The 72089-nt window shown below is 37.4% G+C and overlaps 1 long non-coding RNA gene across 1 annotated transcript; it reads left to right on the forward strand.

Annotated features, from left to right (window-relative positions):
* The first annotated feature begins 21597 nt into the window (after window positions 1–21597).
* On the forward strand, window positions 21598–32397 carry LOC142050152 (uncharacterized). Its single transcript, XR_012657933.1, has 3 exons — window positions 21598–24431; window positions 25242–25292; window positions 31870–32397. It is a non-coding gene; the product is annotated as an uncharacterized LOC142050152 (long non-coding RNA).
* The last annotated feature ends 39692 nt before the right edge of the window (window positions 32398–72089 follow it).

Consider the following 72089-nt stretch of genomic DNA (forward strand, 5'->3'; position numbering starts at 1 on the left):
GTTGGGATGTCCATAGATGCCCATCCATGAAAAAGCTTCTTTCATGTACTAGAAACTACTGACATTGGAACAGGAGCAATTACAGTCTTGACTTTCTACTTGCCCATTCCTTTTTGGGGCAACACATGATCCTTCCAGCTGCATTGCACTTACTGTATGCACTGTTTAACAATGCCTCTTTTTTAGGCCATGGGTTGTGGAGCATAGGCAGAACTGCAAACCAAGTTTCTTCCATTAAAATGAAATATTAAGGCTTCATTCCAGCCCTCCCCCTCCAAAAGTCCAAAATATTCCTGATCCAAGTGCATGATATAACCCTAAAAAATTAAAAATTAATGAAAACCAAACTTCACTGATGGATGCAGGGAGAAAGTTTTTATTTTACCACTTTGTGATATATTTTCCCCCCCACTCCTGACTTTCTGTTGACATTGGTGTTGCTTATCTTTTCCAGCCTCCCACACATATTGATTACCTTTCAAGCTGATGCCCTCTGTTCTCCCTTGACTTGCTGCTTTATCTGGCTCTGTAACACTTGTACATTTTTAGTTACTTCTGTTTGTACACACCAGCCAAGTTTATCCTTGGTTTAGTGCCAAGGAGTTACATCAAGTATAAATTTGACTCCCCTCCATCTTCTTTACTGCTTCTGAATTCAAGTTTCCAAACACAGATGAAGACTGGGTCCCCATGATGGAGTATTTATAGCATAAAGCCTGTCCTGCACACAGGAAGAAATACCAGGCCTCTAATCAAAGCTACAGCTTCTTCATAAGCACAAGCACAATTTAAAATTGCTCTTTTAAATGGTTTATTTGAAAAAGAGGGAAGAGAAACATCAGAAACAGACATTTCTTATGTTTTAAATACCTTAATTTTTTAAAATAATCTTACTTCAATAAAAATTTTCTACTGTTGGTATTTAACATTGAAGAATTCCTTCTGCCATCTTTCCTGTGTTCCTGCTGTAAAGTGCGTCATCTACCAGCTGTGATGAACATCTATCTACAACTATCCTCCTATCACATTTCTTTCACAAATGTGTATTGTAATTTAAGATTATATCTAATTTATAAATCTAGCCTAACAGATTTCAGTAGGAGCACTAGATAAGATCCTAGAGTCAGAGATTCTAGATCTCTTGTACCTGCTGGGCTCATACACAAGTATCGAGAATGACAAAGTCATGAAGACAGAGATAAGGTGAAAAGAGAATGATTTCATTCATCAAATCCCATGGTGATAGAACTAGGGGAAATTTATTAAACTTGTAGGAGATCAATTTAAAAAAGATAAAATACCTTTTTATATAGCAGTCTGTGAATTTTTGGAACTTGTTGCCACAGTGATTGTGGAGATAGTAATTACTAGCAGGTTCAGAAAGAGTTTAGACAAATTAAGCACAATTTTAAAAGGACAGCAAAAGGGCTAAGCAGGTCTACATTGCCTAATATTTATGATACTGGGGAATTATGAGAGGAATGGCCCTTGGCAGTGATGAGGCTTACATGCTTTCTCAAAGTAGCATCTTGTACTGTCCCATTCAGACTGAATACTGGGCTAGAAGAAGGTGCAATGGTCTGACCCAGCAGGGTGTTTTTCTTCTTTATGAACACAGCACTCCAGGATCTTTTCTGCATGTATGACACCTACTGTCAGCTACAGCCTTCACGTTAGTTTCAGGGAAGCCCAGCGTTAGTCTTCTTGTGTAGCCTTGCTTGCAGTGCTAGCTAGTCTAACAGAACAACCTGCAGTAGGTTGTCCTGCCTGAGGCTGATACCTCACAGCATCTGGAAGCATTAGGATAGCATTAGCATAGTGACGAATGAGAGCCAAACATGAACTGCCGCATCTGTAAGGGCTTGCGTGTTTAGGTATCTTCCAAGGACTGCATTTCAAACTGCCTCCACTTCCATACTCATGACCTTCTCAAAGCCTTAACTCTTTGTGAATGTAGGGCTACTTTGAATAGTAAACACATTTTAGCTGCAGATGTGTGTCTTCAGAAAAACACAGAGGTTGCTACTGGCTGATGTTTACTCACAGAAATTTATATCACACTATTGACAGTTTCTGCTGGAGAAGATAAAACTCTGTACTTCTCACTCTTTGCCCACAGATTGCTACAGTTGCACTGCTGAGCACATAGCTTTTGGTGTGTGTAACTACTGTACTGTGTGTGTACCTTCAAAGCTGATTTGAAGCCTTCTTTGTGACCTTGTGATCTCCAGCTGTCTGTATGCCACTGAATCCTCCAGCATAAGTTTGAGGAGAATGTCCTCAGGGGAAATCTGAGGAATGTGCCAGGTTCCAGCGGCACTTCAGCAGTGCCCTGCTTCTCCTGGGAGTGATACGGAAACTCCCATGACAGCTTTACAGAGAGGTGAGTCTTCTGTGACTAGCCAGGAAGTGTCACATCCAAGTAACACACATCTCTGGGGTCATAATGGAGCATAAATGATAGATTTAAGATAAATAATAATTATTATATATCTAGAAAAATAATAAATAATAATAAATAATACAAGATAAATTTATTTATAAAGCCCAATTCTCTTTTTTTCTATGCAGAAAATATTATAGTCTTTATTATTAGAAGCAACACAGTTTACTGAGTTTCACTCTCATAGTAAAGAAAAATGCTACTCAGTTTGAAAGCATCTAAAACATGCAGCAACAATTTTCAAATGAGTTATACATATTAATTTATTTTCGTGTATAGTTTCACCTTCTGCGTTCCATTCATTTTCAGGAACTTTTTGTGTCTTTGGGGAAGACTGGCAAAAATGGACGGGCTTAACATGAAATTTTTTTCTCAGCACAATTTTTGCACATGATTTTCCTTCCAGATAATAACAAACCACTTTGTTCAAGTGTATAGTAATGGGAAAACAATAGTAAAAATATTTAATTAGTTCACCAATAAACTAGCAGACACTGTGGCAGTAAATTTGTTCAGTTTCTTTGTCTCTGAATAGGATAGAAGGGTGCCAACATTAAGAAATACTAATGTAATCGCAGGAAAGGTTGTAAAAACTTAAGCACGACCTCTGTTTTAAATAGCTTGTATGTTACACTGAGGACAGCTTATTAATGTCAATACTTTTAAAGATGTGGAGCCTTTCTCTTCTTATTACTATGGTGTGCGCTGTGATGCAATTACTCATTTTCATTTGTTTTTCCCAAAGTAATCAATATAAAACAGTTTGGTCACAGTAATCATAAATATAAGACATTTTATATATGTGGTTGCATTGGGATTTGCATATATTTTTGAACCTTTTAATGTAAAGCTGGAAAATTAGGTTACACATGAGTGAAAAATCTGACATAATTCTTACTGAAATAATTGAGAAACATATCTTCTCTGACTAGAAGACATAGCAGGCAGAAAACCAGAAAGCACCTTTTAAAGAAATCTCTAATCATACCATGCAATAATATAATGAAGACTTTGTACATTCGTGGTGTGAAAACCCAGAAGTGATGATTCCGTACTTTCTCTAGATTTATTCTTATCATAAAACACTTCACTGGAAGAAGTCTTCCCTCATATTTATCTTAGATTTTGCCTTTTTAAAACATTATGTTATTATACCACTGTATAACTCTGATTTGTTTTGCTATATGCTTTCAGTTATACTTCAAGTCGTTTTTATCAATTGCTGTGAGAATCTGACTCTTATTGTGTTGTGTCTTGATTTCTAGAGTGGTTTGGGAGTTAACAGTAATCAAAAAATCTAGATGGGATACAGAACTTACTGAAAACATTACATTCTGGTGCACAGTGTAATAAATTATATATTGCATATACCACTAGTACAGCAATTATATGTTGAATGTAGCTTGCAAAGAAGGAAGGCAGTTTGGAGACAATATATAGAAAGATGATGGGTTAGGTTTTCCATATTTAAGTGAAATTTAGCTGTTATTGTCCAGACAGGTGTGATTTTAGTTAGTTTTTAAAGTAAATTGATGAAGATATTAAATTAATGTATCAGTAACTACATGAGAAACACAAGATCTGCAATCTTGAATATTTTACAGGTTTCTTTCTTTTTCTAGTGGGGATTCAAAACTATGACATTTTTTGTTATAAACCTTCTTGTATACAGATGAGGTTCTCAGAAGTGTTGTCAGTAAGCACTTGGCATTTACATAATGCTTCACAAACAAGGTCTGTCCGATAGTCCCATTTTCAGAGCAAAGAACTGGAGCACAGGGATGCAGAATATTGCCTGTGATTGGGGGGCCTCCCAGCCCTCTGACCTTAAAATTAGGTGAGCTTATCACTGCTGGCCTAATGATCCATCATTATGGAGTGGAATGAGGGTATTTGTAACAGAAAAAGTACAGAGAAACATAATCATCATTAAGAAAGCCTTGATGTGGAGGATAGAGCTCTGATATGAAGCATTTTCACTGTGCTGATGTCCTTCTCGGATCTCCTGGGGCTGATCGCTAAAGAACAGATGGGAGAGCAGTTTGCTGTGACATGGGGCTTGCTTTGTTGCTGTTTACTATTTTCTTGTCAAACATACTATGTGGTTATGAAACTAGGCTGTGTTTTCAAAGGCAAAACCAGTGATACCTTACAAATTTATCCCCACCATAAAAGCCAAACTTCCTGTATTCAACATGGATGATTCATGTAGTATCCAGTTTAAAGTGATTTTTGGTTTACCTCTGGGAGTAAAGTAGGCCTAAACCTGTTCTGTCATCCCCTTAGCCACTCTAAAAGTTGAGTGTGAATACAGTATTCCTCTAAACCTGGGCTTAAGTGGGTGACCTGTGCAATGGCTTGGACTTAAGTCCAAGAATATATAATAAACTCCTAAATTAGTCAGACTTCCCACAGCAGATACATAGCTTATCTTGATATTTCTCACAGAACTCACATTCTTGGCTGGTAGTTACAAGCTGAAAGTCATACCCGCAAAACAACATGAATACCAGTGATATTAAAAAGGCAAGTACTGGATGCTGTCTGCCAGCCATTCAAATCTATTTGTTTTCTTCTGTACAACACACACAGTTTGAGAATGTTCTTTCAAATCATGCTATAAAAGGATTTTGTCAGTTCTGTTTTTTTATGTACGAGTTTACCACTGTACAGTCTCTCTTACATAAGAAAATCAGCTACCAGTTTATTTTCAAAAAAGTGAATTTATGCTCATTTCATGTGAAATATTCTGGAAGAGTACAATGGAATACTCTGTAGCCAAAGGAGGTGTTTTCTTAAAACCTGCATGAAAAGAACTACGGAGATTAAAATCATCAGTCCTGCACTATTATCAGTCTTGAACCTCTAAATAGCAATAAGCCTTGGCTGGAATTCACATTCAAGCCTGTGATGGGAAATTTTACATTTAGAATTGACAGTACCAGAAACCCCATGAATAATCACCATTAGATATTGACTAAACACTTAAGTTCTTTTGAAATCAATTTGTCTGGAGAGATTGATATACCTCTGGACCACATTTAAACTGAATATAAAAAATTGACCTCCATCTGGTTTTGTACATAAGCTAAAACTGAATCAAGATGAGGGGATGAAGAATTTCTAAACAAACCTGAGATGAGTTGTAAGGGTTTGATTAGGCTCATCTGCTTTTCATAGCCCAGCTGATAATTTCTGGGGCTAATTCTAAAGGGTAACAGTTTGTTTGCAGCTTTCTTTTTAATATATGAGATGTTTCAGATGCAAATAATTTTGTTTGCAATTATGCTAATTGAGGTGCCTAAGATCCTTATATCTGAATGTAATTAGATTATCAGGAGCCTTAAATGATGTATTTTCATGCTTCTATCTTATATGCACATCTACCTATACATGACTTCGTTTATCTCCCTGTGGTTTGGTAATCTAATTTCTGAGATTTCTGTGGACTTCTGGGTTGCTCAGAAAACCACAGTCTGAGCCATAGTTACAGGCCCAGCACTCTGCAGAAGCAAAAGCTGTAAGACAGAAGCAGCAGAAATACCTGTTGTGTGATGAAAGCCTCAGAAAATTACAGGTTGCAGAGCATTTCAGGGAAGAAGAGACCCAAGGTTCAAAGGCATAAAGTCTTACCAACTGACACAGAAACACCAAGAGGAGGAAGGGAGGGAATTTGTGGAGGGCTTGTGGTGACACAAGTATATCTAAAAAGAAATCATCAGACTTTCTCCAAATATTTTAAATTTAGGATACATCTCTGAGCCTCCTGCTGGTAGAAGTGACAACTTCATATTAATTCAAATTAATTTTGGGGTCGTGAAGTATAACTAATGAGTTGATGCTTAGTCCAAATGCTAAAGCACAGGTGCAGTTTTGGGTGCATTAATTCCTTGAGCCCCACTGAACCCCCACAGCATGGCCCCAGATCAGACTGAGGGCCCTGGCTGTGGCTGCCATGGGACAGGGGGAAGGTGGGACCCTGGTGGGTCTGGTCGAGGCGGGGAAGGCTCAGTGGTGACCTTTGGATCCTGCTGAGCCAACAGGTCCTCAGCAGGAATCCAGTCTCCCAGGAGGATTTCTTCCTCCACTCAGTCTACCCCTGGCCATCTGACTTTACTGCCCTTCAGGTCAGCACTGTGCTTCTCTTCATGATCTGCATGGTGTGCAGTAGCCTAGGGATCCTCACATATTACTTCATTGTCCAGACTGGTCACTACATCCCACAAAACCTTAGGAACAATATGACTGCTTTGCTTCCTTCCTCAGCTGTAGAAAGCTCCTCAGCAATGCCACAGGAATTGGCAAAAGGAGGGTGGGAAGCTCTATGCAGGGTAAATGCTGTTATTCTTACATTTCCTGTTGGCTACCTGCAGTAGATCCTAAGCAATTTGTTGATATTGCAGTTCCACAAGGTCGATGAGTCTAGTGTGCCTGGCACCAGGTATAGCTGAAGGAAAAAATAGGCTGAGCTTGGACAAGGTTCTTCTGCTGGCATGCACTCATTAAACAGCTATCTTGACCCTGAAGCATCAGACACTGATTTTCTGCCTTTCTGTTCTGTCCTTCTCCCCCATCCCAAATGATTATGAACCTTGGCAAAGTGCATCATCCTTATTAGATCCCCTTCCCAAGGGCTGCATCTGAGATTTCTCAGTTTCTCTGCTTGATTTGACCACTTCCTTCTCAGTCCAGAAAGCCCCACCAGGTACAGCTGGTAAGTCATGGACTGGTGGAGCAGAAGAGAAGCAGTAGCACTGCATATGAAGGATTTGCCCATCACATGCAGCTGTATGGAAGAAATGTCAGAGACTGGCATTTCTGACCCCTCAACCCTGAGAGAGGAGAGCTTTCCTAATGGAGAAGTGGTGGTCTGCTTTCCCACCTCCATATATGGCAAATCAGCACTTGATAAGATCTACAAACTGGTTTTTAAAGTAGGGAAGAAGAAAATCCCGAAGATCTGTATAATTTCCCTGCTGCATTGATAGGCAGTGGGAAAAGACAAAACAAGAAAAACAAAGACGTGTGTTAATTAAATTTTATAGTCAAGATAGCAAAGCACAGAAGGTATTAAAATAAGTAACGTTTTCTTTGCATTTTACACCCAGTTCAAAGTGTAGTGTCACCTTAAAGATGTTAGAATATATTAGCATTGGTTTAAAAATCTTATATTATACCTAAGGGGAAGAATATGCTTAGGGAATTATACAGGAAACTTTAAAATCCGTAGTGTCATGACAAGCCAAATGCCATTTCATATTTAGCCTCATATTCAGCCTTCATCATTTCTGGCTGAAAAGTATGTAGTACTAGTTAGCAGAATCCAAAGTAGGAATAATTTAAAAATTAACAAAACATTCCACCAAAAAAAAAATAAAATGTAAGTTATCTTTTTCTTGGGGAAAATAATAATACAAGGCAAAAGATGTATACTAAAATGATGGACTGGACAGTGGTAAGGCACTCAAGAAGTATTCTTTGACCTTCCTTATAATGTAAGAACAATGAATCAATTAAATAAACCTGTCTTTCCAAGGTAAGACAAGGAAATAGTCTTAACCCTAAGCAAAATGAGTCAGCAGAACTTGTTACATCCTGTTAATATATAAATGCCACCGAGGTGGCTGAAATGCTCGGTTTAAGCATTGTAAACTGCTTATTGCAGGATTGTTTCTTCTAAAACATTTGACATTTTTACAGTAAGGCTTTTCATAAGGTGGACTAGCAGTTTCATCAGATGCAGCAATTTGCGTACTTACAATCCCATATTCTGGGGTGTTTTAGGACCTACATGGTCGGAAAGTTAAAATCTTTCTGGATGTGTCTAGAGGTTGCCAAGGGACAGCTCAGCCAAGGTGAGCCTAACCCAATGTGCCTAGCCAGCTCAGGACATAACACTGTTTCTGCTCCCCACCCTTCCATGCCCAACAAACTTCATAAGTAGAAGGACAATAGATAAGTGTCAAGTGTATAATTAGATGCACCAAATGGTGAGCAACAGAGACAACGTGCTATGTTCCTGGCATAGGTAAAATGCAACTAATCAAAAGCACAGAAGTGGTACAAATATTAAAGAGATGGCAATATGTGTAAGGAGACACTTGCACAGCTGTGAGTCTCTCTAATACTACCAGATAGTTACTGTCTTCTTGCCTTTTCTGGTAATTCTATAGCAGAAGCATAGGGTTGAACTGCACCCACAAAGCTGTGTGAACAAAAGAGCTGTGAAAGGAATAAGGAGTAGGTCAAATGCAGCTGAACAAAACAGATTTTCAGGGTTCAGATGTTTGTGACAAGGATACATGGAACAAAGATCGAGGAAGCCAGTCCAACAGTTGCATATATCTTTGTCACTTCCTGCTCAATTTTTTGTGCCCCAGGTCATGTCACATAGGAGTATCCACATGACTGTGCACATTCTGTATCTAGATATCACTGGATCTGCCAAGTGATAAAACACTATTTTCAGTGTATTAGAGTAGCCAAACAAAGAGTTTTGGCAGAAAGATGACAGTTCTGAAAGACAGCCGGAGACGGCAGGGCCTGAGTGCCAGGCTGGTAAGGAAGGAATGTCAGGACAAACAGCATCTTCAAGCTGATCAAATTCCTTAGACTTTAAACCTATCCCAGAGCCTGCAGCTTCACTCTTTACCCAGGTACAATATTCAAGTTGTTAGTGATGTTTGCAAAAGGGCCACAACCTATTTGTCTCTTCAAAACCTCTCATTTCCCTGTATTTGTCTTCACTAATGTGTGGTAAATGTGGCATGGTAAAAGCACATAGAGCCTGTAAAACATACTTCCTTTTCAGCCTGCACATTTGTAGTCTATGGAGGATTTAGGCCTTATCACCCACTCACTGGAGTCACACGTGAATGCACAGCAGAGATTTGTCATTCAGTTAACCATTAACTGAAAACCCTTATGAACCTGGACACCAAAATTTGTGGCTTTTACAGCTTAGTCATCATCCACCTTGAAGGAAGTGAGGGGGACCTATAAATCACTCCAATTAATCAACCCCTCCCCCTAAAAAATGTAGTCAAAGCACTCCAGAAATAAAACCATATGGCACAATCATGTCAGATCTGTTTATATAAGCTGTTCCTAGAAACAGCAGTAGTGTAATACCAGATTTCCATATACTGAATCAATATTTGAGCGTTTGAGACCAGATGTTTTATAAGATGCCATTAAGTGAGCAGAGCACATTAGCAGGTTCAAAACAGGCTGCAGAGGGTTCTTCAGACCCTGTGGCTCCACTTGCATTCCTCAGTCTCACAGCACCAACATGTGCTCTCTAAGTCCTTTTGATTGGATTCAGCAGACCCAAACAGATTGTGACTATCGTGCCTTGTTTTTGCTTGAAGACTTTTATACATTTAGGACCAGCAATAACAAGCTAATGAACAGCTTGTTTATTTGAACAACAGCTCCTGGTAGAAGTGCTTATTGGGTTACACAGGCTTTCAGAGGTCTCATTTTTGCATTGCATTGTTTCTAGGTTGCTGTACATTAATGAGCAGCTGCATGGTGGGTGACATTTGTCTGTCATCCTGCTTAAGACAGAAAAGCATAGCCTGTGCTAACTGACTTACCCACACTGTTTGTGCAATCATAGATGTGGGGTTTAAAATACAAGGTATAAAGTTTTACTGCATTCTTATGTATAGGATTTAGCTTATTTGGCAAGAAAATATCAGATGTGGAGTCACAATTACGTGTAAATTATTCTGTGTGCTGTAAGTCCATTGTGTCGTGTTGTATATGACAGTATGTATTTTTGCATTATTCAGCATTTTAAGCCACTGTGAAAAACAGAATGCTTTACAGTCTACTGAGAGTTTTATATCATCCTAAAATACGGTGCTTTGTATGAATAAAATCCTATTTACCTAATTACCTATATCTATCCTTTCTCTGTGCAGCAGGCTGGATTCATTCAGATAGAGCAAATGTTAACTCTTTCAATATTTTTCTAAGGGAGAAGCAAACTTAGTGTCTACCTGGAACTCTCTTTTTGAAGTTTTCAGGCTGCTGAGGTGATGGATGCCATAAATGTATCTTTCTGCTTTGTTTTCTCCCATTTTCCATTGCCTACTCCCAAGTCAGCTGTAGCCTGTTACTTCAAGAAGAATATTGGATCCTTTTGCTATTCAGGTAGATTTGTTCCTTCCAATCTGTTTCATAATATACTGTGTAAAGTGCTCTTATTAATAATATTAATTAATCATAATAATAATTTTAAGTTATTAGCATGTAATTAATTTAGACAAATTAACAGGATGTTTATGACAAATTTCTTATGTGAACAGAGATTTATTTGCAAGACAGTTAATTCTAGTGGCCAGAATATGGATTTCAATGGACAATAACTCAAAATTTGCTTTGTTTATTTCCTTTTCAATAAATCATTTGGAGAGTGGATGAAAAGACTGAAAATGAAAATGACTTGTTATGTCTGGAAAAGTGTGGTCAGGTGTCTCCTTAGGCTTTATATACCAAAAAAATACTCGTTGCCTTCAACCTTAGCTGGAGACTGAGTTTAAACCTGACTTTCCATTTTGCATAGTAATCAGTTTCCCAGACCACTCTAATGCCTGGGTGCCTTCTTTCTGAGACCTGATGGCTTTCTAACATTCTTCCCTGTAGCATCAATGCAAATCTAATTCCACCTTTGGAAAACGCTGCAAGAAAATGACTGGTGTAGGAACTTCTGGTGATACATGCATTGCTCTGCAGTTCCCAGCCAGCACTCTGGGAGCAATAAAGTTAACACCAGTAAGAGCATTTTATTTAATCAGAATAAGACCTAGTACATGTGGGATCCAACATGCATTTTTACAAAGTAATTTCCTAAAGCTCAACTGCAATCAATGTCTCTTTGTTATTTCTTTTCTTTGTGGAGAAAACATTATTTATCCATCACTGTATCTTCAAATAAGAGACTGAATAATATTTCAGTTATAGCTAGCTGGCACCATTTAGTAGGATGCGTTTCCTGCAGACTTATCATGATAATCAAATAGTTTTGTTATTTTGTGAGATATTAGAAACTGCTTGTGAAACCACTTAATGTTTCTTTCCTTTATAGGTCTTTTAGGAGTCACATTACAGCATTGACTGAGAAAAAAACTTAATGCTCAGTGGTTCATATGGCACTCAAATGTCACAACAATGATATTGTACAAGTATCAGAATAAAACAAAATGTGCAAACTAAGAAATTTGCTTTTTTCAAAAAGTGAAATTGTACAGGTAATGTGTCTATTCACCTTGTTTTTAATAGACCTTAAACATTAAACTTTTGGTAAGTATTTCAGGTTTAGGGAAAAATAAATTTTTTTGTGACAATGTAATGTAATTTCAGTTCAGTGTCTCCTATCTTTACCCTCACAAAACCCAGGCCATCTTATTTCCATTTCTGGTAGATCTTGTTATACAGTCTTCAGTAAAGAAACCACATTTTGTTTGTTTTATCACATTCCACTACAGACTCTTGATGGAAATTTTGTTGAGATAGAACCTAGATACCAATAATATTGTAGGGAGTTGATAGTTATTCAAACATCATTAGAAACAAGACCCTTTTTTGGCTCTATATCAGATATATAGCAGCATGGTTATTACGGGCGTTAACAGAAAATATATTCTCTGATCAGCCAATGTAGAATAGGCAACAAATTGAACAACTATTTAATTTGTTGGCATTTTACAATACTCTAATAAATCTGAAATTAAATATCACAATTTCTTTTAAAAATTAAAAAGACATTTAATTTCAAGTCAGTTGAAGTTTTAGGCAGTTTTGATATATTTCATTTGTTCTCCCATTCTCTTCTGTGACCAAAAATTAAGCATGATGCACCAAGCCTCCTCCTGTTAGAACTAAAGCATTCCATCAGAGAGGTTCTACAACCACAAGGTTCTTCACCCTTGGAAGGCCTGATCCAGAAGGAATCCATGTTTTAATAAAGAAACAGGATGTAAGGAACTTGGATCAGACCCTAATTAAGAGATCACTTCCAAAATGGAAGAGTACAGATATATTTTCACCACAATAAAATACTTCAACATGGTGATTAAAAGTCACTTTCAATTCTAAAGTGACAAACTGCTTTTTCTGTGAAAAGTTTTGTGAACTGGTAGTCCCAATTATCTTGAAAAACAATGTCTAAAAGTAAGAATGGCTTATGGGACAGAAAATAAAATTTTAAAAAAATTTTGCAAATTTAACATATTTTAAATTCTAGCACCTTCATGACTTAAAAAGCACATTTCACTAAGGGAACAAAGTGAGATTTTAAGTTGAGAAGTCTGGTTTTATGTGGGTACTGAAAAAGAATCACTATCTTTCTTAGTAAACTTCTCCCAGTTATTAATGATGCATTTTGGTAAGACCTTATTAGAAGTTGAGACTGCTGTTGATGTGTTATATTGTGAGACTGAGCAAAGTAAATTTAACTCCGAACATTGAGTAACATCCTGGTTGGTCATTTCAACTTTTTTCACCTACACTGAATTCCTCTTTTTAGGTGCACATATATATGCATGTGAGTGTTTGCCTGTACATGTAAACCATTTCCATTTCAAACATACTTTCTGCTTAGGCACATTTTTTAAGGCAAAAAAGCTAAGGATGTATGTGCTCATTTGCAGGAAACTTTTGTGTTTTAATGATGCATTTTTGTATCATGTAGCAATTTAAACATGACTATAACATATCATCAACAATTTATCTGCAACATTGTTTTGACCAAAATTTCACAGAATTAATATTATTGATTGATTAGACATGAATAAAAGAAATCACCTTGCTGTGCTTAATTAAATATAGAAATAAAAAATAAGTACTAAAATAAGTAAAAAAATAAGTACTAAATATAGAAACAAAAAATAAGTAAGAAAAAGCCAAAATAATTTTGGGGTAATTCTACTAATGTGCGAGAACAGGAAAGGGAGATTTTGAAAAGATAGTATCTAACAAAATCCCACAAGTATTTTAGTTCTCTGTAAAAGTAATGACACTCTAACTCAAACGTGGTTAATAATGCTTTGATGATGAATCCTGGACTCTCTCAGTCAATAGCAAATACTGGTTCAAAACATTAGCCCAGCTAAAAAATTAAAAGCAAATCCCTTTTAGAAGTCAAAAGACTGGCTGGCCAGCAGAAGAACACAAAAAGCAATTAAACTTGTAAGTGTGCCTACCCTCATATCCAAACTAATTTCCTATACATACTGTGATTGCACTCAGGAGTCAACATATCCAAAGTCTGCTGAGTTTTTAGTGATAATACTTGTGCTTTCATTTCTTCAATGTCAATATAGTCTGCTTAGTAGGGAAGAGGCAGAAAAACAGTTTCCTGACCACTCTTATTACCATTTAATGCATCTACAGAATTTTATTTTCTCCTCTTGCCAGGAAATATGTCTTACATCCTGTCTATCATAACTTCACCTTATTAAGCTCTGAATGAATCACGTTTTAATAAAAATGTCTTCTAAGCAACTTCTGTGCCTTTCTATTCTCCTTGTGTTGCCAGCAAAATCTCCTGGGAGCAATACAATCATTTCTTCCCTTTATTAGTAATTTACTATTAAAAGCCAGTGTAACATTGGAGCATACTGAAAGATGTTTTGAGATCCCTGACATATCTGATTTTCCTTGAGAGTAATCTAGTAATGAAAAAAAGTTTTCAAATCCATAGGCATTTAGCTGTTGAATTTCGTTTCATAGTCATAGAATAATTAAGGTTGGAAGGGATCTCAAGTTGTTATTCCTTCAATCTATGTTCACCTAAGTTGCTTGTGCTTAATTGGGAAAAAAAGAAAAAGGTTACAGTCCATTTCAGAATTCATCCTTTGCCCTGCTGGCTTTTGCTGGCTTCAGTAAAAGCTTCAGTTCAGAAGGGGAGTAAAAAGTGAATTTAAAAGATGTAATTAAGCTGCTATTAGTTACTGTTTATTGAAAAAAAACCCTTCATCTCTAGCCAACAATATATTCTGGCTGTTCAGGCCAACGGGTTCATCTGAAAATTTAAAAAGATTCTGCCTTCATCTGTGGATTTGAAATGGATATCTTTTGCACCACTATTTCTTTTTTTTGTATTTTCAAGAAATATAAAGAAAAAAACAAATACACTAACCAGAAGAATGAACCACAGGTTTATATTTGGGTTTGATTACTCACTTGGTGATTAACTGCCAGCTGGTTACTGACTACCAGCTTTCCTTTCTAAAACTACAGCCAGCAAAAAAATAGTGGTTTTTGTTTGCTTTAAAATGCAACTGTAAAATAGTAAGACATTTTCTTTACCTCTGACAACATAATTTTTACTTTGTTCCTCTCTCTTTCATAATAATAGGAAAAGGTAATTAGTGCTTGTAGATGTACTTCACAGCAGGGGAAAGGACAAAAAATACCAACAGTGAAAGCAGAACTGAAGAATCCATGAGGTCACTCTTCAAAAGCTTTAAGCAGTACAGGCCCTAATTTGCTGGAACTCTGTGGAATCCCTTGGCTAAAATAGGTAGGTAGGTACTTTCCACAAGAAAGAACAAGAATTCTTAAGAACACAACTACTAAAAAATCAATTATGTCCAGGACATTGACAGTATGCAGTCTTGGAGAGGTGTGTTTCCAAAGACTTACTTCAAAATTAAACCCCTAACTGTGATGCAGAATTTTAATTTCACAGCCACCAGTGCTAACTAACATCTTGACGTGTAGACCACCTCTTTATTAGGGAGGCAGCCAAGAGTGAGGTCACCCATTTTTTATTCGACAGAGCCGTGGCTAGACCATGCATTTTTTTCTTGGTTGTTATTTTTTATTAGCACAATTTGGCATGCCTGGAAACTCCTCTTTTCTGGACAGGGATAAAAAAAAGACTTTTTTTTGTGAATGCTGATGCCTCCCAGGCAGTGCTTTTACATAGAAAGTGCTATAAAAATGTATATTCTGTATCAGCTGAGGCTTTTTAGAACAGGCTAGACACATCTGTCTGGGATGATGTAGGAATATGTGATTCTACCATTTGGTTAAGGAGTGAACAAGTCTTTTCCAACCTTATATTGCCACAAGTGTGTTACATGAAGTCTCTGCAAGTATAATAAAAAACAGAGCTTCTTGACCATATCCTTCATAAATTACACATCAAGTATAAAGCATGCATATTATTTTGCCAAGAAAATAATTTTTTCTCTGTCGAGAGATGACAGCAAATTGAAAATTACCAGTTGTAAAACCCTACACTAGTAAGAAAAGATGTCTCAAAACTGCTTCTGCATCTAACAGTATTAGTATGCTCTCCTTATTCCTCAGTCCTATTATTATGATAATCCATAGTTTTAGAAAAATTGACAATTATTGATACATCCTCATTTGTAGAAAGGTCTGTTTTGGAGTGCTGGAATGTAGTAGTAGAAAATTGCATTTCATAATTAAGACATTTGTTTTAAATATTATTTGATGACTTTTTATAATTTTATATTTTTGGTGTGTCAAGTTATATTAATGATCTGTGACATGCAGGCTGTCTTATTACACTGTAAAGACAGGATACTTTGAGGTTGGAAACACATTTCCATCAATTTGAAGCAGCAGCTATCCTGTTGCTAAAAATATTTTGCTAGGTTGCATTTATATCTTGGTCTGGCCTGTAAGTACTACTACTGTCACTTTACTGAGGTTCTTGACAATATTACATGGCCTTATTATAATTGCATACTAACTGTAAATATGCTTCAGCACCCAGAATCATTGTCATTACTTGAGATAGGAAGCTGTTCAGATGGCTTTGGAAATAAAATGCAGACTTATATGGTCTTTTGCTGATAATATGTTCCACAGTGAAGAGCGCCTTAGAGAATATTGTGAGCAATACACATCAGGTTATGGTGCAGTTAGTTTAGGGACTGAGCCAAAATTATTAAAGTTATTACGGATATCTCTCTGGATTAGACTATGGACATACTACTCAGCCATTTGAACCCTGAGTTTCATTTGGAAGATTTTAGAGAGAAAATGGGAGAAAGTTATTGCAGGTAACTTGAATGATCAGAGATACATAAGCTTGCAGTGGAAGGGGAAATGAGCAAAATTCTCAGTGAATAATTCTCTAAATGTTCTTTTACTGTCCAAGTCACATTCTTAGTTAGGTGAAAGTTCATTCAAAATGATCCTTTTTTTAAGAGGTGAGAATTCTAGACTGTAGAGTGTGCTACACTGTCTTTTTGCTATTGATAGCTGTTTTTCCAGACTGCCTGTGTTTCCACAAAGATATGCCATTGTCACACCAGGGGTGAGTAAGTGCTTTGGTGACCCCTTTCAGTCCACACGAAGAAATGTGGTGATCTTAACAGTTTTGTTAGTAGCTCAGAAGTGTCTTTTCAATTCACATTTTGGTATTCACATGCAAGAATTCATCTATACATGTATATTTAAACATGCTACAGAGCAATGTTTTGTTTCAATGTTTTTTTTCTTCAGATGTGTATTATTACAAAGTGTATTCTCCTACATCTACTCCTTTTGAGGCAATAACTACCCTGCAACTTTTACTTTCTTATAATTTACTGAGATTTAAAATATTTACTGTGTGAGTTCTGGGAATAATGTATATTACTGAAGATACGCAACAATGCTTTCTCTGAGTAATTGTAATAATAAAGCTTCTGACAATTTCCATTGTAAAAATGAGATATTTCACAAAAATTTGCAGAAGTTACAAATACCAAAAGCAGATTTTAATTTCACCAAGTGCTACATAATTATCTCTTTAGCCCTACTTCATATAAATTTGACCAATGTTTCTATGTATACTTCTCATTTAAGAGCTCTTTTATGTATTAAATTTGTATTAGCAAGTACATTTCTGTCCTGTAAACATGTTTGTTTTCCCACTATCTACCATCGCTTAATTCATATGAAAATGCTGCAATAATCTTTTTCCTGTTTTCTTCTTTTAAAAAAGACTGTTGTCTGTCTTAAAAAATACCTACTGCAGATAGCGAGGGAAAAGTCATGCCCTTTGTATGCACAGATAACCCTATTTTGTCATCTGAAATGACACTGACTACTCAATAGTCAGCGGTTCTAAGCAGCAGGTGATAGATAGTATATTATTTCATTCTTCAAAACATAAACTGAGATTCCAGAAATATGTTTATAGATTGGGACCAGAAGATTTTCAAAATATTTTAAAATCATTTTGTCTGAAGCCATTATCATTTTATGTCAGAAAGATACTTTCCAGCTACTAAATCCTTTCTTAGAATTTTGGCTTAGCTATAAGAAATTATATTTGGTTAGTTCACACTTCTGAATTATTTATCTACAAATTCTAGCCTTGTATAGTAGTGCAAATGACAGTTTATCGAGTAGGTCAGAATCAGCTGGACAACGTTTTTCCCGTTACAAGAATAAGAATCCAGAGTTCAGTTAGTGTTATTCAAGTCAAAACAATAGAAATGAATCGAGGTTATAACACTGACTTTTCTTAATTACTGAAATCCCTAATTTTGCAGAAAAACAGCATATGTTTTAAGCACCTCCTGGTGCTTACAGAAAGACTAAAAAAACCACTGGAGACATCCTGGGTAAAGTGGATCTGAATGAAAATGGAACTATGCATCCATATAGATATTGATATCTGTATATCTCAAAGACCATAGACATCTTTAATTTGTGGATTTTTTTCCCATAAAACTAAAACAAAAATCTGAGAAACACACTGAGAGAGGGTAACCAATGGATCAGACAAAGTAATACTAACCTGGAAATTTTGTAATCTTGACAGGAAAATCATGTACAAAATGTCATTCGCCATTTATTTGCACAAAAGCATTCTTAGCAATCATTAGAATTCTTCAAAAGCAATCTCATAGAATTCTTTAGAAATGAGAATACAGATTGCTACTTGGAACAGGTCATTTACTCATGGATGACAGGTAATCTCTGATGTATTGCACAGAGGCCTGGGACAACTCAGAGCTGACATTTACTTGTAGAGCTGCCAAAGTCAGTGCTCTTCTGCCAAAAGTGTCCCTCTAAATATTTACTATATATTAAAGCAACATGACGATGGTCAACAGACTAAGACTGAGATGGAAAACGGTGAGTTACAGGTGTTACTTTTCTCTCTCTCAGTGAGCATATTGAACTATCTTTAGGCTGTTTTCTTCCTGCTTCACTATTTTTATTTCCCACAGTATTGCTTTGTCTAGAAGGCTAGATACTGAACAAATTAATAAGAGCAAAACTTAGCTGTACTTGTCAAAGCAGATGTGGCTTGTTTTATATATAGTCAGTTGAAGGTTAATGAAACTAAATTATTCCGGAGACCCAGATACTGCAATGATCAGCAATATGGAAATGTCTATACGAATAATTAGACAGTATTATGCATAATTCACGAACATAGACTACATTTGCGTTAGAGGGGACTTCAGTACCATGAGGATAGATATGGTCAAGAAATCTAAAAGGACGAATAGAGATTTTGATCAATTACTAGTTCTGCCCTTTTCTGCTGGGAGCCACTGCAGAACATGGTACTATATCTGTGATAGAGTTTTTTATGCTTGGAATTCATTCCTTTGCTCTGGTGAAATGTGTTAACCTCCAGGAATCACTGCAAAGCCAAAATTTATGTCCTCAGACTGCTGAGACAGACGATCAAATTACTGAACACCTACCATGAAAGAACTAAGCATTTCAGAAGAGAAACCTCAGTGGTTCCTTTTGTAACATCCTACATACAACTTTATGTATCCTACATTGGTTTCATCTAGCCTTAGGAGTAGGTCTTTGGATTAAAAATAAATTAGTTTAATTTTATGTTTAAGACAAGACTTCATTTAGATGAGACTGTACAAGCCAAAGTACCCTAATATTTTCCTTCCCTGCCATGCACATGGGTCCTTTTTCCACAAAAATCAGGACAAGAAGGGGAAAGAGATACAGACCAGATACACTCAGCTGAGAGTACTTTTGGTCCCTTGTATTTTAAATTTATTCTAACAAGTTTAATAAATGTATTTTTAAACTAAAAGAGGATAAATTCAGACTAGATATAAGGAAGAAAAGTGTTACAATAAGGGTGGTGAACCACTGGCCCAGGTTGCCCAGAGAGGTGGTTGATGTCCCATCCCTGGAAACATTCAAGGCCAGGTTGGACAGGGCTCTGAGCAACCTGATCTGGGTGATGACGTCCCTGCCCATGGCAGGGGCATTGAACTAGATGGCCCTTAAAGGTCCCTTCCAACCCAAACCATTCTACCATTTTATAGTCCCTAAACTTACAAAATCAAGAGAAATAGTAGAAATGAACTTTTCTGTTAACCAGTAATCTAATGCTTATCTTCTCTTTCCATCTGAAGAAATGGGAAGGGAGAGAAAGAAAATATGTAATCCTACACCATCATGTCATACAGGGATGTACTGCAGAAATTAATACTAACGGGTATGGAGGAGATAAAACCTCCTTAACTTTTGCCCTTTGCCAGTGGGTCTATGCCCACCATACAGTTCTTCAGATAAAAGCAGGTGATAAGATTGAAGCCAGGATGCTAGCCAACTGCAGCTCTGTAGACGATAAGCGTTTTCTTACTACTTTCAGAGTGAAATATAATCTAAAATGACATTTTTAAATGTACAAAGCACCAGGAAAATAGAATAAACTGTATCAGAGAATTTTCCATTTGCTTCTTCAGCTGAGCAACAGACATCAGCCACATGGAAGAAGGAAGCCACATGGGTTGTATCACTAAATAGAAACATAACAGCAAAACTATAAACATCATTTAGACACTGCAGATTTCCCAGTCCACTGATTTTGATGCTGATAGAGACAGACTTCCTTTGAAAGTGCAATGATCTGCATGCCTTTTGATCAATGTCTTGGGACAGTCTAATATTATTTCACTTTAGGGTAACAACTAGTCTTTGCATTTGTTTCTTTGTAGAATACTTGTGCATAGGAGAACTGTCAAACAGATTAATATATGGGATGCTAATGAACTGTGACTGAGATTGCATGCATGTACACGTCTGTATGTCACAAGGTGTCTCTACAAATATCCATGGGAGGAAGATTTCATTTTTGTCCCTGGTCAACCAAGCCAATCTTCAAAAGGTGCTGCAAGGATATATTCCTGCCTTCAGAGACACTAATATTGATGCAGTGCTGTTCCTTTCAGATTTGAAACTTGCAACTAACTGGCCACGCATGAATGTTACTTCCTGACTTATATGTGTGCATATATAAATTATGTGTAAGCTAAAATATAAGCCTAGCTGTGCAGAACTATTCTTTATATCTGGTAGAGGAAGCACCTAGCTGTGATTAAAGTACATTCTAGGCAAAGATATTTTCCTATAGAAAGTGTTGCCGTAAAATTATATGTGCATAGAGAAATGCACATGCTAAATCATAGCTTTGCAGCTGCTATTTAATGTTTAAACTTTGTTCACAAGAATCACAGATGAAGAAAGTATCTTTTGACTTCAGCAGGTATAAAACAGAGTTTCAGTTGCAGTTCCGCACCACTTTGCAGCAGCTGATCTGGATTTATTTTTACCTGTACCATATGACAGGTATAGCCACCATAACAGTAAATTTTGTGACTTACTTATGAGACTTTACCTGCTAACCTTGGAAGAGGAATCTGCAGTATCAGAGCTCACAGAAAGAATGAAAGCTTATGGATTTCTAGGACACTTAAAGAAGAGGATTTAAACTTCACAGACTAATGTGGTACAGAAACAGAAATGCCACCTTTTTCTAGTTTCCTTAAAGCACAGTGCTGCTAGCATGATATTACAATGTAAGCTGAGTGATTTTTTTGAGCAGGTAGGTTAATCAAAACACATCTTCGTCATAATCAACTCTGTGGCTTTGCACCAAATCTGACATTTATGCAGATTATGCAGCTCAAATTTTGGTTTTGTTGGTTTTACCTTTTCCAGTAAAGATGCTTAATTTCTTAGAGCAAAGCGCAATTACTAGGTGACATGTAAATACATTTATTTAACAAAAAAAAAAAGAAAAAAAATCAGAAAATGAAAATAAGTGCTTAATTTTGTTTTGAAAGGTCCCTTCACCTTGATACACTTATTTTCTTATCTGTTTGTTTAGTAAGCAAGTTAAATTAAAATGAATTCTTAGCAGTGGCAGTATTGTAGAGACTTTTATTTTAAAGGGTAAGTATAAAAGAAGTATTTGGTTTCTGCTTATTCTGAAAACAAGAAGGACTTATTTGTGTTTTCTTTTCACAGGCAAAGGACTGGGCACCTTAGAAACTTGACATTTTGATATCTCAGGACGGCTGGATCTCAGTTTTCATGCATAAATTTACCAGAAGTACCACTATAATTCCAGAGTTAAATGATGGTGTTTACCCCTTGTCAAATGAATGGAGCCTAGGAGGAAGTCAGGAGAGAACTAGCATTTTGCTGACAAGAAACCAGAATTGTGTATAAGAGGAGAAGTCTTGTGGTAAATTCCTTGCATATTTTCCTACTGTTTTGTCCAGAACTGTCAGAGTCTGGTCATAGACAGCAGAGATATCAAATTGCTAATAGCTGGGATAGGACTGCTGTCCTAGTTCAGTTTGAAGTAACCTGCAGCAGGTTTTCTGGCAACCACTCTCCTGTTAGCTGGAAAACTCATCTCTTCTGAAACAGCATTCAGACTCTATTCAGTAACTGTAGCTAATGCTTCAAACCTGTGTGAAAGGAAGAGTGACATTTAACTTCAGATGAAGTTAAATATCAGATAGGATTATTCTGCAGCATTGACAACAATATTGCAGGAGTCTGGAGTCCAGAAAGTAAAATTGTGGTAAGAAAATAATGACACCAGAATGGAGGAATAGGTCAGAAAAGATTTCAAAGTATTTAAAGGAAACCAACACTTGTACACCTTGAAAGAGACACATGACAAGGTGCTTGGTTTGGTTTGGTTTGGTTTTCTGTTTTTTTTTGTCCTGAAACTTTCTGTTCTCACTGATACAAAAAGATATCAAGGCACTAAACCAAGCAATGCAGAGATGTCCGAGAAGAATTAGATGAACCAAAATTAATATTGGTTCACATGCTTAACGGTGAATGTGTAACTAAATAACATAAAAAGCTGCAGAAAAAGATGAGGAAATTTGAGTCCCCCTGAAGAGTAGAAGACAGCTTAATGCTGTGAAAGGCTAAGAGTGGGCATGTTAGTTGTTTGACTCTCCTGAGAGAAACCTTTGTTTTAAGAGAACAAAAATGGAGGAAATATATGGTAGTGATTTTTGAAAAGCAAAACTCTTGGGGAAATTGGAATTTAGACAGAAAAAAGCATCTTTTTTTCACCAAATATAAAGCCATTTTAAAGAATGGGAATTTAAGGTAAACTTCAACTGCAAAACATCAGTTAGATCTTTGCCTCACTAGGTAACTGTAAGTACAATTATTCTACTTATGCAGTATTCACTGTGTTTTTGTACATTCTGTTCTGAACTTCTTTCTGTCACTAAATTTTGATTCCGTCCCTTGGAAGGTTTTACATTGAAACATTTAGTCAACATGTATTTAGTATTCAACTGATTTTTCTCAACCAAGTCCTACACTATAATTTCCAATTATTCTTGCCCTATAATGATCTATAGACTTCCTCTCCACAATCTGTCTTGCTGTTTGCATGCTGGTCCATATATTTTTCCATCAAGACACAAGCAAAGGCAGCACAAAAACTGAACCTGCAGTCATTACTTGGCAAAATTAGTAAGTATTTACCTCCTTAGATTCTCCTCTTCTTTTTAAAAAAATGTTAAGTTTGGCTTTTCTGCAGTTTTAAAAATAGAAGAATGAGAACCCTATAAATCTTATCAATTAAGTATTAACAAGCAAAAAAATAAAGAAAAGGAGAAATTACAACTATTTTGATGGATGAAAATATTTCATCTATTATCTTATAACAGTTATAGATCCATCTACAAGGTTATTGTTTTGGCAATAGCAGGGACCACATGGTAGGGAGAAAACTGCCCAGAACATGACAATAGATCCACCTCTCCATGCAAAAAATTTCTCTTTGAGTGAGTTATCCTATTAAACCCAGAACTAGGAGAAATTTCTAATGGTAGTTTTGCATCTATTTTATGTAGGAGTCAAGAACAAGAAATGTAACACCTCTCTAGCTACTTTTTCTGCCCTGTATCTTGTGCCTTTTACCTTATCTACATCTATTTGGGCCTAAAATGGTTTTGGTAATGCCAGCAACATTGACAAGCAGAAAAGAGCATGAGAGGTGTGTCAAGAGGAAACTACAATAATACAACTTTGTGATTTTGAACCCTCTGCCTTGCCCAAGCAACAATGGCTTTTCACCAAGAAGCTTAAATTTTCAATAGCAATGATTAGAAATCAAATTATTTCATTATGAACAGTTGTTCTCTGGGTCATTTATATATCTAGTACAAGCTGTGCAAACTGAATATGTCAGGAAGCATATGTATTACAGAGTACTTCCAATATTCTCAGTCCAGGTTACAACCACTTAACAAGGTGGTTTTGTCTTTGTAGACGTGAAAACAGGAAAAAGATTTTCTAGAAAGTATGCTTGGACCAATGTAATGTTTCAGATGGTCTGTGGTGACTGTTGTTTTGCAGGGATGATAAAAAGACAAGGTTTTGTATGTTACAATGCTTGAATTCTTGCAGAACTCTTTGTTATGTAAGGAGCTGCAAGATTAAGTCATAACAATAACGTTGTAGTTATTTAAAATAAATATTCTTGCAAGTTTGATAATAAATTGATGCTTAGCTAGTAAAAATAAAGTGTAATTTATTAGAATATTTGGTTTAAAAATGATTAGAAAATACATATGACAAGACTATCGATATAAATCTAAAATAAATCAGCCAGTATTCAAGTAAGTGTAAGACCTTTTCCCAGAGTTACATTTCCAGATACTGGGCCATTCCCTGTGCTGACCTAGCAAAGGTGAGTATAACTAAGTCACTGTCATGGTTTTAATTGGGCTAGAGTTGATTTTCTTCACTGTAGCTGGTATAGTGCTCTGTGTTGGACTTAATATGAAAAGAACATTTAATACACTGATGTTTTAGTTATTGCTGGGTAGTGCTTGTACTAGTCAAGGACTTCTCCAGTCCTTGAATAAAATCTACTCTATCCCAGCTAAAACCATGACAGCCTCAAACATGCATATTTTGTCAGTAAGCAGTTGCTTGATTGCTGTTTATGTAAGCTGTAGTCTTTCTATATCAATTTTAGTTTAGTAATCAGAATTGAATATATAAAAAATAAGCAGCAATGAACAGATTTTACTGAATGAACATATCAAAAAGCAGTAGAGTTCTGTGAGTAACTTCAAATATATATAAAAAAGAGCAATCATCACAGAATTCTGTTCTGTTTACATGATGATGGGAGGCTTGCTTTGATTTTATTATATTGCCAAAATTCACATATTAGATCTAGCAGTTAGAAAACAGCTTAGTGACAGTAATTATCTGACTTCTAACAAAAATTTTTTACAGGCTCATTGGACTTTAAGAAGCTCAGTATTTGCATGATAGCATGGAAATTAAGTGATATTCTGTTACACTGAATTTGTTACAGTTACATTTATTTAGAAAATAATTTATAATTCAGGCCTTTCCCTTAAGCAAAGAGATCTAGTGGGAAGTAAAATCTCAGGTGAAAAAACTTTCACATCTTCCCTTGGTGAATCTTCGCACTATGCTCTGAGGAATGATACAATTTTATTTTGTATGTTTTGCTACCTGACAGTTTCAGAGGTCTTAAAAACCCAGCAAGTTAGAGAAGTCCTATTTCTGCAAGGTAAGTATGGCATTACCTGTCCTAGCATTGCTTTCAAAGGTAATTCTCCCACAGGGTAATTAATACATTCCTCTACCCTCCCGGGTATCCATTTTAGCCAATTTTCATGCATGCCCAAGATAATGAGCTTTGGAAAATAGCAATTTGCTGATTCAGTCTTCCTCAAACAGAAGTCTGTAGCTAAAGCCAGTGTCTCTCAGATATCAGCTGAAAAGAAGAAAGCATGAAGGCAGCAACCTTCCCCTCTGGGGAAGCAAGATGGTGCTATCACAACTGCAGAAGGCTCTTTGGAAGACAGGATTAGTTTGTCCAGTCTGTTTAGTCTGATAGGTTGAGACAGCTGACGCTGGTCACTGTCAAATCTTTAAAATACCTCCTTATTAAACTTGGAGAGAAGAGATTGAGGCATAATAGTATAGCTGCACCTGAAGCTATTTTCAAAGTGAAACTGAAAACAAAAAACCTTAACCTACTAAAATATGTATTTCCATATTGGTGGCAGCTATCTCAGTTAATGGTCATTAAAAAAACTACTGAAAACCTTAGGAAGAGATGAATTGAAGATGCTGTGTGTTTTACTGCTTGCTAATCTGCAAAACTTAATCTCCAAAGGAGTCATTTATGTGACTGCAGAGCCGAGCTAGCCAACACACTCCCAGGCCTATACAGTCCTGGTTTATACAACTGAATAGATGAAATGTTCCATAATCACAGAATCACAGAATCCCAGGTTGGAAGGGACCTCAGGGATCATCTAGTCCAACCTTTCTAGGAAAAGCATAGTCGAGAAAAGATGGCCCAGCACCCTGTCCAGATGACTCTTAAAGGTCTCCAACATGGCGAAGTCAACCACTTCCCTGGGGAGATTATTCCAATGGTTGACTGTCCTCACTGTGAAAAATTTTCCTCTCGTGTCCAATCGGAATCTCCCCAAGAGCAACTTGTGTCCATTTCCCCTTGACATCTCCATGTGACTCCTTGTAAAAAGGGAGTCTCTGTCTTCTTTGTAGCTACCCCTTAAGTACTGGTACATGGTGATGAGATCCCCTCTGAGCCACCTCTTCCCAAGGCTGAACAAACCCAGTTCTCCCAGCCTATCCTCATATGGCAGCTTTCCAGTCCTTTGATCATCTTGGTGGCCCTTCTCTGGACCCCTTCCAGCCTGTCCACATCCTTTTTGTATAGAGGGGACCAGAACTGTACACAGTACTCCAGACTTCTTTATCTCTGCTGGTGATGCCCTTTTTGATGCAACCCAGCATCCTGTTGGCCTTCTTGGCTGCAGCAGCACACTGTTTGCTCATGTTGAGCTTCGTGTCCACCAGGACCCTCAGGTCCCTTTTCACAGAGCTGCTCTCCAGCCAGATGGATCCCAGTCTGTGCTGCACTCCCAAATTCTGTTTTCCCATGTGCATGACCTTACACTTTTCCTTGTTGAACTTCATAAGGTTCTTGCTGGCCCACTCTTCCAGCCTATCCAGATCTCCCTGCAGAGCAGCTCTCCCTTCTGGAGTGTCTACTTCCCCACTCAACTTGGTGTCATCAGCAAACTTCATCAGGCTACACTTGATGCTGTTATCCAGATCACTTATGAATATATTGAATAACATTGGGCCCAATATCGATCCCTGGGGGACTCCACTTGTGACAGGTTGCCACTTGGAAAAAGAGCTATTTACCGCACCCTTTGGGTGCAGCCTGTCAGCCAGTTCCCCACCCACTGCACAGACCTCTTGTCTAGGCCACAACGCATTAATTTCTCCAGGAGGAGGTGGTGGGGGACCATATCAAAGGCCTCGGAGAAGTCCAGGTAGACCATGTCCACTGCCTGCCCCATGTCAACCAGGCAAGTCACTTTGTCGTAGTGACTCAATCAGAGGCAAATAATTTCTTTTGAAAACTGCTTACATATGCAAAATGCTCTTTTGATCTTTCTTACTTTTGAAGTCTGACCTGGGTGATATTTACAGTTCTTGAAATTGTATTATTTGTTTTGTTTAAAAAAAAAAAGGGTTCCCAATACCATATGTTAGAATTCACTTTGAAGTGTAGAACTGAAGGTGAAGTGTCTCTCAGAGACATTTCTCCCCATAAGAGAGTAAAAAAATGCAAAACTTAATAAGTTATGTGTTGTTTTGTATGTACAATACTAAACAGACACATTATTCATCAGCCCTTACATTGCCATCTTACTACTCTCCTTGCCTCCTCCTCTGTCGTCAAGTGATGCCATATTACAGATTTTCAGAGCTGGGATTCTGCTATGAAGACAGATAAAAAAAATTTAGTTTTTCTTAGTGTTGCTTACACATTTCTGCATGAGGCTTCATATATGGGGTTAGAGGCTGTATGACTGATTACAGGCTGTGAATGTTCATTGACTTTTTCAGTCAATTCCACAGCTGATGTTGTTTCAGAAGTCGTGGTGCCAAACACTCCTCAAGTAAACTTCTGAAACAAGTTTCAGTATTTATTCTCAGACCAGTAATTTGGACATAATTTTAAATTATGCAATAGAGGTACAATGCTCCCACCACATCCTGGTGGGAGTCTGTTACAGACCACCCAACCAGGATGAGGAGACAGATGAAGTACTCTACAAGCAGTTGGCTGAAGTCTCACAATCTCTAGCCCTAGTTCTCGTGGGAGACTTCAACTTACCAAATATCTGCTGGAAATACAACACAGCAGAGAGAAAGCAGTCTCGGAGGTTCCTGGAGTGTGTGGGAGATAACTTCCTGACGCAGGTGGTAAGCGAGCCAACCAGTGGAGGTGCCCCGCTGGACCTGCTGTTTACGAACAGAGAAGGCCTGGTGGGTGATGTGGTGGTCAGAGGCTGTCTTGGGCTCAGCGACCATGACCTGATAGAGTTTTTGATTCTTGGAGAACTAAGGAAGGGGGTCAGCAAAACCGCTACCCTGAACTTCAGAAGGGCAGGCTTTGGATTGTTAAGGAGTCTGGTTAACAGAGTCCCTTGGGAGGCAGCCCTGAAGGGCAAAGGAGTCCAAGAAGGCTGATGTTTGTAAAGAAGGAAGTCTCAAAGGTGCAGGAGCAGGCTGTCCCCATGTGCTGTAAGTTGAGCAGGCAGGGGAGAAGACCGGCTTGGCTGGATAGGGAGCTTTGGCTGGAACTCAAGAAAAAAAGGAGAGCTTACCGACTTTGGAAGAAGGGGCAGGTGACTCAGGAGGACTACAAGGGTGTTGTGAGGTTATGCAGGGAAAAGATTTGGAAGGTGAAGGCCCAGCTGGAAATTAAACTGGCCGCCACTGTTAAAGATAACAAAAAATGTTTTTATAAATACATCAGTGACAAAAGGAGGGCCAGGGAGAATCTCCCTCCTTTGTTCGATGAGGAAGGTAACCTTGCCAGGAAAGATGAGGAGAAGGCTGAGGTACTTAATGCTTTCTTTGCCTCAGTCTTTAACAGTCAGACTGGTCATCCACAGGGTTGTCAGGCCCCTGTGCTGAGAGATGGAGATAGTATGTAGAATGAAGTCCCAGTTGTTGAAGAGGTGGCAGTCACCAACCTGCTGCTTCACCTGGATGTCCACAAGTCCATGGGCTGGATGGGATCCACCCGAGGATACTGAGGGAGCTGGCAGAGGATCTCGCCAAGCCACTGTCCATCACTTATCAGCCGTCCTGGTCAACTGGGGAGGTCCCAGATGACTGGAAACTAGTGAAATGTGACGCCCCTCTACAAGAAGGGTCGGAAGGAGGATCCGGGGAACTACAGGCCTGTCACCTGACCTTGGTGCCGGGAAAGGTCATGGAGCAGATCGTCTTGAATGCCATTACGCAGCACATGCGGGACAACCAGGGGATCGGGTTCAGCCAGCATGGGTTTATGAAAGGGAAGTCCTGCCTCGCTAACCTGGTCTCCTTCTATGATAAGGTGACCTGCTCAGTGGATGAGGGAAAGGCTGTGGACGTTGTCTACTTGGACTTTAGTAAGGCCTTTGACACTGTCTCCCACAGCACTCTCCTGGAGAAGCTGGCTGCTCACGGCTTGGACAAGTGCACTCTGTGCTGGGTTAAAAACTGGTTAGACGGCCGAGCCCAGAGAGTGGTGGTGAATGGAGTCAAATCCGGTTGGCGGCCAGTCACGAGCGGTGTTGCCCAGGGCTCAGTGTTGGGGCCGGTCCTGTTCAATATCTTCACTGATGATCTGGATGAGGGGATTGAGTGCACCCTCAGTAAGTTTGCAGATGACACCAAGCTGGGTGGAAATGTTGATCTGCTGGAGGGCAGGAAGACCCTACAGAGGGACCTGGACAGGCTGGCCTTGTTGGGCTGGAGCCAACGGTATGAAGTTCAACAAGGCCAAGTGCTGGGTCCTGCACTTGGGTCACAACAACCCCGTGCAATGCTTGGGGTTGAGTGGCTGGAGAGCTGCCTGGAGGAAGAGGACCTGGGGTTGTTGGTTGACAGCCAGCTGAACGTGAGCCAGCAGTGTGCCCAGGTGGCCAAGAAGGCCAATGGCATCCTGGCTTGTATCAGGAATAGTGTGGCCAGCAGGAGCGGAGAGGTGATAGTACCCTGTACTCGGCACTGGTGAGGCCGCACCTTGAATACTGTGTGCAGTTTTGGGCCCCTCACTACAAGAAGGACATCGAGGTGCTGGAGCGTGTCCAGAGAAGGGCAACGAATTGGTGAAGGGTCTAAAGAACAAGTCTCATGAGAAGCAGCTGAGGGAGCTGGGGTTGTTTAGTCTGGAGAAGAGGAGGCTGAGGTGAGACCTTATCGCTCTCTACAACTACCTGAAAGGAGGTTGTAGCGAGGTGGGGGTCAGTCTCTTCTCCCTAGTAACAAGTGATAGGATGAGAGGAAATGGCCTTAAGCTGCGGCAGGGGAAGTTTACATTGGATATTAGGAAAAACTTCTTCACTGAAAGGGTTGTCAGGCATTGGAAAAGGCTGCCCAGGGAGGTGGTGGAGTCTCTATCCCTGGAGGTATTTAAAAGAAGGGTACATGTGGTGCTTGAGGGTATAGTTTAGTGGTGGACTTGGCAGTGATAGGTTAGCAGTTGGACTTGATGATCTTAAGGGTCTTTTCCAATCTTAACGATCCTATGATTCTATGATAATAAAAACTAAATTTTCTAAATGTTCCTTTAATTACCTTATTGTGGACATAATAATAAAAGGCTTTGCAAGATGAAGGACCCTCAGACTGTAGAAATTAAGAAAAACACATATAGAATTAATAAGCCTTAAAGTGACATGAACACATACATAAGTTTTTATTTCAAAAAGGTTTTTGCTAATAGTTATAAGTTATAACAAAAATTTATCACTCACAATTGTAAGCTTTCTGAGTCCCATCTACATAATTTATAGCTATTTTCTTGATGCTGCACTAGCTTTGCCTGCAGCTGAATATATTTGCTTTTAGAGGAACTTGGCACTTTATTCTGGAAGTATGAATGAGAAAGGAATAGGTAACATTAGTTTTCACAGGCAATATTTTTCTGGAAGTTGTATGAATTATACATTTTTTTTTCCAGAACCTTTAAAAAGCTTTTAGCTAACCTGTGAGTAGTGATCAAAGCAAAATATTTTTAGCAGAAAGCAGGATCTTATGGAAAAAGAAAAATGCCACTATTCAGAATTATTTGGACTTGTACAAATGATCATAATGTTGCTTCTGGGAATCTCTCTGGTTGCATTGTCTACAAAAAAGCAGAATACTTTCTCCGCTAAAAATAAAATTATAATCTGGGTACCTTTATAAAACGGCAGAGTAAATAATAATTTTACATTAACTCCGTAATTCTAATCTCTATTAAATTTGAAACAGTGGTCTTTTCAATGAAAAATAATTTCTTCTGTTACTGGATTAAATTCTGCACATACTAAATTCTTCATGTGAAGATTTTTCTTCTAGGACCATAGTTACCCTAAAGTAACCAAACTCGTGATCTGGCTCTTGTAAGTTACTGTGTAGCTCTCAGGACTAAAGAAAATATTTTTCAAACTAATTTTTAGGAAAAGCAGATAGTTATTAGGAAATAATATATCTAGGAGGAGAAAAGTGTAAATATTTTTAGTAAGAGGCACTGATTGTTATTGCTGGAAAAAATGCATGCATCTTATTGTAAACAGCACTCTTTTTTTCCATAATTATTGCTGAGAAGGATGAAGTTTTTCCTAGGTAGAATTGATAAACAAGAGAGGATTCTGAAAGCAATAAGGGACATTCTTGACATACTTGATGAGTGGTTAACCCTATTAACTCTCAAGGAGAGCTAGTTCAACCTCCAACAGTAAAGCATCCATTTAGCTTCCTGCTCTTTTGAACCCGAATAATCAACAACACTACAAGCTGGAGGATACAGTTTTAGATTTGCTTAGATACCTGCAAATGGAAATGTTGCTCTATAACTTGCACTCGGTATCAGTCCTCCCCACCCCCATCCCAGCCCACCAACCCCCTGCTTCCATGGCACCACCTAGTCCTAGAGTGACTTAGTATCCACATATAGTGTATATTCTATGTTTGTTCATTTACAATTAAGCATGTAAGAAAATGCTTCATATTCCCATAACATCAATTCCTTTCTCCTGGTTGCTGTGTAGGTGAAATCAGAGAGTTTGAAGTAGGAACGTGCTACTGCTGGATGACAATGGAAAAGGTAGAAAAGGCAACACTTTGTCCAACTCTATCTTTGTAATCCACTTTAGCTCAAAATATCACAAACTTCAAAATAACACTATTTTGCATGCCTGTTCTTAAAAATACTGATCAGATTAGAATGTAGAAGAACATTATGAAAATTAAATTTCTCATAAATACAATGGAATCAAACCCCATAAACCTTTAGGAAGTTATTTGGAACATGATACTGAAGACTTTTAAGAAAAAAAAAAAAGACCTGCCATTTTATACATTAAAACATAGACTTCTCTTTTGCAAGAATAATGAGAATACATTCCCACAAGAGGTGAGAAATACGTATCCCTCCTAAAAACAAATGAAAACAACCCAAATAAGAGACTAAAACCAGAAAACTAGACTAATTCTTAACAAAACTACTTTTAAGGAAAAATCGATCCAACATAACCCTCCTACCCTAGAGTGAGACTTCCACAGGGGTGGAGCCCAAATATCAGTCCTCCCACCCCCATTCCAGTCCTGTAGGGTTCCTTCTAAAAGGACTCCTCACAGTTTAGGGTTTTGGTTTTTTCTCCCACATTTTGCTGCATAGATAATTGTCATGTTAAAATTCTGAGTTAGCAGAATAAGGGAAAGGTCAGCTTGTATTTTAAGGTCTCCATACCTTTGAAGACTTCTGCCCTTTATCATTGGTTTCTTAAAAGCACACAGGAAAGAATCTTTGATTAGTTTTTCTTGTATTTTATTTGCCTTCATTCTTTTCCCTCCAAACAGTGTTACAAGGAATCTAGCATCAAGGAACAGCTCGATATTCCATTTAATTTAGACATGTGACTTTGAGTGAAATCTCTAATTCTTGATCAATTATCTAAGTTTTCTGCATAGTGTCTGGGGAAGGGTGGACAGTTAAGAATGAGATATGAAATAATTAGTGAGCAGAAAACTGTTTAAAGCTATCCACCAGGTAGTGGTATGTCCAAAATTACATTTCTCTGTAGGTCCCAATGCATCCCTTACTTTGTGGGATCAGAGTTTCTGTTGAGCAGAGGTGCCTCCATCACTGGATTGCTACCACACCTTTATAGGCAGAGTGAGTTTCCCCACCGGAAGTGAAAGATTCTGTTTTCTGGAGAAAAACCTCATCTGTCATCTTGATTTTGGTCACCTAGTTTTACAAGAAAAAAGTTCCAATTACCCTGACAAGTAAATTAACATGGTACTGGTCTCCCTTTCTAAACAACTCAGGGCATAAATTTTCTGCTGGTGGCTTTGCCACAGGGCCTTTACATCTATGGGAGCTTGTTATTTCTGTGATAATTGTAGTAAATTTCTGATAATTCTCTGAGGTAATTCTTGAACTCACCGTGCTTTTGTGGTTCTCTGTCACACTTTCTCTATTCTTTTGACACGCTAGAAGAGAAATGGAGACTGCAAAATTTTATAAAAGCATATTCCCAGTCTACTGGCTGATATGGTTTATTGTATGTATGTGTAATGGCTTCCAACTGACAAAAAAAATATATCTTTCCAGAGAAGAACACTAGAAAATATGTAGTACAACATGAAAGCTTATCAACTTCAGGTACCTGCTAGGCTGTGGTTTCTCTCAATAAATCTTTAAGGTGCCTTAATAATGTTTGTGTGGTTTATATACACACACAGTCAAGCAGTACACCATAGAGGGAACTGAAAGCAGTAATAATTATTCCATGAAGGGGAAGCTAAAGTAGATTAGTTGTTTCATAATTTTTTTCATCTAAAATGGATATGATTGACTACACTGAAGGAGAATACCTTGCCATAGTTCTATATTCTTATGATTTCAGTAATGAAACATAAAGGAGATTTAAAGGAAAAAATATCTATTTCATCCGTTGAGTGTATTTTGGTGCTATTGTGAAATTAAAAATCCCCTCTGGCAACGATTAGACTGTTTTTTTCTCAAAACATTTAGTCAAATGCATGTAAACATACAAAATTGAGCCTGATATTCTGAACATATCCAAAATAAGCTGGTCACATTCAATACTACTGATATCTTTCATATTGAATCCAGACATGATTTAGTCTGTGGCAATGAAACGCAAGACTGGCAGGAGCAACCAGTAGTGAACCTGATGGGGAAACAAGAAATCTGCCTGATTTTTGAGTTCTAAGTTTGTTTCAACAGATAAATGCTTTAGTGGTAAGAGAAAGTCTGCACAGAATTTAAAACTGAATAAAGCCTCTGATGCGTAGTACTGTATTTGAAGATTAACCTTGTTGCTCACCAAACACTGGTAGGTCAAAACTTTAAACCTGAAATATGGATGAGAGAACTGGTCTCAGATTAAAAGTTTAGAAGAAATTGACTCCAGAAATGATTATTTTCTTCCCTTTTATTATTTTTTAGGGTTTCTATTTTGTGAATATTCTATATCCTGTTTGATAAAAAGCTGTAAATGAACTTAAAATCACCAAAGTTTTCTGAACTATTTTATATTTATAAAGATGTCATCATTCTTTATGAAATGGCTTATTTGAAAGAAATTACGTGGGTAATAGTACAATAAAGTTCACAGTATTCCTTCTACTGATCTATTTCAAATATGCATATCCCAGTGAAAGACGAAAAGGTGAGATAGCAATGTGAAATCAATGGAAATTATGTATTCAATTACTCTTTAAGTGTCCAAGCCTAAATATTACTTGACAGTTTAGTCAGATTAAATTAGTATTCATTGAATGTCTTGAGTTTTGGCACAATGGCTGATGACAATTACCAGAAATGATCTCTATAGTGATTATTTATTGTAAATGAGGACTGGATTAGTAAATTTTCTGCGGTTTCTACAGAATAACTATAGATGATTACTGTTGTTGTTGTTAATAATAATAATTAAAAATTAAAATTATTATTAAATAATCTAATAATAACAAATAATAACGAATAATAATAATAATACCAACAACAACAACAACAACCTGTTGGCGGAGGTCCAGAGGAGGGTTGCAAAAATTATCAGAGGGCTGGAGCACCTCTCCTGCAAAGACAAGCTGAGAGAGTTGGGTTTGTTCAGCCTGGAGAAGAGAAGGCTCCAGGGAGATCTTACTGCAGCCTTTCAGTACTTAAAGGGGGATTATAAGAAAGATGGGGATAAACTTTTTAGTAATGCCTTTAGTGATAGGACAAGGGGTAATGGTTTTAAACTAAAAGAGAGTAGATTCAGACTAGATATAAGGAAGAAATGTGTTACAATGAGGGTGGTGAACCACTGGCACAGGCTGCCAGAGAGGTGATTGATGTCCCATCCCTGGAAACATCCAAGGCCAGGCTGGACAGGGCTCTGAGCAACCTGATCTGGGTGATGATGTCCCTGCCCATGGCAAGGGATTTGGACTAGATTATGTCTAAAGGTCCCTTCCAACCCAAACTATTCTATCATTCTATGATTAATATAGGCCTGTGCAATTTTGTGAAATATTAGAGTGCCTCAATAAGAAAAAATTTCTGTTGTGTATTTTTAGGGTTAAGGATAAACAGAAAAACTGGAAGGAAAATTTCATAGATAAAAATTAATGGATCCAAACCATTAAGATACTTATTGCTTTTTTCTTATTTTCTATGTTTTTACCAAAATCTTCAATAAATATGGAATTTTATTTGTGGAAGCCTTTACTTCATTAGCAAAGCTGTTGGGTCTAAGCTTAAACATAGGGTTTCATAATCTTAAAACATATTAATTGCATGTTGTTAATTGTAACACTTTTTAAATCAGTGCAAACCCTGATTTACACTTCAGGCAAGCAAAAGTTCTACAAAGTATATTTTTTTCCAAAAGTCATACACACAAGTCTGTCCTCATTGATTTAGCACTGGAAGAGCATTCCTTATTTTAGTTGAATTCTAAAATTGGTGGTAAATTGCAGCGGTACAGTAGTAAATACAGTAGAACAGAGAACAAACTTATTTGTTTGATATTCCCACATAGACAGTAAAAAGAAAATGTTCTATACTGTTCCTCACTAAAAATCAGCAATCTGCACTGGTCTGCATTCAATTTAGCCACATAATATAAATAGGAACAAAGGCCTGAGAAAGTTTGCATTCTGGATTCTTATAATATTTTAAAGCATAAAGATATAGCTGAATGCAGTCATACAATTTTCGCCTCTATGCAGCAAATGTGTGACGTTTTCATTAGTTTCTCACATTTAAAGCATGCTGAGGAACTTGCCAGGCATCGGTCACAGAATCACAAAATGGTAGGGGTTGGAAGGGACCTCTAGAGATCATCATGTCCAGTCTCCTCAGGACTTTTCAGAAAATATTACAGAGTTAAACAACTGTCTATGGAGCCTAAAAATATGGTTTAAAGTTTCTAATATTTTTAGTTAATTTTAGTTGTAATTTCTAATAATACATATTTTTTATTAATGCATTTAATATAAATTTTATTGAAAGGCCTGCTTGGCAGTGAAACCATTAGGATGCCTTAAAATCAATTGCAACTATTTTGTAATATACTTACATTTGAACGTCACAGAGGTGAAAAATTTCTGTGATGTGTACTTTTCACTTTCTTCTGCTTTCAGATGATATCTCAGCCTAGTTTGGGCATAAAATGTACTGATTGTGTGAGGTTGTATTTCAAGTGACATAGTGTATGCTTCAGTGGTTGCAAATGGTAGCATTTCAAGAATTTCAAAAGACCACAGGAAGATGTCAACGGTTCGGCTTGAGAGCTGGCTGAAGTCACCAAACCTAGGAGGTTCCCAGAGCTGGGGGTGACCTCAGAAGGTCATCAGCTCTATCCCAGTAACCCAAGACAGGATCATCTATACTTGTGTTACTCCTTTCTGACATCTTTTTAATGTTTTCTTAAAGAAGAGAGTCTCCACTCTTGTACAGGAGACGCCAGTATCTCCCTAGAGAAATCATTCATTTGCTTTGTTACTCTCATGGTTAGAAAATATTTCCTAGCAGTTGAACTAAATCTCTCTTTCTATCTGCCACAAGCATGAGGAATAAATTATTCTTCTTTGCAGCAGCTATGGAATATATTTGAAGATTCAAAAAACATTATGCCACAGTCCTTTTCTTTTCTGGACTAAACAGTAATATACTCTCAGTTCTTTTCTCACAAGTCCATTTTTCCCAAATCTCTGATCATTCATGCTGACATTCTCTGATTTCCTTCCATTTAAGCATGTTTTTCTTGACATTGCTAAGTAAGCCTAGCACTCCAGTGCTAAGCTGAATGCAAAATATATTTCCTTTGTTGAAGGCTACATTCCTGTTTGTCATAGTAAGGTGTTTCTTCTTCAGCAATACCATGAAATGGTTGACTCACATTCAGTTTGTGAACCACTAAATCCTCTTCTACAGATCTGACATCCAGCCAGTTATTTCTCAGTCTGTTCTTGTGCAAGTGATTATTCATGCCAAGTGCAATGCTCTGTTTTGCTCCATTTAATTGAATTAACAATTATTAGTTTTCTAGTTATGAAGGGGAATACAGGATCACAGTCTGTATATGCAGTGTCCAAATATCAGCCCCTAGATCTTGATCTTGTCAGACCAGCACTGAGTTTCCATGGTTGGACTCCCTTGTCATGTTCCTACAGGAGATGAACCTTGGCCAGTACTTTCCATGGGTAAGACATGCTTTACACAGTATTAGAAACAACACCTAACTTGCACGCCTTATTTCTGGAAGTCTGTGCTGCCTAGAAAATATTTCTTGCTCTGTGTTTTTCAGAGGTTTCAGTTAAAACTCATGTTTTTCTCCTTCTACCTCAATGCCTTTTCTTTGGCTAACTAATACCAAAGGTGAAGAGTGGAAATACTTGGTTTGATGCAATACCCATACCTTGTTATAGTAGATTATCCCCCCTCCTCTCTTATATCATATCCAACTTGATATTTTATCTGGTTTACCCAACATGAGGGTCCCCCTCACCCTAATTAGTGAAATCAGACAATTTTCATAGAGTCATAGAATCATTAAGGTTGGAAAAGACCTCTAAGATCATCAAGTCCAACTGTCAACCCAACACCACCCTGCCTCCTAAACCATGTCCTGAAGGGCCACGTCTACACATTTTTTTTAACATCTCCAGGGACGGCAACCCCACCACCTCTCTGGGCAGCCTGTTCCAATGCCCGACCACGTTCAGTAAAGAAATTTGTCCTAATAACCAATCTAAACCTCCCCTGACACAGCTTGAGGCCATTTCCTCTTGTCCTATCACTAGTAACTTTGGAGAAGACACCAACACCCACCTCACTACAACCTCCTTTCAGGGAGTTGTAGAGGGTGATAAGGTCTCCCCTCAGTCTCCTCTTCTCCAGACTGAACAACCCCAGTTCCCCCAGCCGATACTCATAAGAGTTGTTCTCCAGACCCTTCACCAGCTTTGTTGACCTTGTCAGGACACGCTCCAACACATCATAGAATCACAGAATCCGCAGATCCTCCTTCCGGTCTTTCATGTAGGTGGGTGTCGCATTGGCAAGCCTCCGGTTATCTGAGACCTCTCCTGTTAGCCAGGACTGCTGATAAATGATGGAGAGTGGCTTGACGAGCTCTTCTGCCAGCTCCCTCAGTACTCTTGGGTGGATCCCACCCAGGCCCATAGATCTGTGTGTGTCCAGGTGGCACAGCAGGTAGTAAACTTCTTCCTCCTGGATTATGGGGCATTTATCCTGTTCTCTGTACTTGTCTTCCATCTCAGGGGACTGAATACCCTGGGGATAACTGCTCTGACTATTAAAGACTGAGGCAAAGAAGACACTAAGTACCTCAGCCTTCCCCTCATCCCATTTTGTGAGAGGCTGAGTGAATTTGAGCACTATTTGTGTACTGTTACCACGAAGATTTTTTTTTTTACAATGAAAAATAAGCTAATTGAAGAATATTTATTCTTTCTTTCTATGACCCCTACTGTTTTTGCTTCCTTTTATGCATGGGTAGGAGTGGCTGTGTGGATGGATGTGAAGGGGGTCTAACAGATGGGAACATACTTTGACGGAATTCAAACAGTAAAATACATCTCAGAATGGAAATGTCCATCTTCCCCAGGTTTAAGAGATCCAATACTCAGGCTTCTGTTTCTTTGCAGTATTGCCAATTTTATTTTGATAGAGATTTTTTTTAGTGAGAGGGTGAGCTTTGTGACAAGCACCTTTTAAAAACTGCTTTATCCAAACTTCATATATCACACTAGATAAAATTTGCTTAATACTTAAACTAAACAACAGTCAAAGTTACTTTAATCTTAAGTGTGTATATATATATATACACTTATGTATATATTTCTTATTATCTTTCATTTACACTCACTTCAGAACTTCCTAGCTGAAGCAGGAATAAACTAAGCCAAATCATTGCCAGAATGGTTATTCTCAAATCTATTTTAAAATGAAAAGAGTAGAAACTCTGTCTTAGCAAATACTAGAATTATCTTCTTAAATATGCAAATACTCCCTATGTTAAAGTGACAGCCACATTAGAAGTCCTAGCTTAGCTCTTAATGACTGGGTGTCAAAAATCATCTACATTGTGCTGCTCCTGGCAGCATTAATATGAGTGCACTGGTTCGACCAACTGCCTTGCCTAAACTCACATCACCCCCCATGTGGAAAGCAAAGAAATATCAGTAGTTTTAACCATACATATTTATGTGCTACAGCTAAACACTGAATTGTAGATATGATGAAAATGATCCAGCCTGGAAATGATATGTTATATTAATGCTGTTAAAGCTATGCATCTCCCTCCCTTGGAGGTTCAAAGACTGTAAGCTTTCCTGATATTCAGATACAGAACAGAGTAGAAGACAGCAGATGAATGATCCATTGCATCTACTCTTTTAAGAGAAATTATTTCCAAAAGAGACTGTTAAATTCTTTAGGCTTAAAATTAAACTTGAAGAAGTTGCACACAAACTCTGCAAGTGTGCAGAAGCCCAGGCAGTTCTGGGAACGTCTGGACGTATGGTATATTTTTTTTGTGTTTCTTAGAGTTAACTATAGGTTTAATGCTGTGTCAAGGCTCAGGGATATGATAATTGCTGGTGTTTAACAATTACCACACTCACTGTTGTGTGTTTGACTCAGTCCATTTAAAACTCTCAGCCAATATCTGGGCTTGATTACAGTGCTAGGGTCAGCCATGGACTACTTCTATGGTTTTACATACAACAGCCTTTTATGTCTTTCTGAGTGCAAGTGTGTGCGTTTAGAGGCAATGTATTTCATCTGTTATTTTTACTAGTTGCAAAGGATATTCTTTCTTGATTCTGTAATGGCTAGTGCAATTTCTCCAATTATTGTAACTAGAAACTGTATCAGAGTTTCCCTTGGTTTTGAATAGATAACATCTTGCTTTAGAAAACTGAAGTTCTTGTGATATGCAAATTTCTGGAAAGGTATGTGGTATCACTTCTAAGTGACCATATTATAAAACCTTTTATGATTGTCAGTGGGGTTGTTATAAATCTATTTTGCATAATAATTAAATAGTATCACTCCAACCCCAAGAAGTCATAGACCTTTCGTCATCATTAGACAAAATCAGGCTGAGTGTAAACACAGCCTAGTTTCCTCCATGTTTTTGTATTTGTATGCAGCAATTGTCAGCATGTCGGCAGTGGACGGTGATAAAGTGCATTTTTCTGCTTGGGTGGTTAGCCCTTTCATTTTTACAAGTGACAAAATAAAAATCTGTTGAAGAGTGAACATGCTGCTTTCACTGTGTCATCTCAGCCCTGCGGGTCATTTTATTATAAAAATGTAAAAATCCAGTCAATTTTATTTAATCAGCTGAAAAGGAAAAGTGTTTCCAGGTCATTAATCAAGTGCTCCTTCTCTGTGGGACTTGTCTCTTCAGAAACTGCCATCTGAATCATTAATAAAGCTGAAAAGATTTTGTGCCAGCGGGTTTTTGAGAAACCTACATGTTATCAATATAACCAGAGTAAAGTAATTTGAGGTCATCAAATAAAGCTTTATATATTCATTCCTTCAAAAGCTGTATCTTGCCTATTAAAATCAATTAATTATTTATTTTTAAAGCATTTAATTGTTGGAAAACATACAACTGCTTAGAAGGTATTTGATTATATATTCCATAATTATATGTTTTCTTTAATGTTACCTAACCATATATTTACAGTAAACTTTTATGTGAATTGATCAAAACATAATGAGACAGTAAGAAGAGATAATTGCCACTGTATCTATAATAATAATGATAGTAATTAAACCACAGAGAACTACATTCAAATAACATCAAGCTTGAGACCTAAACCCTTATTAACAAAGCCACTGAAGGCACTAACTGCGTTGTTAACACATTCAGTTCCGTGCACGCCTCAATGCGGCAGCTTGGCTACCTGCAGCCACACCTCTGTATACCTTTTGCTTCAGGCAAAGATCCCATGAAGAAGTGAGGTGAAACGTGTTTCCATCCCACATGATGGGCAAGGAAAAAGCCTTAGAAAATGTTGGGAATGGTAGGTTAAAAGGAGAGAGGTAGACTGAGGTGTGGAATAAGCATGAATTCAAGAATTAGGGCACTCCTATGGCCAGTCATATTCTCACTTGGCTTTGGGAGGCTGAGCTTTAATTCCCCATCTTTTCAGCTGTTTCTCTGGAGAGTAGTACCAACAGAAGCAAACTGAGAGTAATGAATAGCCTAATATTTAAGGTTTTCATTTTGCATGAGGAGTGTAGATATAGCTATCTGGTTTTCATTAAAGAGAGCAAGCATTTGAATCCAAGTTCCTTACTATTGTCTGGTCAGGATAGATTTCTTTCCCCTAGGCTTCCTTCCCCCGTAAACTGTTCATTTGGGTTTGACAAATCTCAACACGTTAAGTGAAAAACTTTCTGCCAGGAACTTCCTACTCAGTCTACTTATGAACAACCTGTTATGTTTGCATTTACACCAATGGGCTTTGGATTCAGGAAGGTAAGAGATGCTTGCTTGATTTACATTTTTTGGTTTGCATTGCATCTTTTGTAATATATTGGATTGCTCCCAATGAATTGATTAACTAGCATTTCCTAATTACCTCTAATTTTTTTGAAAGGTAATAAATTAATTTTGCTTTCTGAAAGTGCTAAAGTTATAATTTCAAAATCTACATAAATCCATTTCTATTCAGGAAAACAGCAGTTCAGACTATATGCACACAGGTGTGCTTTTACTCATGCATACTCTAATTTGAAAAAAAGAGTTGAAAAATAGAACCCATATCGCTTTCTCTCTGACTTTTTAAAGATATCTTTACTCTTATATATGGCATCTTATGAGTGAATTAAGATGTTGTGTTCTTCACAGTGAAAGTTCATGGGCTGTTACAGTGAAATCCTGAATTCACAAGTCTATCGATATAATTAAGATTGTGTTTTATTCTTCTGAACAGTGTGCACATAACAGCTGATGCTAACCACCACCGCCCTCATTATGTATTGTAGACTGTGGAGACTCCTCCTAGCCTTTCCTGTAGCTTTATTGCACAATTACAAACAGTGTGAATTCTGCCTAACACTGTGGACATCCTTGCTTACGTTGGACCTTGTTTCATGTGGACAGCACTTATGTTGACATAACTGTATGAAACTTGGCACGCAGGCTTACAGCAGGCCACCAAAGAGCCAGAATCTAATTGCATTTACACCAGTTCAATTCACTTAGACTTACTTGTTTGTACCTGTGTAACGGAGTGAAAAAGAGCCCACAGGTCAACAACAGCAGTAATTACTTGTCCACTAGGAACTGAACTGAGGCCACCAATTCATTTCACACAGTTGACCAAACAGTCATTGGATGGTAACTACGTCTTGTCCTGAGCAACTCAAGCTATTCATAACAGGAACTTAGTAGAAGAGGGCTTCAGAGTCCATTTACCAATCCCCAGGACTCAATGGCTCATGAGACTAGTAATGTGTTATGAAGTCTCTCGCCATCACAAAGTTACAGTTTAAGAGTGTGTGCATGTGTGTGCCTGTATGCATGTGGTTTTCCTTTCTTTCCTTGTACAAAATTGCCTAAGGTGCCCTGCTAGCTTTGGGGAAGAGTGTCTTTACCCTGCTGTGATAATTTGAGACATGGCAGAATTTTGTGATTCAAAGCAGGTTTTCTTCTTTTTTTCTTTTGTACATTATTTTATTTCAGAGATGTTTTAGTCTTAATATAGACTAATCACTATAATGGTTATCTAAAAAAAGGGAGCCATATAAATAATCTCATTTTATCACTTGATTTGCTCCAAAATCACTATTACTATGATTAGTGTATATTAAGAAAAAATATCTATGAAATTTTGTTTGAAGATAAAAGACTATAGAAAAAAAGCTGCCTTGAATCACAAAGCTCTGCCAAGTCCTAAATTATCACAGCAGGAGTAAAGATGGTATAACAATGATAAAACAGCTACCAAAGAAGATTAGTCCCAGTACAAATTAAAATTCCTACAATTTTTCTGTAACAGATGTAGTAATTTTTCAGTAATTGTTATTAATTATTTTTTGCAAGAAAGTATCAACAATTCTCCTTTAACAATGTCAGCTACCATTAGTATAAATCTTTCAGGGCTCATTTTTATGCATGCATATACTTTGCACAACAGAAAGCCAGAGTCTTGCAGTTGTAAAATAGATTAAGCAGGGATTAGAAAATGTGGAATGATGTCTACTCAGCAATTCAGTCATTTTCTGGTTTTACACCATTACACAAACCTTTACTCAGCCTGTAAAGTTGCTTAGTATCTGGTTTGTCAGTAATAAAATCAAAGGAAATAGAGAAAATAGGCTGATTTTTTTTTAAGTCACATCCATATTAACTTAAATATAAAGAAAGTTGAAGATAGTGTATGTGCAGACTCTTATGGGACTACTGTAACAATAGACATCTAGACGCTGTACGTATTGAACAACCATTCAGTTAAACACTTCAGAAATTTACTTTTTTGCTTCAAGAAACATTTTTGGCATATTTTAACCCTTTCTTGCTCTCTAATGTCAGAAATGTGAAGCTATTTCTCTTCCTATCTCATTCTTATTCAATACATTTGCCAAAATAAAATGTAGACTAATATCTAATATCTAAAGCTAATATCTTTACATCTTGTGTTACCTCAGTGATCAGGATATTATTCTCCCATGTAACATGGGACTTCAGACTGAAACTGGCCTATTGGTCACTTCAGTCTGATCTCATACTACTGCAAGTGTAGTAAATTTCTTGCCTTCATTACTTTTTCTAGAATTGTATGTTTTTGCAGGTTTTATTTTTTTAAAATTCCTAAATATATCTTAGCACTACCCTTTTAGCTTAGTAATTTCTTCTCCTTGGAGCTTAATTGTAATCAAAGATTTTCCCAACTTTCATTTTGCTAGGCTGAATGAACTATGCTGTTTTACCACCTCCTCCTTCTCTGAGCAGATTTTCTTTTGCACCTCCTCTTGTTTACTCTTTTCTTTTTTCCACCCATCCTCCTCCTCCTTCCCCATGCCTAAGTGACTTACAGTTGTACCCAACATTTCAGGTGAGGTCATATTCAGTCCTTAGAAACTAATTTTTACTGTTTTTTCTATTATTTTAGAGAGCTTTTCCTCTTGATTTATATTCCTTCTTTCAGGACAATCATCACCATCTCCCTTGCTCACAACCAGAGTTCTGCTACCGATTTCCATCTACTCCTGTTTAGCTAATGATTTCTAACATTACAGCAAATGCTTGACTGAAACTTAAATAGATAAAATCAAGTAAAAGTAACTTCACTGAAGACAAATATCAGCTGATTGATGCAAGATGCATTTTTATCCCTTTTACTTCTCAGTACCTTGGAACACTTTGTGGAATAAATAGATTTCTTACCCATATTTAAATCCTATAAACCGCACCCCTTCTTCATTTTGCTCTGGAATTTGCCTGGTTTTTGTTTTCTGACCTTGTTGCTTTGTAGGGAAATGAACATAGATATTTTGCACTTGGTTAAACATGTAATATACACATCAGAGCATGTAGGATGAAATATAACACAAGGGCTGTTAGGACAGATTTAATTGCCTCTTTGCTAAATGTTCAGCATACTATATTCCTATAACCTTTGACCATGTATATTGATTTGTATCTGCATTTTTTTTCTGACATGAGCACTTAGCATGCAAGGATTATCTGTCTACACACTGAGAAAATGGTGATATAGGTGTCTTTAAGAATTAATTTCTTAGCTTTCTCCTTTGATGAATAACTACAGGATTTTCTCTCTCCTGATAAAATACATGTTCATGGTTTTACCTTATCTATTCTGCACTGCTGCAGTTTGAAGTATTTTAGGATTAGTCAGTTTCCTAAGATTTTTTGTTCCCAGGAAATACAGAAACAGAGAAAACCTGCATTTTTACTACAGTAAAGATATCATGGAGCTATGAAGTCTCAATTAAATTCACAAATAATTATTTGGATTCCAGATTTAAAAGTTGAAGTTAAATAATCCCTTGTCACCTGAAGAACTGTTCTCCCTTTTTTTTGGTATATTTGGCTTTGAGAAAAACGAGAATGTTACAGATAATTTCCTCAGTATAGATAGCATGGAGTTGATGTTTTGTAAATGTCAAGATGTTGCTTTTTTGCAGTTAGGACACTGGTGAATTTTTTATTGACTTTCATTGTAATGGTGAATATTCTTGGGTTTTCTGAAAAGCAACCTTACCCCTTGGTGGAGTTTTTCTTCTGCTTTTTGCTCCTCAGTTTCCCACTTCCAGCCCAATGCAACAGAAATATGAGTCACACTCTTCACATACTAAAAATTTATTCTGATTTATATGCATCTCCTAATAGCAAATTCAGAGACGGAAAAAGTATCATGCACGTTCTGTGAGTCTGACTTCTGTCTAAATGTCTGAGAAGTGTTCAGCTTGTCAGAAAACAACTGCTTTTTCTCTCTGCTCCAGGGAATACCACTGACTTGACAGGAAAAAATAAAATCCCTAAATCACAGATTTACCTCCTAAAAATGATTCTTGGGGTGCTTCAGCACCACCTCTTCTTTTAGGAATAGATTTCATAAGCCATTATGTTCAGCTTTTGTGAAGGAGCAATTCCTTATGTGCAAGTCACCCCTGTGCTGGGAATGCAGAGGTAAGGGGAGCACTATTGCCCTTTTCCATGCATTTACAGAAAGGCGTTGTTGATGTGGCAATGAAACGTTTTTCACTTCAAGGGCAACAAGCTCTGTGCTAAGAAACTGTGAAGATGCCCTATTGGCACATTAAATAACACCTAAATGGTTAATAATGGGAAAAGAAAAAAATTATCTTGAAGGTCAGTTGTCATAGCTACAAGTTGCCAGTTTGGACAGACAGTCAGTGATTGTCATCCAGGAACAGGAGCTCTGGATCGTAAATCCTGACTTGTGGTCTTACCCAAACAACAGAAGGGTACCCATTACGGCACGAATGCAGCTGAACGTTAAAATAGCTGACAAACTCACTGCTATTTTCATTTGGTTTAGCATGGTTAGGAAGCTGAAAAACAGCTTCCTTTTTCTTTTTTTTATTTTTGTATATATATATAAGGAGTTGTTAGTGAACTGTAGTGCTTTATAGGATGACAAAAATATAAAAACAGAACACATATAGAACACTAATGTAATGGCTTTTCTTCTGTGAGCAGCTTTTCCATTTAAACACATTGAGGACTTGTTCTGAAAAACTGTTGCTGTCCCACTGACTTTTAGTGATCTTGGAGCTCCAATTCTGACAAGTCTAATTATAAAAAGAAAGAGGTGTATTAAAAATGCATTAATGCATAAAGCTATAAGATGCATGGGAGACTTCAGGTTTTGCCAGAGCTGACTTTTGCATTTCACCTTCTATTTATCATGCTGATCCTTTTGTAGGATAATCTTATAAATAGCAAATCATTAATATGTTTAGTTGTCTGCAGAGCTCTAAAATGTACTTAAGAATGGTATAGAGAAGTCATTTTTGTTTTGTTTCTGGAACAGAGAAAAGAAGAAAAAAGACTTGTCTTTTACAGCAGCATTCTTTTTTTTCATGGTGATCATTTAAAATGAGAGATAATTCTGTGAGAAATAGAGAAAACCAAAATTTTTTCAGTTTTGTAATACAGCACTCTATAATCACTATAACACATGATGAAATATGAATAATTTCTCAAAAGATTTAATATGTGCATGCTATTAACTCAGTCTATTTCACTCATTTCTTCTCTTATCTCCCCAAAGTGGAATAATTTATTAGTTATCAATAATGTATGCTTATGTGTATTGTGTAGACTTCATCTGTTTAATTCCCCTATATATTTATCAATGGTTTTGACTAATCTTTCTGCTTTTTGTCTTCTGACTGACAAATTATTTTTATTCTCCAATATATTTATTGCTTATAGGAACAAACTTTTTCTTCTGTAGTCTCACGTCAAGCTTGGAAACTCTTCTCTGGACAGCTGTGTTGGCCAAAGAAATTTTATTGCACAAAGCAATATATATATAAGATATTATATATATTATATATATATAATATATATCTTATATATTATATATATAAGATAATAAGCATTGTATTTTTTACGTGTGGTGTATTTAACACCAATACTTGTTTCACATTATATTATGTCACAGAAACCACTGGTTGGCAACTCTTAGTAATAATGGATCTCTAAATATTTGAAAGCATGAAAGAAAACATTTCATTTTACAGGAATCATAGTGAATCTATGATATGAGTAGATCCTTTCTCTGTGACCAGATCTGCCACAGGTTAACATGATTGTCAATCCCTTTTCTTCCAGAATAGGTGTTCTAATAGAATTCCAGTGTTGTTTATCTAAGTTAAATATAGACTAGATGTTACGCAGAAAAGTGGGATATGGCTTTTTGATCTCAAATATGACTTGCTGTGTTTGGAAAAATGAATTTCTCTTTTTCAGATTATTTGAAGTCAAGACACCTGAACTGTGGAGAATACAACAAAGGTGAGACAAATCTCACAACTAAATGTGGATATATTATTAATGGAGTATTGGTACCACTGTTTACGGTTTGGTAGGTTGTAAAGAAATATCCTCATTTAATCAAAATGTTTACTATAGCTTCTCTCCCCATTATGGATGAACTAAACCAAACAAGAGATTAACTTAAATCAAGGGTTGTATTTTAAGAAACCAAATAAATTAACAAAAGGTCTCTGTTAACTGCAGCAAGGATAGAATGAAGAAGATAACTAAAGCCTTGCAGGCTCTTTGCTGAACTAGAAGTGGTATGGAGTGCTTGTAGTCACTTGAACGTAGGAGAAACGTGGATGTCCACAGAATGTCAGGAAGGGCTCACTCTGCATGCCAGTTATTGGGATAGTGCTCCTATCATGGCATTCTGCTGAGGAAAAAAGAGTATTTCACATGAAAGCATGTAATTGCAAAAGCAGGTTTCAGTGTTTGGTGCAAAGAAGACATTTCCTTTGGTCAGAAAAAGGTTGTCATTTGCACACATTGAGTCCCAACTCTTTCAGTAGCACAGTATTTACTATAATATTTCTGTACTCACAAGTAATCTTTCTACTGTTTTTTCTTCAAAGTATTTTTTCACTCCTGGTTAATATGTTTACCTTTATTCTTCCACATTTGATTTATTTTGTTTCTACATAGCACCCGCACATTCTTCCTGTATATTACAATAGTGCATGAGTTTGCCTTGTTGCCTGTGTTGCTTTGCATTTTGTTCATTTGTCTTATTGAAAGATTCAGTAGTAAAGCAAAACTCTATTACCGTGAAAGCCTGCTGTATCTGGGGAAGGTTTCTCATGCTTTCTCACCTCATACCCATGAGAGATTAGGTAACAATTAAAGTATTATGTTGTTAGACAATACCTTTTCCTTTTGGAAAGATCGAAACTCTAAAATGGTACCCTCCTCACAGAAAATCTGCTGAGGAATTAAAACTCTTTCTGAACAGAGTTTTGCAGTTAACATGGATCACGGCTTATTTGAAGAAAGAAGATTTCATGCCACAGACAGTAAAGATATAGAATATTGAACACCCTTTGACAAAGCGTAGAATTTATCATTTTGTCTATTTCCTGCCTTAGTGGCTTTTAAAATGCATTTTTGAAGCATTCTTTTTGTCCAGTTTTGTGGTACTAATTGTGTCAGGAGAATGGTCCCGTTTTCTTTAGGACATCCAAGGCAAAGGAACCAGCCCTCTTTCTGAGAGAAATTATATCATGGTTTTAGGAAAAAAACATAATTTGTGACATAATTGTTCTTTGGAGATCATAATAAGAAACACAACCAAATAAAACCCAATTGTAATAAATCCCCAGAAGGTTAGCCAATTTACATTCAGAAGCACTTTTTCTCCCCAAGAGACAGTGGCACTGGGGGTACTGGTCTCTTTCTCTTAAGTTAAGCAGAAGTAGAAATGTGACTTCCATGTGTGTGTCCGGATCACTGTCTCATGTCTTATTTGATAATTTACTGCACAGCAGAGGATTTTGTAAGGTGTGTGCTTCTCTGTCTGGGGTATAACAGAGCCCTGTGTGACTTCAATGCTTTTAGAAGTCCTGAAAGTTTCAGATAAACAATAGGAAATAAAGTATATACATTCTATGCTCCCTCCAATTATACTGGTTTAACATACCTTCTGAAACTCACTTAGGCATAATATGGTCTGGCTCAAGGGAATATGTCTTTTTCTTACCACTTCTAAGAGGACAATCTCATTTCAAACCCCCTTGGTCCTTTACCATAAAAAGCACTTTCAGAAAAGTTGTACTGTGTCAGTGATGCACTCCAAGGTTGATCTGAGAGTTTGCAAGTCGGTTTTGAGGAGTAGCGCTGTGAGTTTGGGAAAACTAGCCCAGTGGGCAAGCTATCTTTTCTTGCAAGGCTCCATAAGTTGACATATTTACTCACTCCCAGCAATAATGTAATGAAGGCATTCTACCTGACATCCCACTGTCAGAAGAAAAAACTTCTGTTGCCTAACTGATAATTCTCTGCCATCAGGGTGATATTTTATTGAAACACAGGACTTGCAATGGATCTCAACAGAACTCTCCTGCAACTTCCTCTCTTGCCATCTAGCTATTGCTTCATTATCTAGATTTATAAAAATAATTCAGTTTGAAGCAGGATATTGCCAGCATTTGATCACATCTGCTGTTGCTTAGAGATGCAACAGTGCTTGTTAGAAAATATTGTGATGTTGGCATAGGATAATGCTTGCATGGGGAATTGAATCTCTCAGGCAGACAGGATGGTTGGCTGTGGACCAGATGGTGATAGGGTTCTTCATAGCAAGACTCTTGACCTGGATCAGGTGAAGATTCCCCAAACTGTTCTGACCAGTTCTTAAAACCTTGCTGGCCTATGGTCCTACATGACCACTCCAGCATGTGCATTGTTTGTCTCTACTGGCTACTATAAACTACATACAAAAATCTATCTTAACAATGTACCAAATTCTGTCCTATGTGATCACTTCTACATCTGCATGACCAGTTTTTACTGAATATTCACAAGAGTCTTCTCTGGGTACATTTCAGTCAATTCTGCACTAGGAGATGCCTGGGGAGTCTCTTTGTCTCATATAAAAGGCACATACCTTGGGGATACATATTAGCACCATATAGACAAATCATCTACCAGCTCCATTAAATCAGAAGTAGCCTTTTATCTGCTGGCTTTTTTACACAACCTTGTTATTGTTTTTGTTTCTTTTTGATTATCATTAGTTAGAATTTTAATTCTGGAGGCACTTCAGACTGATTATGCTGTGGACACCTTAGGATGTCGATCATCTCCTCAGGCAGCCTGGTGTATACCAGGGAGCCAAGAGGAAATACCTTGATTGTAAAGTTATCCAGATTATTTTCAAATAATTACAAGAAAATAAAGCAGTGAACTGATATTCTCAAATGCAAAACAGCAATCTTATTGTTATACTGATTTACAAAGACATTATATTTCTTGTTGAAATCTTATTGTGTTGGTTCCTATTTTTCAGAAACTTCTGTATTTCTCTTCAGTGGCATTTTGTCTTTTATATTAGATACTCATACATTCTCTGAAAATGTAAATACCCTGCACAGTTCAGATTCCTCTCGCTTACTAAGTTAAAAAAAAACCCAACAAAACTATTTAAATTCAATAATATTTCTGCAAATTGAAATCTTCCAATAAGTCAAAGAAGTATAAAACAATTTGGCTATTAGAATTTTTTTTTTTCATCCCCAGTGGTGTAGCCTTAGATTTTGGAACTGCTATGAACTAGAGATGGGATTGTACGCTATATTTTTTCTTTCTATCTTCTCCAGAGTTTCCCAAGCCCCACTGCCACTCAAGATTTTTAGGTCTTTGAACTCAAACCTTGTTGCAGATTCTAGATAAGCCAAATCAGACTAGGAAGTAGGTTATAGGATTTTGAATCTGAACTATATCTGTTCTTGCTTTTTAGGGTGTAGCTGTTTATGGTTATTTACTGAAAAAGTTTTGCTACAGACGGTAGTGTTCACCAAAGACCCACCTTATACTGAGTCATCCTCACAGCTGCACAGACCCAAGACCTGCCTGGCTCAATTTGCCATTTAGATAACATTCAGTGTGGCATATATTAAAAGACTTTTATAATTTCCCAATATATAGCTGTGGAGAACAAATAGGACTTTTCAAAATAATAGAAGAGTTATAAAATATTATCAACAGGAATAATTGGTTTGATTTATTTGTTTGTTTGTTTATTTGAAATTGGGCTTATGTCTCTAATTTCATTATAAAAGAAAATCTAAAAATTAATGGAAAAATTGTGTGTACATCAGCTGTCCCCACACTTACTATTCACCTTGATTTCCTCAGTTGTTATGACTTACATATCCTTCTACATCACCTTTTTCTCCAGCCCATGGAACTCTTACATTGAAGACAGAACAACTGGAGAGGAGAGTCATTCATGCTTCGAATGTATGGAGCTGTTGACTGAGTGTTACAGTAAAGTAGCAACATGAACTGGATTGTGTAACGATAACATTTTCCACAGAATGACATTAATTTAATCTGTAATGGGAAGCAATATTAACTAGAAAAATAAAACAACCAGGACTGAATTTTTAAATAAAATTTTGAATTTTTTTTTTTCAGTGGAAATCTCTCAAGTCTCCCAATTTAGGAAGCCCTATTTAAATTTACTCCAAAACTACCCCAACGCTAGGTCATTTACATATGTGCACAAACCAGTTCCTCCTCATGAGATCTCTTTCATATGGTAGAAATACTTGAATCTTAAATGTACATTTGTGGCACCATAAAACGACGTCATCATGGTGTTGTTCATACAGTCTTCATTGTTATTGTACAGTTAACTTGCCAGTTCACATAACACATAATACTCTGCTAACCAGTATGAATTAAGGGCCAGAGCTAAAGCCAAGTGATATAAAATGACAGTCTTATGGTTGTTGGCTTAATACGTGTTAGATCAAGCCTTAATAAAATCAAAGCTCAGTATTCACATTTGTAGCCACTGACTTTGCTGTGTATTTAACATAAGTAGCACTTAGTGTCTGACAGCATAACTGATTATGAGGACGAAAGATTTACACTGATCAGTATATAGGTTTTTTTCTAAATTCGTGAGCTCAAAATAACAACATTTTCTTTTAAACTGTAGAAAAATTGAGAAAAACAGATGGAGGCACAAATAACGATTCTAGTAATATAATAGTGCTTAAAGGAGGCTGCTAGTCTTAACAAATAATAAGAGTATATTATAGTTTTGACTGTAGTAACACTGTGTCTCTCCACTGAAATAACAATAAATGGAAGCATCCTATACTTCTGTGAAATAAAGGAATGTGCAGCAATAGGATTTGTATGTTAAAATACGGTTGTTACAGGCAGAAAAGGAAGTGTTACCCAAAGTCACAGATTTCAGTTAGTGGGAAAAGGGGCTTGAGTTAGGGTATGAGGAAAGCCAAAAATCAGAATGCTTTGGGGGTCTCACATGAAGGTCAGATGCACTGAGTGTGTAATAAGCAGGAGGCAATACAGCAGCCATTATCTTCCCTCTGACAAGAGAGCAGCTCACTGACCTGGCATGCTGACAAATGGAGAGGAAAACTCTGCACTGAGATGTAAATTCCCCGCACAGGTCCCTCATGAATATCTTGTCTCCAGAATTCAAGCCAGTGACCTGGAAAACAAGGTTCCTCCCCAATCAAAATGACAGGCAGAGCTGGTTTCCCCTCAGGAAGACTACTAGGTGTGTAAAAAAATTATGATTTCTGTGGAGAAAAAAATGAGATGTCACACAGAGCAAAATATTACTTTCAAATGGTCCTCTGCAGCTCCCTTGAATGGCAGCTGTTAAGAATTCAATTGTGTGTATGACACACTGCAATGCAGGATGGAAGTTCTGTTGGGGAGCAAAAATGAATAGAAATTTTCAATTCAAATTCATTTGAGAATATTTGAATATCTGTCATTCTTTATAACCTGAAGGTTAATTCTTGAAAAGATTTTCCATTAGTAACACAAATTGTAACCTTGTCAAATCCTCTTATGTAATGCATCAATGCTGAAAGACATATTCTGCAAAACTCTACTATTAAATACATAACCTTGGTTCACAGTGAATTTATACTTTTAGCAGTTTCCTTGATTTGTCGGTTATTTGTTTAAGATTTTATGGTTCTGTATATGTACTTGTGTCATCATGTAGAGAAAATTTTGTAAACATTACTATACTCTTTTTGCATATGTATGTTCTATTGTTATGCTCTCTTTATTTCATAGATAGTAATTAAGAAAACTGTATAATGCCATTGCCCTTACACAAGACAGGTGGCTGTCTAAGGAATCCTGTTCCATATGAAAGGCCACGTCTCTCGACCTGTGCATGTATGCCCACTTTATATCAGGAACTCCATATTTATATTTCTGTAGGTTCTAATTTTTGTAGAGGGAAAAAGCAATTATGATCTTTCTTTCTGGATGACAATTTAGCTCTTAATTCACCAAGAGTCCTAATGCACATCTAAATGCATATTTTGATGAATGATATAAAATTTGGTGTTAAAAAGTGCTGAGATTTGCTGCATGATCAGTGTCCCTGGTGAATGTAAACTTTTGCTTAACCATAAACATAGGAGGCTAAAGGTACTGTAGTTCTCTGATTGACATCTTTATTATTTTTTAAATTTAAAAGTACAGTCGTTCATTGTATAATTTAAGTTTTTACTACTGTGGATAGGGTTATTTTCGTGTGAACACTTCAGACAAAGCCATTAAAAGTTTTGCAGAATTATGAAATAATTTGATACTTATCATTATAATAGAATCTATTTTCCATAAAACATTTTCAAAAACTTTTGACTTCATTGTACGGTGAATTTAAATAATTGTCTTTGCATTTCACCGTGACCTGTCCCTGCATTTCATTCTAAGTTGTACTATGTACCTATGGTCTGATGGTCATGCTGTTTCTGCTGCCTGGTGCAATCTTTGTTAAAAGACAGTAAGGTTTGAATTTGTACATGGAGCTTAGGCAGAATGAATATGCTAATAAGATCCAACCTCAGGTTGCACACTCAAATTACTATCAATTGTGCACACAATTCTTCCAGGCTATCTGTTCTGAAAATAAGTACTAAATTATGCATTCAATGTAGTGTCATGTATGAGTACAAAAGATGAAGTTGCTCAAATATTTCCAAATAGGAATATTTGTGTGTGCAAATATGATGCAATTCAATTATTTGATGTGCCCACTTTAGCAATTTGAAAACAGGGAGGCAAAAAACTTATTGTACTGGAAGGGGGATTCCCTCTAGGCAGGCAACTGAGCCTGTGACCTATAGTGAATATATGTATTTCAGTTATCTAGCATCAGTCATCAGCACATCCTTTCAAATCCCCAAGGCTGAATAAGGCCCTGAATGTCAGAAGAAAACAATTAGAAAAACGTTATTGAGAGCTGCCCTAGAGAGGGATATGTTGTCAAGAAACTATATTGCTCATAGCTGCTGATCAAACCCAGGCAGATTTGCTAGGAGGATACACTATGGTCACAACTCCATGATTGCCTAGTACTGAAAAAAGTTCACATTTGTCCAAGTAGAAGACCATATGCAGGCAGTATATGTGCTCTGTTGGACTGACTCTCCTCTTTCACGACCTTGGTTTCATTGTCCAGTTGTTCAAGTGTGTCAGTCCATTTTCAGAGTAGCAGGTAAGGGGTAAGACAAACTACATACAACAGGAATATAGGATGTATTTGATAGGATGTGTTTTCAATACATATCAGTGAATATGATAGTAGATGAATAACAGACTACAGTCAATAGTCTCTGACCCACATATATTCTTTAATAGCTCTAAAATTTTTTAAACTATAGCTGCCAACCCCATATACTCTGTCTCTTGTACTGCAAGGCATACTGTAGATACCATCAGTATTGTTCTAAGGCACTGAAACTTTATAATCTGTAAAGGTTTCCCAAAGTAAAACACATGGATTAACAACAAAAAGCAGCTATATATACACACATACATATATAAAACTCAACCCCACACTTGCATTGCAATGAGAAATGAATGGGGAAGGTCTGAGGAATGTATGGCGGAAGCACAACTGTGGGAGAAAGAAGAGCGAGGTCTTTGCAACCAGTTGGATCTTGTGGGAGGAAGAGAAATATTTGGGATCCTCCTGGAGGAAGATGGTCAGGAAAGTTAAATTCTACAGAGACAGGAGGTCCAGATCTACACTGGCTAGATTGATATGATTTGAAGTCATAAAGATGCAGAAGAAAATAACTTTTTGATCAATACTGGAACAGGTTCTCTCTGAGGATGCTTGGAATATTGGCCTCTAATGCAAAGCTGTGATCTCATTGCTGGCCATATAAGTGAACCCTTCATGACACTGGTTTCCCAAGCCCAAAATCTTTTCTCAGTGAGGGATAAATTGCCATGAGTTGTGGTTGCAGCTGTGTCCCTGGATCAGTATTGCTACTCCAAGTCAGGAGAAGACATCTGCACTGTAACTTTGAAGTCCTGTAGCAATGGTTCTTGAGCTGATGAAACCCAACTACGCAGATGGGGTCTCCTCTCCTCAGTGAAAAATGGCAATGGCCTGAAAAGGACCTGAGGTTATATAGAGGTCTCTTGAGTCCAGGATGCAAAGTTGCTAAATTGGATTGCATGGGGTGTAAATGGATAGCTGTGAACAGTAGGGGGATGGGCATCATGCCACAGATCATTCAGTCATCACAATACATGGTACGAAGACGGCCAATGTGGTCCTGGCTGTTCCAGCTGTGATGGTGTGCACAGAAGTCAGCGGAGATTCTTTGACTCTGGAGACACAGTTTGTTCACAATTCAATGAACCCTGAAAACACCGTACGACTTCAGGACCTTTGCCTGTCATCCTGTAATCACAATTTAATAAATTTTTTAAAGTGTTTTTGTAAAAGCAAAGAAAAATTGTTATATTTTGAAAGTTTTAAGTGCTAAAGTTTGAATATCTGCAGTTAAAAATATATCTGTATTTGTTAAAGTCAGTGTTCTTTATTGTTCAAAGAGAGGGGTATTTCACCAACACTCCAGGGAAGGCCTTCTAAATGAGTTTGCATAGAGACCCAAGATGGATTTGAAACTTCCATTTTGAGCTGGGACTTCCATTTCCAAACTCAGGAACTGGAAGTAAGGGCTGCATGCTGAGACAAGCATCTGCAAGAGACAACATGGAGCTGAAATTGCTAAAACTTGCTTTCAATTTAGGTATACTCAATTAAATTAAACCACAGCCAACATAGTCCTGCCTGAATTTTTGGGTAGGAAAATTCTTTTCAAAATTGATTTTCAATAAACACAGTTTATAGTCTATGTTCTGATTCACACACGCAGGTTATTGGAACGAGGATCTGAATTGGAGTTGCTGAGAAGAGCAGTTACTGTCAAGAACTTGAAATGTGGGACATTAGGAGGTTGGCAATTTCAAACTACCAAGAGTTATTGGGTTGGTTTCCTTTTTTTTACTTTTATGTGGTGTTGCATTTTCAAGCAGAGTAAAAGCAAATATTTCTGTGCCCACAGATGTTCATAATATTTTTTCAAAAGACATGTAATAACTAGATATTTATTTTAGGTGATAATCTGAAACCTATAGGTGAAAGATACTGAATTAGACTGCTATGTAACATGACCGTTATATTCCATTGACCCCATGTTGGTCCATATGTTTAAATGAACTTTACTTCTTTGATGTAATTTTTTTTTCTACATTCGCTCCAATAATTTTGTTATTTAATAGGATTTACTGTGTCTTTCAACATTAATAAAGGGCTTGTGAACTTCACTCTAGCTACAATTATAACAGCAAACTGGAAATTATTTAAGAAGTACTTGCATACAGAATAACAAATACTTGAGACCGGGCTGCCTCAAAGGAGAAGAATATAATGCATTAATTTCTTGGTGGTCTTCATGCATCAGACATACTGAATGATGAGAAGGGCTTATTTTCAATATGAAATGTGTTCAAGCATGTTTGTTTTTTTTTCCCCCACAATTTGTGGTGCAACAAAAACTCAGGTTGCTACAACACAGCCCTGACCAATTCACCCTACGGTATACGAAGTGACCAGGGGTTGCCCTGTGGAGTGCTTTTATTTTCTGAGCCTTCACTAGGTCTTTGACACAGCTGTGGATAGACCTACTTCTCTGAAGCAGGTTTGGGCCTTTGAGGAGTACTGAGGACCCAAGATGATGATAATTTGAGTGACAGGGGATTTCTGCTTTCCTAAGGACTTTGGTGCATCACACCATCTGTTAGACAGAGTTGTTACACTAGGAGAGAGAAGGCAAAGAAGCTGGAGAAAGGGTACCAGCGAAATTTCCAGACACAGTGGAAAATTTCCTTAACCGTGACCAGAGGTCAGCTATCCTGTGGGTTTTCCCATGTTTGAAACAGAGTCCTCTGCAGTGATGGATGTGGGTGATGGTTTTCATAGAAACCTGCCCAAGCAAGTGGACTAAAAAGATAAAGCTAATTCTGAGTACAGTTACTAGCCCTCCAACCAGTGTTGTCAGCTTCCTGCCACCTTCTAGAGACTTTGACGTTACTTTCCTTGTGCAGTGGAGCTGCCTGATGTAGACTTTTCAATCATCCCATTTTTTTTTTAGAATTTGCATACACCTTTCATTTTTGATCTGCTTTTCATATTTGTCTGATTTTAAAAGCATAATTATTCTATCCAAAACCAAGACATTTATTTTTAATTTTTTTTTGTAGTAGACATAAACCTTAAGCAAACAGTATTACAGGTTCAGACCACATCAATGATGAAAGAATTTGAGGCTTGTGTTCTTTGTTCCCTTGTGATAGGTCAAGGAGAATGACAAAATTCTGATGCAACATTAACATAATTTGCAGGTTGCTCTAATGATGCTATAACTGCCTATGTTTAGCAGTATAAAAGGTGTCATATAATACAAAACTAACCATATTATAACTCTTTCCAGATCATATGGGATAATATGGGATATGATTTTTCCCTCTAGACTGAAAAACAAATTTGGGATGAATTAAATCAGTCATATATGCCACTATATTTCCATTTTTATGTATCTGATGCCCTGCTTCCTGTGGTCAACTTAAAGGACATTGTAATAGATCTCTGGCTAAGTTAAAACTAAGAGAAACTCTAAAATATTTTTGATTTGGCTAGGAATTACTTCCTACATTGAAAATTTATAATCAGATAAAAGGCTAATAAATTATGGAAAACTGAAATCTCTAAAATGCCCTCACAGAAATACCTTTGATATTTGGCGAAATAGAACAATTGATCAAAATGCTGAATGCTCAGTTTTGTTGTTTGATGTTTTTGAAAAAAAAAACTATTAAAAAAAAGGCAGAATCCTATCAGATGTTTGAGAGTAAAGTAAATAGGATTGAATCTCTGCATTTTCACAGTAGTTAATATGTAGACAGAGCACTTTTATAGAATTAGTTTGGCTCCTGTTCATAATCTAGCAATATCCATATTAAATTTCCATTTAAATCTCTTGTACAGATGAATAAGTAGGGGATTAACATATTTTTCTGCTGTGTTCTTAGTATTTATCTTGACAGTTGTCTTCTCTACACAATAAAAAAAAAGTATAATATCCACATTTGGGCCACAGATGAATTATTTTCTAGATAAATAATGAAACCTTTGGTTTTAGAGATAAATGCAGCCACATTTTTCTAAACATTTTCTTAATATTGTAAAAGTTAAAGAGGAAAATTCATCTGGGTACAGAGGATTTGATACATTTTTTGTCTTATCTAAGGTATTTCAGAAGGGCAAAAGGGCTTTTCCCTGTGCATTCTGCAGTCAGGATGAGAAAAGAAATCCCACTAACGTCACCAGGTATTGGACTGGGCCCTAATACAGCAAAAAAACATTCCCTTTTGCAGCAGGGAGGAGGGCAAGACCAAGAACTTTCAGGTATGAGTTACATTTTCTGGGGGGACCCTCATTCAGAGACAGAGTTTGAAATTTTTTCATTTGTGAGAAAGGGCGAAGATGAGGAGATAAAAATATTTCTTAAGGAAGTGGCCAGCTGCAGAGTAGTCGAGATTTGGTTTCACAGGTTTTCTTTTCCCTATTGTGTTATTTTAATTTTATATCAGATTTCTGGTGGAATAATCAATTTACTTTGCACTTTGCATTCACAGTAAGCCTTGTGCTAAAGTAGACCTATTAATCTGTTTCCCAGAAATTTCAGATTTATATTCTCCCACATGAGACCGAGGTGAAATACTGATAGCTGTAGGAATTTTATAAGTGTTATTGGTTTAGTTAAATATTATTTTATAGAAAAGTCGTTAGTGTTTGAAACATATTAAAAAGAGCTTTATTCCACCAAATAGGTAGGCAGCACTCTATAAATCAGACCTTTAAAGTGTCTCATGCTGGAAAAACAACTACTGAGATATTGGCAAATCACTACCTTCTTTTCTTTTAATTTATTTTATCCAGAAAATATAAGATCTATTACTGTCTCCTACAGATACTATGCTGAAGAATTCTGCAACGGATGTAATTTCCTTTTTGATATCATATTCAAGTTTTTTAAGGACATTCATTGTTTTGTGACAGGTGAAAGGATATTTCACTACAGAGAATTTAGTAGGCTTATGAATATTGATAAGCATACTTTTCACAATTGAACAACAGACAACCGATTTAGCAATTTTCATATACAGTGGATTATAAGGTTTTCTGGTTTTTGTCCTTTCCCCATTAAATTATCTTTTTTTTTTTCTTTAAAGTCCAAAAAAATTAGAATATCATCCTCTAGTGTTTTAGAGGCTGCCAAATACCACCCACAATTAGAAAAATGCCAGGCTCTTTGCAAACCACCCTTCAGCCATCACAGTGACAAAATAATTGTAGAACTCCTAAGATCAGACAAACTGCACGGGAACAGGACACTCAGCCTTTGACAGAAGCTGGTGGGCTATTAAGGAAGTAGCCAAGTAGCAGCATACTGTTCTGACACTTTTCTTGCTGCCGATGAATACAGAGTGACTCCTCTGAGTGAATGCCAAGACATCATGATTAACATAATTAGAGCATACCTTTGTGGCACAGTTATATCTGTACGAAGTTCCAGCATGCAAGGCTTGGTCTTAATTGGTGATATGCCTCATTATCTAAATATACAGTCTCTGAATTCAAAGGCTGTCAAAAGGAGATGGAATAAAACTACACTTTATTTGCCCTGATATTTCCTGATTAAAAACTTAAATATATCTTTTTTTTCTCATAGGCTTAGAAGAAAAATTGTGCTTTGTTCTGACTTTATGCTTTATATCAACAGCTGAGCCAGATAAAACATTCTTTCTCTACAAAATTCCCCCAAGTGCCAACTGCCTAAACAATAACACATGTAAGGAAATCACACTAATTACTGTTCTATTGTAGGTCTAACTGAAGGGGCAGAGCCCCTTCAGTGCATGGCCCATTGTGCCTTTTCAAATATACCAATATATTAAAGTGTGATACTACATAGGTACGATGCCTGAAACCCAGGAGTCTTTAAAAGCCCTCACTAGAAATTCTATTTAAAGAAAAATAGTCTAATCCATTATATAATAATAACAGTTCTTTTCCTTCTGAAGACCACCTTTCATCAGAGTTAAAAAACTTTTCTGCTGATATCCTCTTGCTTCATGGCTCCTATTGTTTTCATTCCTCACCTCTCTCTGTGTCTCACTTGGCTTCTCCATTGCACCTGAATCCCTCAGACAAAAACATGACTAAGGCTGCATTTCCTGAGCTGGAGTTCTTCAGTTTATTATGTCATAAAGCAAATTTGAAGTCTACTTCTGAATCTGGGAGTAAATAACCAGTTATATCTGTAAAAGGTAAACCTGGTAAGAGTACATGAGATGGGCTACAAGGTTAGCAGGTTAGTGCCTTGTGGCCTGACATGCTCCTTTTCAGGTAGATCAGCTCATTCTAGACAGCAATAGACCATGCATAGTCAGCCTATTAACTGGTCATGGTCAGCCATCCCCTGAGGGAGCCTCCCGCAGCACATGAGCAGGAACATCGGCTTGGTCAGTCTTTATTCAGTCTAAGGAACGGCAGCTTGGGAAAACTCTTCCTAATCTCTTCTCCAAATACTTGCAGTTGACACCAGTGTTTATCTTTGCTGACATCTTTTACTTTACCCCATATTATCCTTCAGGTCTCACATGGATGTTGCTGTTTCTCATTATATTTGTAAGAATTATCCCTTTTCTTCCTTTACCAGCCTGTTCAACTCTTTCTTATCTAGTCTGTACACTACACAGTGTGCTTTTTCTTAAGTCAGGTCTTTGAGAAAGAGATAATGTTCAGCTATATTTTGTACAGCAAAAGCATAGCAGACCTTCATGGTGCTTTTGGATATTCTTGTGAACTGGAGCTGGTAAAAAAACCAGACATCTGTTATTTGTTATTAAAAATTTGCATTTTAAATTGCCCTCACTTTGCAGGAATCCAAAATAATCCAATTCCATTTTCTGAAGTTTTTTACAATTTGTGAAAGTGCTTACATTTTTTTTTTCAAAACCGTTAGATAAATTATTGATTTCTAGCATGAAATTGTTTATCAAAGTTCTGAAAATTAGATCAGGCATTTTTCACTATAAGGATTTTTTCCAGTTCTCACACATCCCATATTTTCTTCTTTCCTTCTTAAAAAAAATCCCTCCCCCAAATGAAAAGTCTATTCACAAGCCATTACTGATCTCTCAGCAAAAAATGCCTTGTGATTTTTGAACCAATTATCCATGTGCTGTATTTTTCAGAGTTCATACTTGTTCTGGTGAGCTTCTCCCCTTACATAAAAAAAAAAACTTGAAAAAGCATGAAGATCAGTGCTGAAACTGAAGGCCTGGTTCTGTGATAAGGCTTTTCTGGGTAGATGATATTATATGCCAAAACCTAATGTTGCAAATAATCTGGCTATATTTTGTTTTCACTTAGTATCTTAGCAGGTACTGTTTGCTATGATGGTTATTTTTTTCCATTCACAATTTTTAAAGGCAAGGAAGAAAGGACTGAATGAAATAATTTACACTTCCTGACCTCCCACACACATGCTTATGCAGATATTTTAGGCAAAGAAAAAAAACCCACTTTCCATTCATAAATCTCTGTTGCAATTAATTTTTGGTAAAGATAATGATAAAAATCACTAAGAATTAGTTCCAGATAGTACAAATCTGAATATCCCTATGTAAGAAAAAGAATGGAGATAACATAAATAATTAAGTAATGTAATTTCAAGGAACGATTCTAGGCTTGCTAAGTAAGATTTTTTAAAGTGGTCTTACGTAGTGTGAGATGAGTAACATGATTAAGGCTGGAAATAGTTCTTCAGTATAATCTTGTGCAAAAACTATTAAAACAGCCATAGGCCTCTTACCCTCTTCCCACCAGAATATCAGGAAAAATTGTCATTGATTAAGTAGTATCAAGTTTTCAACCTTCATCTGCCACTAACAATTGCTTTCTGTAATACCTTAACGCTGAAAATTTTCAGTTTTCTTCAACCTTTATGTATTTCTATGTAGTAATGGTAAAATAGACCAAACCTCACTCTACACTAGGTTTAAAAATCTGGTTTTCCTTAGGGCCAGCTACTGAAATGTGGATAGTGTCTAGGAAGTCCAAATACCACACTTAATAATGAGGTTTATATTGTGTTTAGTTGGAGCTATGGTCAAGGGAAGATGCCTGTACACTATGCTGTCTCAGGAGGAAAATTTGGACGATTTCTGCTCCCTGTTTTCCAGAGGCTGTAATGCAGGTCTAAGGAAAGATGGAACTGAAGAGTTGTTGTACCTAAAATAAGTACTCAAAATGCTGTCTTGTTCCTCTTGCTAAAGCCTGTGGATGTCTAATTTCATTAGTTACTTCTGTGTTTTAATTTTAATTTTCCAGTTACTCCGGCGTTTTTTTGAGTCTTCCCACAGTTGCTTTCATCCAAGCAGTTTGGCACATGAGCACACATGGCTTTCCAGATTTAGCTGTTTCTCTAGCTGTTTTAGTTCTCAAAGTGTGTGAAAAAGAAAGGTGATGGCACAGTGCCTGCAGAGATACAGAAGAGCGAGACCCTTCATGCCTGGGTTTTGGAAGCAGACTCCAAGCCTGCAGCTCCTCTTCAGGGGCACATCTTTGCTCTGACTCTGTGGTCACAGTCCCTCTGTGCCCTTAGCCAACAAGGACCTGTGTCAGACCTGAAGACTTATACCTACACTGCCTTCAGTTTTTCCTAGGAAGATCTAAGCAACTTTCAGGTCAGTTCATACAGCTCAGCTAAGTACATACTGAGAGTACTGAACTCTTCTTATATGCTCTATAGAGTGTCCTCCAAAACATACTTCACATTTGGGGAAAGAAAACATCATGTTTTCCAGTGCTGTCATAGTGGTTTTCATTTATATACAACAGCAACAGAAAAAGTTAAGCTTTGAGTGTTCATTTATTGCTATGCATAGTTATTATACATAATAGCGTAGTAGCATATATGCAGGAATGTAAATAGTTTGTCCCAGGAACCTCACAAATATTTTGTAGGGAAAAAATATTGCTATCTGGACTCTAGTCTTAGAAAAAGACAGCTCCCTACACTAAATTATACAAATCAAAGAGAAAGGGGTCTTCTGAAGTGAAGGATGTGCAACAAAATGTTCATAATGAACAAAAATTTTGCCATTCCAATGCCTGGGAAGCCAAGATTAATTAAGCCAATAATAGATTTTGTCCTTTTTCTAATTTTCATAAGGATGTGCTGATATTCCACAACATACTTGATATGTGTTCTTCAAATAAGATGAATTTAAAATGTGTGGAGACAAAGAAAATCCAACACAAAATCTATGCACTGTTGACATACGACTCTGAAGACCCAGGATCAGCTCCATGGAGAAAACCAGACCAATATGCAAAATCTAATCTTCTCTGTCAGAAGTCGTCAGACCTCACATCTAACCTTTACATCCCATGATGTTATTGACTATTCTGATGCCATCAGCAAAGCCATATAACAAATTGGTGCATTTAGTTCTGTGACAGGTTTCAGGTAGGTAAATTATATTCTACAATACTAAAGCTTGTCATAGCCTTCATTTGTACCCCACTGCAAAGTTTTTGTAAACATGTCTGTGCAGAATTACTCACCACATTCTCCATTCTCTGGGGCTGGCCAGGATATTGTGTAAGTTAAGGAATGTTTAATAACATTTGAAAAGGGCTATTTCTTTGGGAGAAGACACACACTTTATTAGTTACATGAAGAGCCTTCTGAACTAGACATCTACTTCTCACTTGGCATGAACTCAAGCTTAGTATAAACACCCATAAAGCACTCTTCTATATTAACCTGTTTGTTTATTCTCACAAGTTTTATAACTTGTATGTTTGAACAACATTTAAGTATTCAAGGTCCAAACCGGAGGTCACCCTGAACAGAATGAAGTGTACCTAAATCTTTTCAGTAATAAGAGGAAAACTTGTAAAAAGGTATTATAGTAACCAGCCATCTTTTTGAGTGATTTGTTGTACGCTTGAATAGACAACTGAAAAAATACATTGTGTGTAAGAATTCTACCCCCCCCCTCTTCCCCAAGACTGGAGTGCATGAAATACCTGATGTACTGGGGAGTGATTTTGAAGTGGAAGACCTAGTGGTGTGCCACTACTTGCACTTGGAGACCAGCTGTGCCAGTTGCTGTATTGGAAGAAATGCCTGCTGTGCATCTAGTCTGCATGTGTTACTTAATTTCCTGAATTATCATATTCTCGTAATCAGCTTCTGAGTTAAGGACCAAAATTGAGGATCCAGGTGAGCTGCAAGGATTTAATGTCTAGAATGAAATAGTCTATTTTGTCATTTTATTGTTGTGCAATCTAGTGGTACATTTATTCCATGTATCTTGTCTTAGCCACTGAACACTTCTTTTGATTCCACTTCATCTAATTGATCTAAATGATATTTCACAAGCTCAAGAGACTTAAGCAGTTTTATAAGAATCAGATGAGGGCACATCTACCAGGGACCTGCAAAATAAATAAATTTGTCAGCCCCAGTGAGTGGAGGCAGTTGAATTGTTCAATATGAACAATACATTTACTGCTTTTCTCAGTATGTGTACTGTCCCTGCATTGGCCACAATTGTGATGAAGTTTTACATATATGTGGCTGCTTGGATACAGATGCTTTGAAAATTAGAGCTTGAATTGGCACTACCAAGTAACACTCACACATTTCTTGACAGGATGAAGGCTGGATTAGGCCTGTAGGATTTTACTTGTTCTTTTATATATCCCATAAGCCGTGCAAAGAGATTTAAGATTCATGCTGTAAGATTGTTCACAAAATAGCAGAACTCTTTCCGTTTCTATTTGACTCAGTTTATGGGAAGAATTCAGGATAAAAAATTGCAAGACCAGAATCGGACTTTTCCCTGTGCTTTAGGAAGCCATGTAGGATAATGTTTTCATGGAAGAACTATAATGTTCCCTAATGGCTGTGAATGAAATTCTTGTTTATTGCCTATGAACATCTCATAAGATGTAGTTTAAGTCCACAAATCCAAGAAGGAATTACTCGATTATGTGGCTTCTGGATCATTGTATCTTTTTAATGATAAATGTATTGTAAGATTGGGTGGGCATGAATGCTTGACAATTTAATTTCTCCAATTTGGATAGTAGCATAAGATAAACTAATGCTGCTTCTTCCTCCTGTACAGATGTTTTAAAGTACTTCTAGAAATATGCTGTAGTAGTGTACTGAAAATTATTTGAATGGTCTCTGACGTTATCTCAAATCTTCTCTTAGAGGAACTCCTGCTGTTAAAAGTATGTTCCTATTTAAAGGACGACATCCACTGCCTGTCAGCACCGTGTCTAATCAAATGCTTATTTATGGTTGCTAGACCAAGTTTAACTGGAAGGTTTTGGGTACAGCACATGTGTACTCAGTCTACATCACGGTTACTCCTAGTCCTGACTTTCTCTGATGTCGAATTTCTTCATGTGTCTGGTTTAACTGGCCCATGTGAGTGCATGATGCTCAGGTCTGTGAAGTCTTGTGCTCCTGCAGTATTTCCTTGTGCTGGGAAATAAGGATGAAGGGGGTGGAGCACCTTACAAAACAAGACCCTTATGTGAGTGCTCAGGGAGACAAATCAGCAGCAGCTGAAGTTGCACTTGGGTTTATTTTCTGCTTTCAGTGTTCTGTGAATGAAAAGGACAGTGCTGAGGCGGTAACACTTTTACAGGCTCCCTAGTGGAGTGGTAACCTTTATCAGGAGAGGGGCAGACAGGTCCTCTCAGCTCCCTCTGATAAATCTGTTTCTGCAGTAGTGCCAGTGATGACTTTCCCTCTTTCATTTTCAAATGGCATCAGAAGCAACAAGCTTCTAAAAATTGGAAACAATGCCTTGAAAGATTGAGGTTCATTTGTATATTATAATTTGAGATTCTTTTTAATTTATATCTCTGTAGATGAAAATAGAACTATTCCTCCATGACAGAAGGGGTAGAAACTGAATTGTTAAAAAAGAAAACAAAACATGACAATGTTTCTAGGAGCCAGATGTTGAGAGATTCTTTCTTTCCCATGAATATGATTTTCATCATATGTTTGAAAATTAACAATTCAGAATATCTATTTTCATATTAAAATGATAATTTGGGCCTTGGTATTTCAGAACTTAATTTTTTATGCACTAGCATAGAATTTCTTTGGCTATGTTCTACTATCTTCAGTTAGAATGGAGGAACAAGCAATCAAGTTCCTAAGCAAAATGACTCTGGCAAACACACTCTGGCTGTGTTGGCAAGAGCATACTGAGCGAGTGAAGAGAAGTGACTCTTCACCTCTATTCGGTACTTACGAGACCGAATCTAGTGTCAGCTGTTCAGATTTGGCTTCCCCAACACAAGGACACTGACATAGTGGAGTGAGTCTGGTGGAAGGCCACCAGGATAATTGAGGAGCTGGAGTATGTGACATATGAGGAGAGGCTGAGAGATCTGGGTTTCACAGAATCACAGAATGGTTGAGGTTGGGAGGAACCTCTGGGGGGTCATCTGGTCCAAAACTACTGCTCAAGTAGGATCATCTAAGCCAGTTGCCCATGACTGGCTTTTGACATCTCCAAGGTTGGAGATCCCACAACCTCTGTGGGCAATCTGTTCAAGTGCTCAGTCACCCTCTTGGTAAGAAAGTGCTTCATGATGTTCAGGGGGAACCCTCTGTGTTTCAATTTATACCCATTGCCCCTTGTCCTGTCACTGGGCACCACTGGAAAGAGCCTGGGTCCTTCTTTATGCTCTCCCTTCTAGTATTTGTATACATTAATAAGATTCCCCCAGAACCTTATTTTCTCCAGAACGGTCCCAGCTATCTCAGCCTTTCCTCCTATGGGAGATTCTCCAGTTCTTTAATCATCTTTGTGGCCCTATTTCAGACTCTCTCCAGTATGTTCATGTCTCTCTTGAGCCCAGAACTGGACACAGAACTCCAGATGTTGCCTCTCCTGTGCTGAGTAGAGGGGAAGGATCGTCTCCCTCAACCTGCTGGCCATACTTTGCTTAAGGCAGCCCAGGATACCATTAGCCTTCTGTGGAATAATCGCTGGAGGTGACATATGTTTTTAGAAAAGGTACAGCAGAGAAGTTCCCTAGTAACAATGCCAGGAGAACTTGGAGTACTCACTCTAAGAGGAGCTGTCTGGAGGGTGGAGCGGTGTGGAGGCATCACAGCCAGGTTCTGTGATATATGGGAACTTGGGGTACCATGGAGTTGGTATGCTGCATATTTGCTACCCTGGGCCAACAGTCTGTCATACTTTTGACAAAATTCTGTCCTTTTGGTGATCTTTGCTCATTATAATATCATTACAATACCAAAACACGCCTCCATCCCAAAAGTTACGCAACTCTAAGGTGCAACCACCTCTCGCTGGACATGCACTTTGAATTTCTTCTAGTCTATGCTTTTAAAAGTAAAGTGTGGAAATTTTACATCAATCATCATAAAGGTATGTATGACTAGAGTCACTCAAGCTCCACCTGTAAGGTAAAGAATAGTATAAAATGTGTGAAGAGAAAGAGGGTGTTAGGGAAGATACCTTCGCATACCACTCTGACTTCTAGGACCAGTCGACAGACTGAGCCTCCTTCCTCCCCCTCTGGGATGCCTTTGGGTAAGATTGGAAACCTCTACAGAGTCACTTTAAATCCCTAATGTATGAGAGTTGCTTTACTTCATATTAGAGTCACTTCATATTTGTTTAGCATACTTGTAGCCTAGCAGCGTTATTAATTTTCTTAGTATCTGTGTGTGTCTTGTAACCAGCAGTCTTATCACCAGTAATCCAAAGAACCTGTCTATCTGTTGCTTTAATAAATTGTGCTATTCATTAATCTAGCCATGATCATTCTCACTGAACGTGACTGGCCTGGCCATCTGCCAAATTAGTTACTAAGAACAAACACCCTGATGAGTGGTTACTTCTACAACCCTTAGAAAATAAACTGTTGACCAAGTCTGAGACTAAGACTGTACCTAGCCGCACCCAGACGCCTCTTGGAGAAGGAGTTTAGAAATCAAGGGGGTCCTGTCTGAACCTCAAGACTTAATGGTAGGGTCTCTCCCTCGCCGCTCAGACTCTTACCATTAACTCATCACCTTCTTTACAGGAAGGCCACATTGCTGGCTTATGCTCAACTTGGTGTCCACAAGGACCCCTGGCTCCTTTTCTGCCAAGCTGCTTTCCAGCTGGGTGGTCCTCAGCATATATTGGTGCCTGGGGTTATTCTTTACCAGGTGCAGGACTTCGCAATTCTCCTTGTTGAAATGCATTCCTGTTCCCTGGTTCCTGTCAGCCTATTTCTCCACCCTGCCAAAGTCCCTCTGGTTGGCAGCACAAACCTCTGGAATATCAGCCACTCCTCCCAGTTTTGTGTCACCTGCAAACTTGCTGAGGACATAGTTTGCCCCATCATCCAGATCATTAATGAAGGTGTTAAACAAGACTGAACCCAGTATTGACCTCTGCAGTACACAGCTAGTTCCTGGCCCGCAACTAGACTTTGAGCCACTGATCACCACCCTCTGGGCCTGTCCATTAAGCCAGTTTTCAATCCACCTCACTGTTTGCTTAACCAGCCATACATCAACAGCTTGTCTATGAAGAACTTATGAGAGACTGTCAAAAGTCCTACTGAAGTCCAGATACCCACTGGACTTCAGTAAGTCCACTGCTCTCTCCTTATCTCCTAGGCCAGTCACTTTATTGTAGAAGTTTATTAAGTTGGTCAAGCATGGCTTCCCCTTGGTGAAGCCCTGCTGACTACTCCTGATGATTCCCTTGTCCTTAATGTGCCTGGAAATGGTTTCCAGGATTTCAGAGAAACTTCTGCTTCCAAGAGTTGTTCAAAGAAGACTAGATTAAGAAATTAATCAACTGCTGTTTCTCATTGCTTATTATTATTCTTATTAGACTGGATGGCCTCCACAGGTCAGTTCCAGTCTAAACTGTTCTATGTTCCTATGTGGTGGCTACCGGTACCTAGCAGTGCCAGACTAGTAGTGATGCCATGAACATTCATTCAGGGACCTTGCAAAACCATAAGATCAGTGCATCTGTGTATGTCAGATTATAAAACCAGAGTACATACTTCCTTTTTGTATCATTGTTGTAGGGGAGTGGACCTGTACTCTCTTTACACTTTTTGACATGGTGCAGGCATCCACCAAATGAATAGGCCAGTTATACCCATGTCCCTGTGCAGCAGACATCTAGAAGCTGACTTCAGTGATGTTATAGTAATTTCTCTGATGCTGTAGCTTGTGTCCCCCTTTATCTTTACCAGCAGTTTCTTACATTCTTTTTTTTTTCCCCTTTATAAGATGAACATAACTTCTATAGAGATACTGCAGGCTTACTTCAACATAACTGCAGCATCTTCTCTTTCCACACAGTATAGTGAGAAATGCCATGTATCTCAGCTTGATAGGAACCGTATTAAAAGCACCAGTCTGATAAAGAAAGCCTGTGATATTCTGCTCCAGCATACATGCTGCCAGTGATTCTGAAGTAATACAACCCTGCCACCATGCATACTGTGGCTCCTGAGCTGAAGTAATTATTCACAGTAGAGGTTAATTATCATGTGCAAACTGTAACTGTCCTTGTATTTATCGTGTGTTACATTTTGATCATACATACCTAGTTTCTCTACCTCCACGCCTTGTAATTGGATTGGGTCAAGAACATAAAGCAAAATTCCTATTTTCAGTATTTTGTAAATTGAGGCAACTCTCAAGGAAAGTCCCGCAGTACTACTAAAATACACAGCTACTAAAGAGCATATAGTTTAGCCCTATTGAAAACAGTCACTGCGAGAAATGAACCCTAATGGATTAACTCTGTGAGGTCTGCTCAATGTCCATTTCACTCAACTACCCATAGTATAGAAGCCCTTGCATAGCATTAGAGACTAATCCAGATGAAATTATCCAATCCTTGGAATTTTAGCAGCCTGCTTATAGTCATGGTTTCATTTGAAGTCTCCCAGTGGCACACAAGAATTTTGTTTTTTAAAAAGAATTTGCTATCTTCATGAGCCAATATCTAGTTTAAATGAAGGAATAACAGATATTACTAATTTAAATAACTGACAATGATTTTGAACACAATTCTTTTTTATGCTTTTTCACTCTTTGGTAGAACAGCAGATCACTCTGATAATCAATGTTATTTTCTTGTATTATGGCTGAATACAACCTCAAATTGCAAATCTGCCATTTGTTTGGTTTTCTAATATTCATCTAATATTCATGAGCCAGTATTGATGAGTTCACACTCGGCAAAAAAATGCAGTGTTTAAGTGTTAATAGTGAGTTGGGCTAAAACTGGGCTGAATTTATTATTCCATTGAAAGAAGGATTTAACCTGCTTTGGTAACTGATCCATGGCCTGTAAATATGATAAAAAATCATTAGATTATATTATCAAGCTGTTAATCAGAAAAAGGGGGGGGGAGGTTGATGTAATTTGTAATAATTTTAAGGGGTGTAAAATGCAAAGGGAAACCTGCTTAATGCTTTATAGTTATATTTAAATGCACCTATCTTTTCTGTGTTTTCCATGAATATCCTTGACATTTTGGTTTAATTATGAGAGATGTTTTTGTTTAAATCATTGTGTTATCCTCTTAGCCCAACTTGTCTTATTCCATCTCCTTCTCCTGTATGATCAAGAAATGAAGTCAAAATGCCAAGGTGTAAAATCTCTACAATTTCCATGACAACAGAGGTATGATTTAGTGAATACAGGATTTTATTTTCTAGAGAAAACTAGGTAAATGAGAGAAAAAACTTTCCTAATTCAAATATTGTTTCATTTTATTTCAAGCTATGGAGTTTGATACGAGGCTTTAAGTTACATCATTGCAGTGTGAGATCTTGTTGGACAAAGCAAAATAACAACCTGATTTTTCGGCACCCAAATGGAAATTTTCCCTGGAGAAACTACCACACTCAAGAAAGGAGGGTCAGTGACCTAGCAGCTGATGTACTTCTCTCTGAATCTTCACTGAATCCCTG

Source organism: Phalacrocorax aristotelis, chromosome Z (genome assembly GCF_949628215.1).
Source record: "Phalacrocorax aristotelis chromosome Z, bGulAri2.1, whole genome shotgun sequence".
NCBI classification, from domain to species: Eukaryota; Metazoa; Chordata; class Aves; order Suliformes; family Phalacrocoracidae; genus Phalacrocorax; species Phalacrocorax aristotelis.